Below are 72089 nucleotides of genomic sequence, written 5' to 3' on the forward strand. Positions count from 1 at the left end.
CAAGGCTGAAGACTGCGATGATATTACCACCTACACTGAACGTCATTCAATTAAACAGCATGATTCGTGACCTGGCAGGTATCAGCGCTACTTCTTCACTCACGGCCGACTATGACACTATTGCGCAACACCACTGCCCCGACACACACCGTAACACTCTACCGGGGACAAACACACCCGAGGCGCTTCCTTCCGCTTGCCTGGCGGCTCCGCCTCCCGTAGCCGCAGCGCCGGTATCAGCTCCGCCCGCTGCCGCCCGGAGCTGGGCAGGACGTCAAGGCTCCGCGCCGGCCCGGCGCCTCTGCTGCGTCGGCGGCGCTGCTGCCCCGGGGGCCGCTGCTGCTGTCCCCCGCCTGTCGCGGAGCCCCCGGTGTGCCGCGGAGCCATGTCGCGGCCCAGGAACGTCCCGCCGCGGCAGTCCGGCGGGGGCACGGCGGGCTCGGGCGCCCCGCCCGCGCCGGGCCGCGGCCGAGGCGGCAGAGGTCTGAGGGATATCCGCGTGGACGAGGAGGTGGAGATCGCGGTGAACCTCGCTCTGGAGCGGTTCCGCTATGGCGAAGACAGGGGTGCGTGGGGCAGCCCGCGCGGAGAGGGCCGGGCAGCGGGGCCCGCGGGCTCTTCGGGCAGGAGCATCTCGCCTCTGGGGGGCCGTGTCTCGTACGGGTGCGAGGGAACCGCGCTGCCGCCAGTCCCGGTGTGCACGGGAAGCGGGGTGGGTCTGGGGACTGATAAACTCGCAGCATCGAGGTCATACGTCAGGGGTACTGCCTGTTGAGTTTTTATGCTGGGGTTTTTATTTTTTAAATTATCTTTCCAGAAATGGAATTTCCATCTTCTTTCACTAGAACGGAAAGAGCGTTTGTTCACCGGCTCTGTCATTCACTTGGACTTATATCTAAAAGTAAAGGGTAAGTTTGACTCTCATTTTTGTGTATTATTTTCTCTTTTTGGTGCAAATTTGTAGGATTTCATTATCAGTGTTAAAACGACCTGTATTTTTTGTTTTAGCTTATCCTGCACTGTTGCAGGGAATGGTACTAGAGAAGAAACTTTAAAAAGTAGATACGAGAATAAGCATCTCTGTGCTTTGCTTGATGTCTGAGTAAAAAAACTTGCGACGTGCTAGTTTGCGATGCAGTTTTGTGAATTTCATGTGCATAGAAAAGACTCCTCATGAAGATCTGTCCTTTTTTCTTTTTTCATTGCACTAATGTGTGTTCAGAGGTTTTGCATAGAATCTCCTACATTGACAGCTAAAGTGTAACTTAGATTAGCACGTTCAAAAGAATGCTTCTGTTGGGAAGCATAGGAGAGGGTTCGAGTGTTGCCAGCAGGCAGAGGTAGATCATCCTTCGCCTCTACTCAGCACTGATTAGGCTGCACTGAGAGTGTTGTGTCTGTCCAGTGCTGGGCACATACAACACCCGGAGTTGTACGCAACACCTCCTGGAGTCCTCACCAGGAGGACAGAGACCTAGACTGGAGAGAGTTCAGTGGAGGACCAGCAAACCGATGAAGGGGATGGAGCATCTCCTCTGTGCAGAAAGGGCCAGAGTGCTAGGACTGTTCAGCCTGGAGAAGACAAGGTTCAAGGGGGTCTCAACAGTGTATATAAATACTTGGAATGAGGATGTAAAGAGGACAGAGCCTGGGGCTACTGGAGGTGGCTGTGACTCTCCCCACAGAGGCTGCCCCTGCCAGCACCTGCGCTCCTGCACCAGTCTTCCATCCCTGCCAGGGACAGGCCACTGGCTCTTAGTGTGACCTTTTGTTCTTACCCTGAGAAGTAATTTTGAAAGGGTTGATATGTCGGTTGTAGCCCAGGCACAAGTTCGTTCCATTTCAAATATATTTACAACAATTCTTCGTCACTTTCGTGTCAGAGTTCAGTCTTGAGAAGTAGTGCAGTGTTATGGTTAAGCGTTTTGGCTCAATTTCTACATAATAAATCTTTGATAATGAACATCCTGAGATCTGATACATTTTACTGGGTTTTGTTAAGGCTTGGAGTGTTACTAGCAGGGAGCTTTTTTGTCTATTCTGCCGATTTGTTGATTTTTAACTTCTAAAAGTTTCAAGTTAGTCTAGAAGTCAGTTTGGTGTCATAACTCAGTATTGATTGGTAAGATGATTGGTAGAGCTGGCTGTATTTTGGGAGATGAATGCAGTGATAACCTGGGCACAGTCATCCAATGTCTTCAGTGACATGTTCTGCACTACCCCCTATGAAAAGTGGGTGCTTTTGATGATGACTGTTGTGAATGTTGCATTATGCTACTTAGGACATTATTTGGAAGATTCCAGTTATGACATTTTATTTGAAAATAAGCTGAATTGAAAGAATTATTGTCAAAGACCATTACACAGAGGCAACTAGTTTGCTTATTCCTAACATGCCTTTTTTTTTTCTTTCTCCCAGAAAAGGAACAAATCGATACCTAACTGTAAGAAAAAAGGATGGATCAGAACTAAAACGTGCAGTAATGACTTGTGCCTTAACTCCTGGTACAAAACACGCTGTTCATACTTTAATTCGGAATTTTCCTGTCACAAATAAAGAACGAACAGAACTTCTGCCCAAGACAGAACGAGGAAATGCCTATGCTGTTGAATCTGGTATGTTCAGTGTGTCTTGTGATATGGACTTGAAAAGTCAACAGGACTTGAAAAAACAACCCACAACCCAGCTACAAAACAAACCCCGCTATGTTCTGTCTCCTCTTCTGTCCTGACACCCTTCTTTTCAATCAAACCTATTAATTTTCTTGACTCTTGATTGTTAATATAGGGTCTTTTAAAATTGGTGTCATGAGGTGCTCAGGCAGTCATGTCACCCACATTGCAATGTCTCCCTTGTACCAAGTTAATTTTGATTCTTTGAGCCAATTTCAGCCAGATTTTTTTTTTAATACAATTGTGAAATGTGGATTCCTGCAAGTTCCGGGGCGTAAGATTGAAGAGACAAGTGTTACCATCGCTCTGTGTAAGAACACCCTTAAGAGAAAATGAGAGTGGCTGTTGTGCCTTTAGAAATCCATGTTCTTGATAAAATAAGGAATTCATGTTTTGTTTTGTCATCTTCTAAAATAGATTCAGTCTCTAAGAGCTATTAAGTAAACTAAGGATATTACGTAAAAGTCTCGATTTCTAGAGTATGTAAAGTTCTCTGGAAGACAAACCGATATAAGATGGGTTTTTAAAACAATGCTTTTAACGTGGGTGTTGCTTTAACAGTTATGGCTGTGAAAGTTCTCTTGTGTTTCTGTGTACAAAGCTGGCTGTAGTGAACAGAAAACATAGCAGGATGCCTTGTTTTGATGGATATTTCTGATCATTATGTTTGTGCTTTAAGTGCATCCTTTGCTAGTTTTCTTTTTCCGTTGTTTCATTTGTTTAATAGGATTGTTTAGTGAACAGAGGGAAACTGTAATAGAAGTACCAAAAAAGCAATTTCTTAGGGATGTAGGGTATAAATTAATGAATAGTGTAAAATTTATCTTTCTTGACTTCTCCACAATGGGCTTTAGCTCCTTTTGTCTTTTAGTCTGTGTTTGTCTTGGTAAAACAGTGTTTGTAGTTTAATATGTGAATCTGTTAATTGCATTAAATAATTGCATTATGCCTATATAATTGCATTAAAATTGAGTTTACAGTGAGCTTCTCATTCTTCTGGAAAATAATTATTGAGGAATTATAGAGTAGCATTTACAATACTGATGTTGAAGTAGCCTCCACAGAAGACTTCAGGTTTTTTAGCTACCTATGCATTGCTTTCTGGTACACCACTCTGCTGTGTGGCTCCAGGACTCTCGATACATTGTGTTTCAGTTAGTACACCTTAAGACAAGTTTTAGGGACAAGACTATTAGGTTTTGTCTGACTGACTGAAATGAGGTCTTAAAAGACTAATGAGGATGTGAAAGAAGGCATATGAATCACAGTAAAGCTGACTTTTTGTTGGAAAACATGCTTGTGAATTTGGAAATGCTTATGGTGGATTTTTGTAGGCAGACTCTTGAGATGGCAATGTGGAAGCAGATACAAAGGCCAAGAAAATGTGCCCGGGCTTTTTTTTCTTGGGTTTAGTTTCTATTTCTCTTTAAGCTCTTCATGCCTTTTTTTAGACTCGAGCAATACGCTGGAATAGTTCAGTTGTGTTCAAAATTTCTATGAAAGTAAAAAATCCTTTGAACTATATTTATTTCAAGCACCATAACAGGATCAGTTACCATGAAAATGACTTTTAAGTATGTCATAGGTTCTCGCTCCATCAACAGGGACGCTAATAAAATCAGGAGTGTTCATTTCTAAGTACAGTTTTAAGCAGTGCTTTAATGACCTTCCTTTGTAATTTATTGACTTCTCTTCACAGAAAACAAAGAAGTGAACAAGACAAGCGGACGACTTAGCGATGGTATCCCCCAGGTTCCTGTGAAAAGAGGGGAATCAGAGTTTGATTCCTTCAGGCAATCACTACCAGTTTTTGAAAAACAGGAAGAAATTGTCAAAATAATAAAGGGCCATAAAGTTGTTTTGATTGTAGGAGAGACTGGATCAGGAAAAACTACTCAAGTATGTTTCTTTAATGAAATAAAAAACATAACAGTATTTATACCAAACTGATGCCAAATCTGTAATATTTCTGTAATAAGGAATTTTTTTATTCTAGTTTTAAGGCTTTTGTTTTCCTATGTGGTTCAAAGTCTTGTGTTCCAGTTAACTTTTTTGCTTTTGCAATGCTAAGTTAGCAGATACATATTAAAAGCATAAATGGTTCTGCACAATTTTCTGATGGATATCAGTTTTTCACTAAAATAATCATAGAATATTGAAGGGAAAGTAGCTATAGTTTTGTATACCCTTTTTCCTTCTAAAGCTAGTTCTGCTCATAATATCTAGAGTATTATTGTGTTAAAATCAAAGATTAGCTAAAGGGTTTTTTTAATAGATTTCCTTGAAGCAGGAGAGAGAAGCTTCAACTTTTTTTGGTTAGTTGGTTAGTCGGGACTTTTTAGTTTTGTTTTTGTTGTTGTGTTTTGTTTGAAACAGATCAAACTTTATAGCAGAAATTGATTTTTGTGGCCTTTTTGCCACTTCAGGTACATTTGCAATGATAATCCTATTGTGAGTCATTTTGCAACCGGTGTGATAGTGAGGTGCAGTTAAATTGTTTCACTGTGATAAAAATTACGAGTTTATCAAATGAAAAAGTAAATTTAAACCACTTCTTTACAGATCCCCCAGTTCATTCTTGATGACTGTCACAGAAATGGAACTCCCTGCCGTATATTTTGCACTCAGCCGAGACGTTTGGCAGCACTTGCTGTGGCTGAAAGAGTGGCAGCAGAAAGAAGAGAAAAGATTGGCCAGACGGTTGGTTATCAGATCCGTTTAGAAAGCAGGTACTGATGACATTTCTTCTAAAGTCAGTTGATCTGGTGTCAGTGTCTTTAGTCATGCGAAAATTTAAACTACAGTGTATTTGGGATGCAGCCCAGTAAAATACCAGTGCATATAGGTAGGATGTGTTATTTTTGATAATGAATGTTTAAGAGTTGAAAAGGACGTTTTTTCTCCTGTATTTTGCAGTTTCATACAGTGAGTTGTTCTGTAGAACTGAACTGCAAGTGCTTTCTCCTGATTTCTTCTAGGGAGTATGTCTGTGGATATCCTTGTCCTCTCTACTTTTAACACATGTAAATCCAAAATTTCTGCAAGCTTTGAAAATAGGTAGGAAGGCTAGCATGCTGTAACAAAATCTGTATAGTGAGAGTTGATAGGGCATTAAAGGGAAAACAACAAAATTGGAAAGTGAATGATGATGTTGAGCATTAACAATCTACTTTGGGTTAAATTTACTCTGTTTCAGCTTTTATGTTTAAAGCAGAAGCAGGAATTCTAGATGACCTGAGGAATTTGTTCCTAAAGCAGAGCAGGGATGGATGAAAGTGTGAAGATTGTGTGTGGTTTCTAAACTCCTTGAATTGTGTAAAGAGTGAGATTTTCAGGAACGGGTGGCAGTTGGGATACACTTGAGAAGATGGCAAAAGATATGGCTGGTTATGTTGCTTATATGGGTGAAGATAATATATTTCTAATGAAAATGAATTCACTTGAATATCAAAGCCAAGTTAAAGAATTTTAATATGCATACCAAAGGTTACAAGGTTATTAATGGATTAAAAGAGCAAGTAAAGATGAATTGCTGATAAGGTGGATGATTCGTGTGTGGAAGGATTATGCTGAATGAAGGAAAAATATAGGTTAGATGGAAGAATTACTGGAAGCAGTGCAGAAGAATCAAAAAGTTCGCTTGAGAAAGTGTGAAACGGAGAGATGGCAATGTTTCTGTTTTTGGCAAAAGTGTTAAATGGAAGTGTTTGTAGTAACACAGAAACCGATCTTTTAGTGTTCATTAGACAGTAGTGGTGATTTCTAGAAGGCTGCTGAAAAAGAGAGGGGAGTAGAGATTAAAAAAGTAAAGCACTTCCATCTGGTATGCATTCCTTGAATTCAATGTGTAAGAGTATTTTTGAAATGCAGAAAAAATTCCAAACTTGAAAAGAAATGCACACACGTGTGTGTGTTCCTTTGTATAGTACTCTACATTTTTTCTAGACGTTTTTAGTACTTAAAGTGGCAATGTTGGAGGAAGTAGAGGCAGTTCCTGTTTTTGCTTGCACAGCTAGCACTGCCACAGGTCGTAGATACTTTTAAAAAATTTTAGATTATTGAAAAGTCAAAGCATTTGAAAAGGTTCAGCTGATTTCTTTGTGATTCAGTCAAGTATAGTGTATTGGGTTTGTGTGGCAAGGTTTTGGTAGTGAGAGGGGTGTTTTTTGTGAGAAGAAGCTTCCCACATATCTGATAAAGCCTCTGCCAGCTGGCTGTAAGAGAGAACTGCCTCTACCCGAGGCTGAGCCCATTGGCAGCGGTGGGCATGACTCTGGAATAACATTTGAGAAGAACAAAAATTCTGCGCAGCAGTACAAGGAGAGGAGTGAGAATATGTGAGCGGGACAGTTCTGCAAACACCAATGTCAGTGTAGAGGAGGAAGAAGGAGATGCTCCAGAAGCCAGAGCAGAGATTCCCCTGCAGCCTGTGGTGCAGATTGTGGTGAGGCAGGATGTGCCCCTGCAGCCCATGGACATCCACAGTGGAGCACATATCCACCTGCAGCCTGTGGAGGACCCCAGTACCGGAGCAGGTGGTTGCCCAAAGGAGGCTGTGACCCTGTGGGAAGCCTGTGCTGGAACAGGCTCTTGACAGGACCTGTCGCCCCACGCAGAGTGGAGTTTTCACTGGAGCATTTTTGCTGGTGGGACTTGTGGACCCGTGGGGGGTCCCGTGCTGGAGCAGTCTGTTCCTGCAGGACTGCACCACATGCGAGGGACCTACACTGAAGCCATTTGTGAAGAGTGTGAGAAATCCACCACCTGAGGAGGAAGGAGCAGCAGAGACGGGATGTGGTGAAGTGACCACAGCCCCCATTCCCTGTCCCCCTGTGCACTGAGGGGTAGGAATTAGAGAAAATTGGAAGTTAAGCCAATTAAGAAGGGCGGGGTGGGGGAAGGCGTTGTAACATTTGATTCTGTCTCTCATCATCCTGCTTGGATTTAATTTGTAGTACACTAAACTAAATTGCACGAGTCAAGTCGGTTTTGCCCGTGGTGATGGTAACTGATAAGTGATACGTCGGGACATACCCGACCGTACCTTGACCCATGAGCCTTTTGTTGTGTTACTTCTCCCCTGTCCAGCTGAGGGGGAGAGGGATAGAGCAGCCTGGGTGGGTGCCTGGCATTCAGCCAAGGTCAGCCTTCCACATGTAGACAAATACAAAGACTATATCTGAGGATGTTCTGAAGAATTGAAACCTGTTTTTTCGAGGCAGTCCGCACTGAATTTTCCAGTAAATTAATACAACACGGTGAGGTTCTCAAAATTCTGTTTCACTTCCTTATTAATTTAGAAAAAAATGAATCTCACCTTATTAATTAATCCCTTGTCAGAAGTTTTGGAGCATTAGCACTAAGAATCCTTAGGAACTCTTAGGAAACAGGCATAGTTTATAAACAAATAGTATGCATGAGCTCTTTGGTGACAGAACTGTGATTCCACTTCTGGTGAGGAGCTGTTCAATCTTTAATTTTCAGTAAATAGTGGAGAGCTGGCAGCATTTAAATGGTGAAAAAAGCTGAAGCATCTTTGTGAACTGTTCACTAGGGTTTCTCCAAAGACACTGGTAACCTTTTGCACTAATGGCATACTGCTTCGCACGCTGATGGCAGGAGACAGCACCCTATCTACTGTGACACATGTTATTGTGGTAAGGATCTTGTATTTTGTGTGAGGGAGCAGTGTGTATTGTTTCTAAATTGGAAGATAAGATCCTAGTTTTCTGTATTAATTTGATGAACATTTAAGGTGTTTTTGTTAAGTTAGAATCTGAATTAACTCTAAAGAGTTTACTCTTTTTTTTTATTGTAGTTTGCATATTTTTCTGGGGTTTCTTGGTTTTTTTTTCTTGTAAAAGCATCTTATTTTAGGTTCATGCCAATAATTAATTTTGGAATTGTGATGTGATTGTGGAGGGCAGAGGTCTGAATTTTTCTGAATTTCCTCAACAGAAAAGCCTTAGGAAGGCTTACATAGATATGGTTCAATGTGAGTGTGTCAGAATTGCTTGTTTTCATGTACTTGATTTTGCAGTACCAAGTTTGTAGTCCCTTTTGTTTTCACAATGTGTTCAAGACAAAATGCAGTCTAATTTCTAACAAATTATTTGTTTTCATGTATGATTATGTGAATTTCCTGTTGTGGAGTTTGATAAGTCAGTGGAACCAGAATGTTTACTGCAAGCTCTTCACTGCTGAAAACAGAAAAAACGTGGTCATTTTAGGTGCCTGTCTGTTTACCAAGGAGGAAAAAAGCGCAAGAACAGTTTGTGCATTCTTGACTTCAGCCTGCAAATCTCGTGTTTCAGTTCTTGATTCATACATTCAGAATATAAAACTAAACAGAAGATAGATAAAGATGTTTAATCATTCATGTCTTAATGATAAGCTTTGTGCATGATTTAATGGATTTAAGAAATCTTTTTCTCTCATTATGTGGTTATTTTAATGCTCATCAGTTGTAAAAGGAGATTTTATTGAAATAAGATCTGTAGGATTTGCAGTTTGCGGCATTGTCTTGAAAATGAGATTCAAGTGCAAGAATTAGAGAAGTTACAGATACTCATTTTGATCTCTGAAATTAAGGTCTGTGTGGGTTGTGCATTACAGTGTCTTTATGACACTTTATGTCTCTGATGTCTTTATAAAACTTTTTGAAGTATTTTTTTTTACTTTTGGATAGTTTTTTAAAAAATCCTTCTTAAGCTAAACTTAAACATTTTAATACCTCTATAATGTACCACCAAATTACATATTTTAGTTTTTAGAAAATTCATATTTGTGAAAAGTTACAATCTTGAATCTGTGGTGTTTATCTGTTCTTTTTCTTTTTGGTTTTCTTTCCTTTCTTACAGGATGAAGTACATGAGAGGGATAGGTTCAGTGACTTCTTGCTAATAAAACTGAGAGATGTACTGCAAAGCCACGCTAATTTAAAACTAATTATTTCTAGTGCTGCTCTAGATGCAGATCTCTTTATTAGGTATTTTGGATGTTGCCCAGTAATACATAGTAAGTAAACTCTTGACTAGATTTAAGTGAACTCTTAAATCTCAGTATACCTGCCCGGATCTTAACTATACCAAACCATTCTGAATAAAGGCACATGATAAATACACTGACAGTTACAGCACTGGTTGTTCTTTGTTTACTTATGTTTGTTGTTTCTTAACTGTTTGCATCTGCCTCAGAGAGAGGTGTTTTTATCAGTGGATGTTCTGTAAGTGCAGGGATGTTCAATCCAAGAAGGAGGAAAAGGTTCTTAAAGTGCTGGTCTGCATAGTGCCACAGACCCTGGGATTTACAAGAATGTGATACCTATTAGTATATTCCAGTAGATTCTAATTCTGGCTTCAGAGATTGCTATTAGTTGCTGGATAAAACTCAGATAACTCTATCTGTTAATTTCAGAAATACAGTCCTAGGCAAATTGGGATTTATGTTTCAATCATATGATTTTTTTGCTTCATGTAGAATTTTCTCTATGAATCATGGGTTAATTTTAGGGGATGTTCGCAAGAAAGTTATTTTTTCTTATTCACACATAAAAGTGTTCATTTCTGGTTTTCAGTTTTGAATTGTTGCCTAGGAAAATAAGGCTTGCAGCTTGTTGGGGGCAGGAATCTGAAAGCTACACATGATTTTAATATTGGGCAATTTTTTTTGGAGAAGAAAAACCTCTTTGTAATTTTTGTCTGGCTTTGCAGTTTACTTTTTTTTGCAGCATCTCATCCTTTTAGATCAATAGATTTATTTTGGAAATTCTGACTACTGTCTCCTCAGTTTACTACAGTGGTTATACTGTTATCACATACTGGACTTCACAGGATAATCACAGTTGAAAAGATGCTTTTTCCAATTTTGTTAATTTAAGAATTAAAAAAAAGATAGTTTGTCTATTAATGTCATGAAAAAGGTTGATTCTTCAGCAGTATAGCTGACACAATCCTGACCACAGAAACCAACATTTTTTAGTTGTGGGTTTCTGTAGTACACCGGGTTTGTGATCAGTGTTAGAAGACTTCCTTCATGACGGCTTCTAAAAATACATGCATTGTAGCTTGTCCTTTCTGAAGGAGAGGAAGTCCTAGGTGATGTGAACTTAGTTGTGGTAAGTGTCTGCTAAGGAACCAAAAACAGGTATTTAGTTCTTCCTGTGTAAAAAAATAATTTGATGTCCATAAATAAGGTCTAGAAAACCGTGATGTTAAAAGAGAAATCAGGGTAAGCTCTTAAGAGAGAAAGAAAATGAGAAGTAGTTGGTAAAGAAAGCCAAAACTGGCTGTGCTAATTGAGGACTTTGAGAGAAGTCCATCTCCTCATGTACTTCTCATGAAAGAAGTTGAATACAAACATGGCAGCCTACTTGTGGGATCTTACACTAAAATTGTTTTAATTGCTCTTATATTATGTAATTCAGATGGCTGACACAGTGAATTCTTCTTTGTACACCTAAACAAAAGTGGCTATTTTCTTCTTCTAATTTGATAAAATTGCGGTAAATAACTGTCAATCTTACATCTCTTGCTATTAACACTTAATAGAATTGAAGAGGTTAATAAGAAGCAAGGTATGCAGCTGACATTTCCTTAATTTTTTTTTTTTTGTGGCCCAATCACTTAAAGAAAATAAACTCAAGTGAAGATACTCTTACAAGACTTCCCAAGGCATATAAGAATTCATTAAATCAGGGCCTAATCATGTTTAATTCACTTTCCTGTCTATAAAAACTGTTTTTAAGAGCTAATATTCTTAAAGTGAATCTAGGGAGTATTTAATCCTTCATGAATTGTTTCTACTTTTAGTCCAAGGAAGACCTTTTGAAGTTAAGGAGATGTTTTTGGAGGACATTTTACGAAGTACTGGGTATACAAACAAAGAGATGGTAAAGTACAAAAAAGAGAAGCAGCAAGGTTGGTGAACTTGTTAATTGTAATGTCTTGGTAATGAGTCTCATTGATTGATTGAACAACAAATAAGATGATTCTCTTTAAAATTCTGAAGTCAGATTGTTAAATGAGACATGATTAGATGACAGCAAGTATCTTTAAAACTCTGTGCTTAACATTGTTGACATAAATTGTGATTTAAAAAAATATTTTTACTTTCAGTGGTTATACTCTTCTTTCAGTTGATAAATGTTGTATTTTCCCTAATTATTATGAAGCGGAATTACGTACAGCTGGGGGCTTTGCCCACATGAAAACGATACAAACATAAGATACAATATGCTGACATTTTAGGTGCAAATTAAAATGCAGCCATTTGAGAAGGCAGGATTTTGTACATCTTGTACAGAAGTGGTTTCTGTTATTAACATTTTTCAGTGCATTCTTTAGACATGGATGCATTTAACATTTAGCTCAGGAGCATTAACACACTTGAACCAGATATAGGGGGTGCTTTTCGATTGATTATGTATTTTAGTATATTGATTGCAGTATTTGTGAAGTTTTCCTGGCAGCTGAAAGTAATGATCCCAATGAGTATTAAAAAAAAATAAAAAAGGCCAACCTCAAAGCTGTAACATGCAGTCCTAACTGCACGTTTATCATGGTGCTCAGCTCTGATCGCTGTGGGTAGAAAAGCTCAGTTCAGGCCCTGATGGCTTCTACTGTTTCTTTTGCTTGTACACAGAAATTAGTTGCTACATGCAAGAGTTATATCACTCCTCTTTGGTATTTCACTTCTGGAGGAAGGTCTGGACTGAGAATTGTGTAGAAGTTAGGAAACTCATTTGAATGCAGCAAGTTGGAGGCTTAATGGGTTAAGCGACCAAGTGATATTTCTTACCTTGTTCTTATAGCAGATGTTTTCGGTGGTATGCTTTGGGTGCCCTTAATCATGGAATTTATATTGGACTGGTAACAATGTTCTAGATTAAATAAGAGATCTAATAGTTTTAACTTTGTTAAAGACTTGATATAGCTTTTTTTTAAATACTTAAAATAATGGATAATTAGGATGACTGTAAAACTTTTCATGGAAATCCTGTATGCATTCTAGAAGAAAAACAGCAAAGCACTCTTACTGAGTGGTGTTCTACTCAAGAGAGCAGTAGTAAGCTGGAACCTGAGAGACCAAGATCTGTCCCAAGGGCAACTGAAGAGTGTTATCTGGTGGGTGATGGTGGTGACACAGTATTTAATCAACTGGTAAGTTTTTCCTTTTGTTGGGAGATATGCTTAAATCTGCTTTAAAAACTATTTTGTAAAGGTACTACTCCTGTAGAATTTCTTGAAGGATATTAACATACTTTATAGATGATTTTTTCCTAATTATCAAGAACTACTCTAGCTGAAGTGTGCTTGTCAGTTACAATGGTTTGTACATAACATTTTTTCAGATTAAATGGCTGAACTGCCATTTCTTAAAGTATTTGCATATGATACAATAAATGCTTTAGCTGCAATATATGCTGTGATGCTGGATTTCTGATTGTTACTTGGAAAAGCAACTGTTCAGTTTCTTCATGTGTAATATATGAAAATAAAGATAAGTCTTGGAAGACATCTGTCTTTCAATACTTGTTTTCTCTTCAGACTGAAAAAGATGTGAACTGCCTTGAACCATGGTTAATAAAAGAGATGGATTCTTGTCTTTCTAACATCTGGTTGCATAAAGATATTGATGCCTTTGCTCAGGTGTTCCATCTCATTTTAACTGAAAATGTCAGTGGTAAGTTTATCATCTCATTATATAAGAAAAAAGCAGTAACAAAATTACTTGAATTTCCATGCCTACTTTATTTCCAGTTTCAGACGTTGTTACGTTTGAATTCTGATGCCTTTTGAAAAAGTGGATGGAAATAGCAGAGTTAATGAATTGTTTAGTTATTGTTCATTTGTACTTGTTTTGAAGTATTAACAGATGTTATGGCGTGTCTAAAGTAGTGTTAAATTCACATGAACTGAGTGGTGGGATGAAGTCAGAAAACAAATTCTCTCTGGCCTGGATTTTAAATGTCACATAAGTCACATTCGTACCATATTTAGATGAAAAAGTAAGAATGTTTTTGTTTGGTTTGCTGGTTTATTTGTTTATTAATTTATTTTTACTTCTCAGTTGATTATAGGCACAGTGAAACCAGTGCAACTGCACTAATGATTGCTTCAGGGAGAGGCTTTTTGAGTCAAGTAGAGCAGCTGATCAGTATGGGAGCAAGTATCCACTGCAGATCATCTAATGGCTGGTAAAAACAAACAGACAAACCGAAACAGATTTATTTGTCAATATACAAATGAGAGAGAAATTTCTATAGCATTTAAACTAATTGCTAACTTAGCAGACTACTGTAAGCAATAGTAAGTTTTGACAGTTGAAACATTTTAATTTGTGTTCATCACATTGTATTCTGGAAATTAAAAGTTGAATTCTTAATTCGGAGTCTGGGGCTGTGTGTCTTTTGAAGTGAGAAATTTAAAAAAAGATTGCTGTGTAACTCTTTCAGGATGGCTGTGGACTGGGCTAAGCGCTTTGGACAGACAGAGGTTGTTGACCTGTTAGAATCCTACAGGTAAGCTATAGCTACTTTGCAGAAACAGTTGAAGGGAAATGTTGAAGGGAAATTTGCGTTTTGTCTTCTAATCAGAATAGTTTTTTGCTTTTTATGCCTTTAAATATGACCTAAATAGCAGGATTTATTTGAGACTAGGTATATTACAAAACAACACTTTTTTTAAAAAATAGTGTGTTTGTATTCAGTGTCATAGTGATTATGTTGGTGTATCTGGATCCTAAGATAAATATAGATAGAGTGGTGTAGACTTCTTTCATGTCATTATCTTTTATTATTTTGATGTTGGCATTGCTGTCATGATTACGTGTCTAGGCAGGATGTGAGTATAGTAACTTACATAAATCGACAGAGATGCTGATTCTGCCATGTACCATTTTAATTTCAGATGCTTATTTTAGAAACAAATCAGTTGTGTTTTTATCTATACCTTATTTGCCATATTAAAGAAACCTTACAGAAGTAACATTGACATTGGGGTCATTCAAGAATTGTTTTTTGATTAATTTACAGTTACAGTTTTGTTACCATTTTGTAGAGAGCAATATTTTTATAGCACTTCTTAATGCAGTTTCTGTTTGTATAGTACCTGCTTATGGGAGGAAGATGTTTGGGAAATACATTTCTTTTAACAGGTAAACAAGTAGTGTCTATACTTTGAGTTCTGACACTTTGCTTCTGGTTGTGTTTCAGTGAAGAGTAAGAAAGTGAAAGTTAATGCTAAAAATTGAAGTTTCATGCTTTCTTGGATTGCACTTAAAACAGTGAACAGTAATAGTATTTTGGAGGTGCCGTTCTGCTACTCTTTAAAATTTGAAAGGAGTAGTCTTGTTGGTGTTGATCTAAGTTTAGTTGGTGGGTGAATGCAAACCTGAAATGAACGGCCTTGATGCTGGTCTGTGCATTTGTCTGTTATAGTGCTTCAGCAGGATTTGGAAATCTGGATGAAAGTTCGCTAGTCCGAACAAGTGGTGGTGACCTTAGTGCAGAGGACAGAGAACTGTTGACAGCTTATCATCACAGCTTTGATGATGAAAAAGTGGATCTGGACCTCATTATGCACTTGCTTTATAACATCTGTCATAGTTGTGAAACTGGTAAGTATCAACACACACTCCCAGTAAATTACTGTACATTCAGCCTTTGATGAATCCTGCCCTTCTTTGGGAAATACGAAATGAGTAAAACCTTCCAAGTGCTAGTCTACACAGTACTGATGTATATTTTAAGTGAATTTGCTGCTTAACTCTGCAAGCCTGCTTCTTTTTCAGGAGCAATTTTAATATTTCTTCCTGGATATGATGAGATAGTTAGCCTGAGGGACCGTATTCTTTTTGATGACAGGAGATTTGCTGACAATGCTCACAGGTAAAGCTTCTAGTTCCTATGGTTGAGGTTTTCATTGCTTCTTCTAATGTGCACTTACATGTGCTCTTTGTCTTGCGTTAGATATCAGGTTTTCATGCTTCATTCAAATATGCAGACTTTGGATCAGAAGAAAGTGCTTAAAAGTCCACCTCCTGGAGTGCGCAAAATAGTAAGTTTTAGAGGACTTCGTCAGATATTGTATTAATCTATTTTGTCTTTGCTTTTAACTACAGTTTGGTTGTTTCTTATTTTATTTGCAGATTCTTTCTACAAATATTGCAGAAACCAGCATTACAGTCAATGATGTTGTATTTGTTATTGACTCAGGCAAGGTGAAAGAGGTATGATTGGTTAAAACTCCTGTGGCAAGTAAACTTCCTAGTGTTTTTCTGTAATACACAATAAGTAAATTTTAGAGTAATATTTTTTTATAGTAGGCTGAGAGTTAGTGCATGTCAAATAACAAAGATCACTGAGAAGTTTTGACATTCATTTGTTGTATGACAAATACTGTAAATAATTAGCTGTTAGTAAACCTAAAAACTGTTGTAGATTGAAATGTTGATCTTTCTTTTTTAAATTTAGAGTTTCTGTTAGTTTTTTTAAAACAAGTGCATCTGTTTAGACCGCTGTCTTCCTGAGACTTAAGAGAGCATTGGGAGTTCCCTTTGTCCTACTATTGTGTCAAGTCCAAATCTAATCCATTAAGTTTTTAAGTATTGTTTCTGATGTGTTGAATATCTATTCCCAAATACTTTTTAAGGAAAAGTGAGATAATATAATGATGTAGTTTAAGACCTATTATATGTCTTTGAAAATGAAGTTGGATTTCATAGGGGAGATCCGTACCAAATTTGTAAAGTTCTCATGGTAATACATTTTTTCTGTAACTTTGCATCAAATGCAGGAAAATAAGGATGTATTTTCCAGGTGAGACAAAGAAGAAAACTTTAATCAATATAATAACATTTTTTCTCTTGATTTGTGATAATTCAAAACACAGTCCATATCTTTTATTTACTCAATTACCTACAGACTAGAAAACTTCCACTTAGGAAACTAGCACAAAGATAATGCAAAACAGGTATGGTAAATTCAATTGCAAGCAAGTACTTCAGAGCATACGTTTGAGCCAAAAGCTGCTAGTGTTTGTTCAAATTATTTTTTCTATTTTTTAGAGAACTTCTGTTAATAGTTCATTAATAACTTTTATTTCATGTATCATGTTTAATTGTGGTTTTATGTTCCTTGCTCTGCTTTTACAGAAGTCTTTTGATGCACTGAGTTGTGTTACAATGCTAAAAATGGTGTGGATTTCAAAAGCCAGTGCTATCCAGAGAAAAGGCAGGTAATAAATGCTTCACACTGATTTTTATTTTGCAAATGTCCACATCCCATATGTTAAGAGTGAAGTACAGATCTACAGCAGCCACACAGCGTAATGTTTCTAGCCTAGGCCAGTATCATGTTGAACAATGGCTAATACTTCTTCTCTGCAGTAAATTAAGAGTCAGCATGTATTTCCTTGCAGTAATTTCCCAAGATATAGAAAAGTGACACTCAGGAATATCCCAGAACTTGAATTACATCTAGGTTGCTGCGCCCCCATGAACTTTTCCTCTTTCTACCATGTAGCACAAACAGCCACAGTAACTTGTCTGTGGGCAAAGGATTGCCTTGTGCTAGTTTTTGATTGATACCATGGCATCCCTTCTTTAGAAGTGACACTGAGCAGTGATTCCTTATTGACCATCTCCAAAGTCTTCATGACTTAACAGGCCGTGATCAGGCACAGTGAGTGAGGGCTGAGAAGTTACTTATGTAAATAGCAATAAATGCCTGTTTGGAGACATGATATTGTCATTATCCTCCAGGTTTTTGAGCCTGAATTGTGAGCATTTGCTGTCTCTGTTCCTTCATTCACACGTTGTATGGTCTTCATTCTACCATTTACATCTAGGGAACGTGAAGAGGAAGAAACAAAGTTTGCAACTTAGATTCCTAAAGGCACAAGATGGCTGAGATTTGGATTGATCTCAAGTTAGCAAAAAAATGATATCACTTTATTTAGATAGGCCTTATTTTTTTCCTCCAGTTTCTTTAGTGTAGGGTTAAAATTATAATTATTTAAAATATTTTTTAATAATAAAATTATATAAATTTGCATACTGTCAAATTCATCTGTGGGACTTCCTCTTAACAACAAAGTTACCATTCTCTTAGGCTGTCTTCTGTATTTGCCTTCTAAGTTTGGGTGGGTTGTTTCTTTGGTTGGGTTTTTTGAAAAAAAAAAATTCTGATTTTCACAGCTTCCAATATTTTATTTTCCAGGGCTGGGCGCTGTCAGCCTGGAGTCTGTTTTCGTCTCTTCAGTAAGCTCCGATTTGAGAATATGTTGGAATTTCAGACTCCAGAACTTCTAAGAATGCCACTTCAGGTGGGTATTCACTTAGAAGTTGCAACTTTTAAGAAATGTGTTATCATCAGACTATACTAGTAACTCCAAAAAAGTGTGTATCTATTTTCTTTTTCCCAAACCTTAATGGTATTTTTTTTTCTTTTTAACTTGTAGGAGCTTTGTTTACACACAAAACTTCTGGCTCCAAGTAGTTGTTCAGTTGTTGACTTTCTTATGAAAGCTCCTGATCCTCCACCAGCTTTAATTGTGAAAAATGCTCTGCAAATGCTCAAGGTCAGCAGAGGAATTGGTTTAGATGGGAACTGTGTTTAATCAGTATTTGTGGTGTGGTAACATATCTTACTGACTTTTAATTATACTGAAAGTCTTGTTCAATTACTTAAGGATGCTTTGAATTTTTGTTTGTTTTCATTTTGCATGTGTGTGTGTATATATTTTCCCATGTTAAGGGAAAGGACTACTGTAAAATCTTGTCTTGAACTGAAACTAATTTGACTTGCTTCTTTAGTGTTTGGGAGCAAGCCTAGGTAATGTCCAATATGCGTATCCTTTCTGCTTTCATTGTAAATTAATTTTGTCCCCTTTCCCCTTCTGCCCCTTGTCCCTACATCTCCCCCTTTTCTCTTTCTTCAAACAGGCTATAGATGCCATGGACCCTTGGGAAGATCTCACTGAACTTGGTTATCATCTCACTGAATTGCCAGTGGAGCCACACCTGGGTAAAATGGTGTTGTGCGCTGTTGTTTTGAAGTGCCTGGATCCTGTTCTTACCATCGCTTGTGCTCTTGCCTACCGAGACCCTTTTGTGCTCCCCACGCTGGCCTCTCAGAAGCGTGCAGCCATGCTGTGCAGGAAACGTTTCACTGCGGGAACGTTCAGCGACCACATGGTGCTTCTCAGGGCTTTTCAGGTATCCTTTCAGAACAAGGACTGTTCACAAGAAATCACACATCAGAGTAAATGATGTACCAACCAAACTGGATGTAGAGTGGTAGACTATGGCTTTCCTGTATACTGGACTCACAAGATTTCTGAGGGAGCACATTTTCTCTGATCTTTTCAAAGCTGGTTAAATTTTGAAAGTTCTAGCAAGATGCTGCTTTACATCCTGCTACATGGGTAACTTAAAAAAGCGATCTTGACGTAACGATCTCTTTAATAACATCATAAGCTTAAAATAACATAATTATCATTATGTTTAGGTTAGGGAATGAGGAAAAAATCTAGTAGTTAAAAAAATCAAGTTTGATACTCAGGTTAATGTTATTGATCTAAATGTAATTTTTAAACCTATGCATTTTTTAGTTTTAGATGCTTCAATTAATAGGCAACTGTTAAAAAATTATGCTTTACAGGCATGGCAAAAGGCACGCAGTGATGGCTGGGAGAGAGCCTTCTGTGAAAAGAACTTCTTGTCTCAAGCCACAATGCAAATCATCGCAGGAATGAGAACACAATTGCTTGGCCAGCTTAGAGCCTCAGGTAAACATATTGGAAAAAGTTCTGGCATAATTTTAGAGTTAAGTGTATACAAATTGTAACAAGAATAGTGTTCACGTGTCATTTTCCTTCCTTAAGTTGGAAAAGCACAATACATACTCATGTTGGGCATGGTGGAGATGCTAAGATGAAGAAACATGGCTGGGGAACAGCTGGCATAACTAAAAGCACTGTGATTGTTCACCATCCTGCTGTGTTGCAGTGTGAGGCATGTTTCCTTCAGTTTTTATGTTCTAGTAAATTTTTTCTTCAGGCAGTTGTTGAAACTTTCAGACCCTAGGTTCTGAGGCAGAGTCAGTTAATTTCAGCTCAGGCTGGATGTTCCTGGAGAGTGTCCTGAATAAAGAAATCCGTGGGCCTTTATAGCCTTACTGTCAGTGCGCCCAGTCTTCACGTGCCCTGCTTGTGCCTCGCACGTTCCTCTTGATCCAGTGGCAGTTTATGGTCTGGGGTCTTCTGCTGCCTCATTGGATTCGTTCTCCATGTCCAATGTGGGCAGCTCCTTAGCTGCTCTTATATTCCAGCTTGAGCCAGCCTTGGGACCCTCCAAGGTCTCATCCTTTATCCAAAGGTATCCTGTCTTTCTCTGTTTCTTTCCTTGCTTAGCCATTCATGCTAAGAAACAGTTCATTTAAAATTCACCTACACTAGGTTTTGAGCAGGGCTCACTCATTGTAATTGTAATTGTAAGCAATTGTAATTGTAAGCAAGTTACAATTACACTTAAACTACACTATGTCTAATATTCTGTTAAGTAAAGAAGTATGGTAAAAAGGAATTCTGTTCTACATTGGTATGAAACCCCTTACCAGGTAGGATTTCAGTGTAACGGTTTCTTCTTGGTGCTCTTAGTGTTGGCAGTTGTGAAAAATGCAACAAATTTGTAGTTTATTTCACTTCTTTTTTTTTCAAATTCCTTCTGAGAAGCAAAAAAATAGATCTTAAATACAAACAAGTATAACATAGTTTTGACCTCTTTCTTTTTTCAGGTTTTGTTAGAGCCAGAGGAGGAGCTGATATTAGAGATGTTAATGCTAATTCTGAAAACTGGGCTGTAGTTAAAGCTGCCTTAGTGGCTGGGATGTATCCCAATCTTGTGCATGTAGACAGAGGGAGCCTGGTTTTAACTGCACCAAAGGAGAAGAAAGTGCGATTTCATCCTACCTCTGTTCTCAGTCAACCTCAGTATAAAAAGGTAAAGCCACTTTGAACTTTGTAGAAAATATTTTTTCTGGCAGGTGATAGAATGAAAAATTGGAGTTGGTTTATTTTTCCAATATTTCAGTTAGTCGTGCTAAGTGGAGCAAGACAAAATGGTAAAAAGAAAAAGCTAGTTTTAAAAGTATTTTGAAGATGTAACAATCTCTACTTATTGCTATGAGGAAAAAGTTCTGCTCTGAAGCTGGTATTTCTTTAGATCCTCTTTTAAAGCAAAATACTTTGTTTCAAGGTGATAGAGTAAGTTGTGAGGTTGAATTTTCTTGTGCTTTTTTTATTCATATATATGTAAATATTTATGTATTTATTTCTACATACATAAAATAAGACTTAAGTTTAAGTTCATTTTAAGTACACATAGAGGATAAAATAGCCTAGTCTTATTTGCTCCTGCACAGATTCCCCCAGTGAATGGCCAAAGTGCAGCTGTTCAGGCACTCCCTACAGACTGGCTTATATACGACGAAATGACGAGAGCTCACAGGATAGCAAACATCAGGTGCTGTTCTGCTGTAACGCCCATCACTGTGGCACTCTTCTGCGGGCCAGCTAGGTTACCAAGTAATGCTTTACAGGCATCTTCATCCTGTCAAGGTATATTGAAGTCTGGATTTGGAACGTTTACATTGGTGTTATACTAGTATGTGATTTGGCAAACTTCTTTTTTAAGTATATTTTCTGCATATTTTGGCTAATTCTTAAAACGGCAGATCTATATGTAGTTCCTGTAGCTGTTCAGGGGTAATTTGTAGGCTCTGTAACAAATATCTTGAGTTTTGTGAATCCTTGTATGTTTATAAGTTCAACTTCTACAGTTCTGGAGTCTCAGAAATTACACTATAGTTTTTAAAGAAAAACTGCAACCAAAATATTTGAAGACAGTACTAATGCTGAGAAGTGTACTATGTATGTTTTTTCTACAGCCTAGTTTAATTGATACTTTGAACCAGATGATTCAAACTGAGTAATGTAGTTACAATTAATATGGCAAATAATCATGTTACTTCCAGCTGACACATGCATTTTAAAGATTATTTTCTAGTGATAACTTTTAATGTCAATTAGCCATATGATTATCTAGAAGTAGTAGAGAATTTATTGAAATTACATTTTTTTCGTATTTAAATGGAGTGCTGTAAGAGTAGATGCAAAAATAATCTATCTATTGTCAGTTCTGTAGAAATATTAGTTTGAATTGAAGTAAGAGTCCAAGCTGTTTTGAAGCTTTCCTGTCTTGCTCCTAAACTGTTGCCTTTAAAATGGTGTTAATGCTGATGGAATTGCACTTTGAAAAAGGAATCCTAGATAGCCATGTGTATATATAATTTTTTTTTTTCTTTATGGGGCTTTAAATATACTGTTATGCTAGGATATAAAGCATAGAGCAATGTGTGGTTTTATAAATAACTTCAGGCAAAAAATTGATAGTGGCTTATTATTGATGAAGGTACATGAAAGAATCAGATTACATCAGTACAAGTGTTTACATAGTAGGGCCCTTAAGAGGTCTGGGAACTTGTTCTCCTAACTGAAGCAAAGACTTTCGCTGGGGTGTATATGCAGAAATGGAAAAGTGTGTTTACAAATGTTTACTTTTTAAATGAAAATTTAGAAGGAAGATTAGTTTATTGCTGGTAATACAGTAATGTTCAAGTTTTCGTATGTAAGTGTAAATAATACAGAAATGTTAATGCACTTTTTGTACTTAATTCAGGAGATGGGGTATCCAGTGATAGCAGTGACAGTGAGATGGAGGACAGAAAGACTTCTAATGTATCACTACTGAAGCTAGATGAATGGCTCAACCTCAAACTGGACTCTGAAGTAAGTAATCTATCACTGTCATGCTTGTTTCGTGTAGAAGAATATTTATGCCATATCATCCTAAAATGATTTTTAAAACAGTTGGATAACCAAAATTTTACTGTAAGAATGGCTGTCATGGTCCCTTCAGGTCTCTCAAATTTACAGGAGAATGTACTATGTGAGTTAACCTTTATTTCATGAGTTCAGTAAGAAATATGAAAAACATACAGGCTCAATCTCCTTTTGCCCAGGCTAGTCAGTTGTGTGAATTCACATATTCAGCATCCAAGTTGTAGGGCTTCCTATGGGTTGTAACAACCCATAATTCTTAAATCTTGCACCTGCGAGCAAAAAGGAACAAAGAATTAGTTACCTAGCCAACTGTGAGAGTGCTCATCCCTCTTCCTCTGTCATGGTGCGGTTGTCCCACATATCACACTGGGAAGCAGGAAAGCCTCAGCAGTCAGCTGCTGTTTGGATCTACTCCAGAAGCACTTTGAGTAAGCTGATGTTTTATAATTTCCATCTTGGCAGTTTGATCCATTTCCATAGGTTAGCAGATTATAAAGAAACTGCCAGACAAAAGGAAACGGCTGCAGGGAACAGCAAGCTGCAGGTGGTAGTGGCTGCATAATGGCCCTTCGGTTCTTTGTGGACCCCTGTATTGCCTGTGTGGTGCTCCCAGCACACTAGGCCTTAGCTTGAACTGGATTAACCAAAATTTGAGGAGGAGTTGAGAGAACAGTCAAAATGGCATATTGTGTATTTCCTTTTCTGAGAGGGTGACTAAAGTTGCTTGACTTAAATGGAGCACCTGAAACTGCAACTGCTGAAATTGCTGTCACATTTTATAAAAAGAAGAAAAAAGCCCCAACCTTTGAAGACACAAGTTTTCCAGTTGTTGAGAAGCTCTGACTGTGTTAGAAGGTAGAGTAACCAGAGATCTTTTCCATCAAGTATGACTAAAGAGCCCATGACACTGAACCATGCCGTAAATCAAGTCCCTCCAGATGGGAGAGAATTTGCTGAAAGTCCTTGCAAGGAGTTTCAAAGATAAACTGAGACTTTTCCTTGAGTTTCAGTGCTTCCAGATAGTTGTTTATTAAGTCTTATCAGAGGAACAGAGCCACTTGCGTGACCCAGGTACAGCATAGAGCACAGAAAAGCAGGAGTGAGGCCTCTCTATCAAGATTTACACAGCCTTTTAAAGAGATTTTAACCAATAGTTACTAAAAACGTACATTATTTTCACTATGCTACCAATTATTCAGTAACACGGGCAGGAACTGCGGAATTCTCTATCCAGTCATTCCAAACTACTTCTACTGCAGAACATGGAGTAGTAGAAGAAGGAGAAGAAGGTTTAGAGAGCAACAACAATCCTCCATTTTGATATTTCTTACTCTTATCTAATTACTACAAAGTGAAGCCCAAAACCTCTAAATTTTTCACCCTGTGACAATCTTACATAGTAGTCTATCACCTAATTCACGCCACTGTATTTTCTAGTTCTTGTCTTGACTGTTGGTAATTTTTTCCAAGGTTGGAGGCTAAAACAGTGTTGTTCAGGGGGATAAGAACCCTTAAAAACAGGCAGAGAAATATTCTCGGCACTCTGGGTTCCTACAAGCCCATAAATACAGACTGAATTGGCAGGAAGGGCATTAGACATGAAGAAACTGCTTTTAAAGAAAACATAAATTTCTAAAGTGAAAAGTGAAAAATCCTGTGTATTTACAACACAGTTTTAAGTTTTGTGCAGAGCTGCAGGAAATGTTTTAGGAATTACCTTGCACCTGCAGAAAGAAAAGATAACAGCTTAATTTAAACATGAGGTTTTCTTCCCTTTCCTGAGACTTTAGTCTTGCCTTTCAGTTTGCCAGAATGCCAGCTGCTGCCTGATAGGAAAGACATAGCATACCCTTTGCCTAACTAATAACTTTTATTAGACTTTAACAGAACTGAAATTTATTGCAGGCTGCTGGTTTGCTGTTGCAACTCAGACAAAAGTGGCATAGCTTATTTCTGCGTCGTATGCGAGCTCCGTCTAAATCGTGGTCTCAAGTTGATGAAGCAACTGTAAGAGCAGTTGTAGCTGTTTTAACTGCTGAAGAACAGTCTGCAGGTTTGCAGCAGCCTTCAGGAATTGGTCAGAGACCAAGACCTATGGCTTCTGAAGATCATCTTTTAGCATCTGCATGGAGGTCAACTAACAGCAGAAAAAGTACAGCAGAAACTGAATTCTCTGACTCCTCTAATGCTGAAAAGTAAGCTGTTGAGATCTTCCGGAGACTGTAGCTTGTAATTTATTTACCCATAAAAGCATCACTTGAATTTCTGCTAGTATTAAGAAGAAAGAAGATATATAAATACAGCTGAAAGCTTTGATACCGTCCCTGTGCTGCGATTTCACTGAGAAGTATTTTGTATATACGCTGGCTGTTTGGGAGAGCAATCAGAAATAGTGTCCATGACATGCTGCTTGGGAAGTAGTAGAAGAGGTGTAACCATAACACTCAGAATAAATGCATGCTTTTTTAATTTAGTGTTTAATATGTTTTGGAATTACTGTAATATATGTGGTCATCCAGTAGGCTGATAAGTAGATACAGATTTTTGTGTGACCTCTTGCAAAACTCACAGTCTGTCGTGTATCTACGTTTACTTTTTAGAGTTCTAATGAAGTCTCCACGTCCCATGCTTCATCAGCCAAAGCAGTACAAACGAAGAAACATTTTGCACTCCAAACAAACTTCAGATGACAGATCAGATCAGTCATCAATGAAGTCTGCAGACAGCAGTAGCTTCCCTAGCCCCTGTGCTAGCCCATCGTCTCCAATATCTGGAAAGGTAGAGTTCTCATAAATATATTACCCTGTTCTTCAAAATTAATGGAATCTCTTGCTGGCATCTTTCAGCAGCTATCAGGTATTGTAGTGATAAATTAAGAACATAACTTAGATTTTCATTGTTAACAACTGCATAATGTTTCTTTCGGAACTGAAAACCAAGAATAGATATCCTTGTTATACTAGTTTAATAGAGTAAAAATATTATTCTTTTCAGACTTCTGAAGTAAGGCTATTCAAAGTAGAAAAAATATCCAATTTTTGGGGAGTTTTTGTTTTGTTTTTCTTTTTGAAACTTGGTATAAATAGTGACAGTGTATACAGTACCATGAACTCTGTGGATTCTATCTTCTGTTTCTGTTATAGCATACATTGGTATTGATTCTCTTAATTTTTGTGTTATCTGCCTCATTATGACTGCTTGGCAGTTTTTTTGATGATTATTTTAATAAAGCATACATTTTTAGTGAGGTTATTTTCATAAATCTCATTAATATTTTTTTAATTCAGCCAGTGTTACAGGGAGAAAATTTGTTTTTCTGAAAATGGAAATGCAACTAGTGTGCTGCAGGCTGTAGTCTAGGGTGATTAATTTTGTGTCATCTGAAGGTGTCTCAGACTTCAAAGAATTGTAATTAATCACTAGACTATTAGGCCTGTTCTGCTGTAATTGTATGCTGCCCCTCAGGAATGAATTATAATTTTGAAAAGTGTGTAAAAATGTAAAATAGATGGAAAATACACTTTTAGGTCAATTCTGACAGGAAAGGCTGATAGATAGCATGTTTCTTGTACAATCTTGGAGAAGAGAGGAAGAGCTCAGTGAAGGGTCTGTCTGCATGTGTGTAAAACTTCAGAACTAAAGCCCAGTTTATTTTATTGTATTAATTAATTTAATTTAATTTAATTCTTTCAGGGGTCTAAATCACCTTCACCAAGACAATATATGCCAGTTCGGTACTTTATAATGAAAAGTAGCAACTTCCAGAACATTGATATTTCTCAGCAGAAGGGTATATGGTCCACTACGCCAAGTAACGAACGAAAACTGAATGGAGCCTTTTGGGAGAGCGTAGTTTACTTAATATTTTCTGTTCAAGGGTCTGGACACTTCCAGGTGAGTCCTTAGCTGATACCAACTGTTGGTGCTGGTTGATGGTTTAGGAGAGTGCAGCAAATGGCTGTGTATAGTACGGAGGGCTTTGCTGATGGCTTCTGACTTTCTGATAGGTAGAGTATTGGCCAGTGTCTCTGGTTGCTGAAGAAAGAGTACTTTTCTCTTCTCCAAAATAGTCCCTCTTAAAGAACTCAGTTTGTCCCTCAAAGGGTAAAGCTAAATTGCCTCCAAACATAATGAGTCAGAATAATGCTTCTACCCTACATAAATGCTTTAAAACAGCAACAATGGAGCAAACAAAAAAATCCATACAGATCAGGGGATTGCTGCCTTTTTTTTTGCATGCCAAAATAAATATTGTAAGTGAACAAGAAGATACAATCAAGTCACAGCTTTCTAAGGCCAGGGAACTCATATGTCTTTAAAACAAATTTTAATAAAAACTGTTTTGCTGGAACTACAGTTTCTCAAAGTTATGAAACTGGAAAGTCACGGCCATGATTCTTCCAAAACTGTCTTGAGTTCACATTTAGTGAGGTATTTATCAAGAATTTGCTGACAAATTTGTGGCCAGTTTAAAGACTTGACCTGCTAGTGCAAAATTGCAGATTAGCTGTGTTGTAGAGACTGCTAAACTCAATTATTCCAAGTAAAGAAAGTTCAATTTACCTCTTCGTATGTTATAAACTATTCGTAGAAGTCAGCTGAACTTAAAATTTAATGAACCAGTTGAAATGCAGAAATCTTGGTGATACCACTGAAGGACTGTGGTGAAATGTACATATATGTACAATGATTTGGCAAATGCAGATGCCATACTGGAAACTAATTTTCAGCATGCCAGTTGAATCTGAAAACGGGCTGTTGTATTGGAGCTCTTAGACAAGAAAGCTGGAAGGGGAAGACACACTGAAGTCAGGATGTAGGTGGATTATGTTGCCTTGCCTTTCCAGTTTTGACGATGCACTGGACCTTCATTGAAATGTGAGATTAACATTCCTAAGAATATTCCTTGTCTCAGGCGTCTCTTTACTTTCCACCTTTATTTTTCCTCTGTTCCTTTTATTAATTTGCATTGATTTTCATTTAAGGCTTGAGCTGTCGAAGACTTCATGACTACCAGCAGTGTGTGCTGGTAACTTCAGGCAGTGCACTGCATCTCTTGGACTCCTAAGTCATAACTCGAGTAAATTTGCCTGAACAGTTGATAAATTGTGCGTGTCCTGGGTTTAGTTTTGGTTTCTTTGCGGGGTGTGTGTGTGTATATTTAAGGGGCATCCTTAGATAAGTTAGATGCAGTCTTGGATTTGTGTTTTCTTTCATTTTCTTCCTGAATACTTTTGTTGGAATTTCTTTCAGCTTCATTGAAGAAGGAATTTTAGGCAGCTTTGACTTCTTTCTTTGAAGAGCAGCTACATACTTCTAATTGTGTATGAAAGTTTGTTAACAAAGAGGGAACAAGGGAAGGAAGGAATGGATTTTTGAAAGAATTTTGTACAGGTAGCAAGGAATAGCTGATGGACATAGAACATTCATCTTTGATACCTTGCACTTTAAATGTTTTTACAATAACTTTTCAACCTCTGGTACAGAGCTTAAAAAAACCCTTGAGTGGGAAGTGTGAGAGATGAATTGAAAGACATCCTTTGCAGTCAAATTCTAGAAGGTATATTTGAAGTGGAGAAAACAAATCATACTTCTAACTTTCTAGGTGTAAGTATTTTGGAAGATCCAGCTTTGTGTGGGTGAGTGTTTGAATCGCTTTGAAACTAATTTGAAAGTTTCATATGAAGTCCACTCATTTATTAATTCTGGGATAAATAGATACGCTCTCATTATGTCTGTTCTTTCATATTTCGATTTTTCTTCCAGGGTTTTGCTAGAATGGGTTCATCAATAGGATGTGAGAAAAGTCAGGACTGGGGATCTGCTGGATTTGGAGGTGTATTTAAGGTGGAGTGGATACGCAAAGAAAGCATTCCTTTTCCGTTTGCACACCATTTGCTCAACCCTTGGAATGGCAATAAGAAAGTACAAATAAGCAGAGATGGCCAGGTAGTTTTTCTCTTCCAAAGTCTTCTTTACTTGGTAGAACTGTGTTTTGTTTGTTAGCTTGTTCAGCCGTGAACTCAGCTGTGCTCATGTATCTGTTAATCTGAATCACAGTTCCTTGGTACTCATTGTACCTTCTGCTAATGCAGAATTACTGTTGAAGTAGTGGATTTGTTAAACGAGTTTCTTGTGTAATGTTGTTTAAAAAAAATATTTAAAGCTGGATTTTTCCAAAATAAATGTGGTTTTGTTGGGTTTTTTTTAAATTTGTGGAGGTTTGTTTCCTGTTTGATTCAGATGTGTTCTTCGAGATGAGATAGTCTGTCATACCCAAATAACTGTTCATAATTAGAGGTTTGTGTTTTCCATAAAGCCTGAAGAGAATCTTGATATTTGAGGCAGAATAAAGCTTAATACTGTTCTCCAATTTGTTAAAGCTAAATTCAACTACAAAAAGCCAGAGAAGAATTGGCCAAGAATTCTCTGTGGCAGTTTCTGCATTCTCCTCACTCTCCTCCCAAAACATCTCCTTGGTACAAGATTCTAGAGCTAAATTTTTTGTATTGTCTTCTCACTGCTTCCCCAAAACCTCTCCAGTTGTAAAAATGAGGAAAGTATCATACTGTAAGAACAAGGAAAGGAACATAGCACATATTGAAGTTGACAGTGCTTCTATTCTAAGTGGCTTTTAAGACCTAAAGAATGTCAACAATATCGAAAATAAGTTATTTATATTAATATCTGTGATTCCACCAAGAGCCACTGCTTTATCTGTGACCTGCCTTATCACATTCTCCACTGCACTTAATGGAATTAAACTTAAAAGATGTGGAGAATAATGATCTTTAGTTAATAAGGAAGTGACCTGTGGAAGGCATGAATTATATGGTGCATCTGTTCTTGTGGTGTGTTAATTGGGAATTCTTTTGTGGTAACTGACATCTTGCCTGAACCAAAAAACCCCAAACAACCTGTAAGCCAGGGTTGCTTATGAAAGTTTTTAATCTGCTGTTGAGTACTTGTTGTAGGGATACTCCTAATATGTGTTACAATAGCAAAAGTAACAACTCTTTCAGAAAGACTGGAAGTGTTCACCAGCAACCTCTTGTAAGTATTTTGTAATAAATAGTTTTTATATGCACAGGGGCAGCAGTGCTAATAACTTTTCTAATTTCCTGATCATTTCTAGGAGCTGGAACCACAAGTTGGAGAGCAGTTGCTGCAGCTTTGGGACCATATTCCTTTGGAAGGAAAAAGCTCAACTGATTAAGCGTGTCAGATAATGTGATAGAGGTAGTTACTGTTTCATGTATTGCTTTCTGGTTTTATAGTATCAACATGCGCTGTATCATTACAGTACTATCATTTGTAGCTTGTGGAAGAGCAGGTACATGAAAGACTAAGTATTTTCTTCCTTTTGATTTTTTCTAGCTGACATTATTGAAACATCAGCTCTAACCACTAGAACCAGCAGCATGCCTACAATACCAAGACAAGGAAGATGGCGCAACAAACTAACTCCTGAAGCTGTTGATCATAATGTGCAGATAGCAGTGGAAAAAAAAGAGGGAATTATGTTTGTTTCAGTGTTTCCTTGTTGTAAAAAATGTCAATAAGGTTATCCGCCAATCTTTTTTTGACTGAATTATTTTTTCTACAGTAGTGTGCAGATATTTAAAAGTGTGGTAAAGTTCAAAACTAAGTTTAAATCGGTGCACTACATGTAAGTTGTTTGTGGGTTTAAAATAGCACAGCAGACAGATTACATTTAAAGTGTTCTAAATCCAGTAAATGTATGAAAAAAACAGTTTAATGTTAATTAATCATTCTTGCAGTTTGAATAAAATAAATAAATAGAGAATAGGTATCTCCAGATATGTTGGGAGATTCCCTAACTGTTTGGTGAACTTCTGTATGCACAGTACAAGAAAGAAGGATATATTCATGCAGACAATTAGACAGCTGGAGAATGCTAATTTTTGAATTTTAATTTAAATACAGAAGGGAAAGGAGTGTGAAACTTTAGAGTGTGGGTTGGTCCAGTGGTGTTTCCAGTTTCAATCTTTTTTTTTGCCCTTAAAAATACTCACACTTTGACAAGGTGAAACAGTCTTTGAGAGGCCTGTGGCCAAATGCTATCATTAACTTGACCATTGTTAAAAGATTTCTACTTCTTTTATAAAAAATAAAAAATAATTACCAGTACAACTTCCTTTATCTTTCAATGTAGTCTTCAATTTTTCTTTCTATACCTCGTCTTTCAAGCTCTTTTCTTTCTTCTGTACTACTGTTGTTTTGGTTTATTGGGCTTTTCCTTAGTCATTAATTTACTGTAATGTAAGGCTGTTACCAATTCAATCTGCTCACTGTCAGCAAAAATGTGCTCATTCTTAGGTTAAACCAAGAGCTTTTTCTGTGTCTGAGCTTCTACTTAATTTCTCATGTCTTCTCAGGATGTTCTCACAGTTCAGACTATCCCAGGTATTCAATAACTCTGGCATAGCATCATTAGAAACTTAAGTTAGACCTAAAACAGGCTACTGCAGGACCTGGTGCAGTCAGTAAAAAGGCTGCCAAGGATATAAATGGCTGTGAAAGAGAAGGAGATGAAAAAGGTATCCAAAGATTTTTAAAAAAAGGAATCTTTAGGCATGGGAAAAAAAAAAAAATTAAAAATGTATGCGTTTTCATCTTGAATCCAAAACTGAAGGCTCCTTTGAACTAAGTACTGTTCTTCAAAATCCATCTCTGTCTCTTTTTTTTTTTCATGGGAGACATTACTAGTTTAGCACTCAATTTATATAAAAATAGTCAAGATAACCTACAAGAACCCTGCATTTTGTAAACAGGCCTCCCCAGGAAAAGCTGTGCACGGCAGATTCTGCTCAAATCCATGTTCTGGCTGAGACAGCAGATGGATTTGTTTTTAGCTGCACTGCAACCATTGTCTCTCAAATCAGTTGTAGGAAAACTGTCTCTCTCAGTGGGAATGCGTTCTGTCAGTTTTTTATAGAATCATGGATGGAGTTGTTTAGGTTGGAAAAGATTTTTAAGTTCATTGATTCCAGCTCTTAGGATAACACCGTCAAGTGTGACAAAATAGCCACTTAATCATTAAATGAGAGTTGGTTGTTGAGGATGCTGAAAGTGAAAAATGGGGACTATCTAATGAGAATGAAAAAGGAACAAAAGACCCACCAGATCAAGAAAAGAAAAATAACACATTTACTTAGTAGAAGATGCCAACATAGCAGGCTGAAAAACAAGAAAATAATTGGTTGGGTGTGTACTAAATGTCTGTAGGAAAATAAAAAATCAGCCAACGTAGGTACCTGACCTGCTAGTCTGCTCTCAAATTTTCAGTAAGTACTAAATATATAAACTTTTAATTAGTTTTTAGCATGAGTAAGATTGGGGAAGATATTTGTGATTAATTTATTGAAAAAAATAAACAGGAAATCACACCCATTTTCTGATACTTATTGTAAGAAATATTTCTGAGGTTTCTGTACAAATGAAGATAGATTGGTTCTCTACTGCTTTAGTTTTTCCAGGACCACTCATAACTTCTTCATTGTTTTGTTTCATTTCACACTTGAACTATGTTTAATGTGAGCCATAGAGAGGACATGATGGTTGTATATTCTGTGGAATTACTGGAAGTTTTGTTTTTCACTTGTAGAATGTTCCCACCAATGTTGAAAGCTCAGAAAGGGTCAGCCTTTCTCTGTTGCCAGACTTTTGGCATGGATGTGTTCACAAAACAGTTTCTAGTATTCAAGCCTTTCTTTGCAGGTGAAGAAAATGGCTGGTACATGATGAAGGGAAATGACAACTGAACATCTGCTTTGAAGACTTTTGATTTGCCCTCTTACCACATTGTTTCTGAAGACTCAAAATCCTTGACCTCCATCACTTGTTTTGCCACTTCCCTGGTAACACAATCACTTTGGGCCTTTGATGAGTATTCAATGTGACACCAACTCTCCCTTTATCATCTCTTGAGGGCAGAAGCAGTTTGGCTATCCGAAGATTTCCTCTTCTTAAAAGGGAAGTTGAATGATGATCCATATCACTAGGGAAAACAGCAAAGTGACATCTGCAGAACAGAAATTAAGAAAAGCCATGCCAGATACTGGGATAAAGGGAAGCGTTTCTGACTAGCATGTCAGAAGCCTTCTCATTCCCTGGATTGGAATGGGAGAGAAACAGCAGCTTATTATATGGAGAAAGTTTTTTGCATTTATTTTGAAAATGGCTGTACTGTTACTATCCTTGTATGAAGGTTACTATGATTTGTCTCTATGTCTTCCTTTTCTTGGGTAACTTGTGTTTTTTATCTGGATCTGACAGCAGGAATATGGTGAGGAGGATCTTCCTTGCCGCTGAAACAGTGATCATGTGTGGTAACTCTTTTCTCTATGATTTCGCTGCATCAGCTGTCTACTGAAGTTGGAAGAAGAAATTGGTAAACTTTTTACAAACATTGCTTTGTACACTTTAAACCAAGATACTGAGCATATGTTGAACATATAGTTTGGTCGTGAAAACTAAGGTGCTAGTCATGTCCACTCTGACTGCAACCCTTTCTCTCTACATGACCAAAGTGGTCGTTGCTGTTCATTAACATGGCATTTGGAAGAATCCTGATTACAAGGACCCTAAGAGGTAAACTTACTTCTTTGTAAGAGTAGAAGCTGGCATGCGTCTTTTTCTCCCTAGATTGAAACTGAATGAAAGGAGGGAGAAAATCTGTACTAAAGTGTTCAGCTTCTGAGTGTTCCCATTGCACAAGGTACTTTTATTTGGCAGAAACTGGATTTTGTGGACTTGGTGCCTTTCTCTATCTTTCAGCTTTTTTTTTTCTTTTTTGTCTTCATGCTGTCCAATAAGATGTATGAAGCATTATGCAATGAAACAATAGATAAAAGCATTTGTATTGATGTTGCCTGAAGTGGCTCTGCAGTTGTTCTGCAGTCTCCTGGAGCATTCTTGGCCCCACAGGCCACTGGGATGTATCTGTTTACTGTTTAATGGAACCATAAAAGTTTGGGTTTGGTTCACGTCTACTGGTGGAGAGAAGTGCTGAGTAATTGAGGTAGAACAAAATAGTATCTCTGAATATGGATGATCTAAGGACCTCCTTGCTTAATTTCAGGTGAGGATAAATACAGCATGGAGCTAAGATCCAGATCCAAGCTGGAGAGATGCTGAGTTCCACAGTGGTTCCTGCTTGGTGTGTTTGTTAAAGTAGATGTCTCTGTCTTTCCTTTACTTACTTGTAGTCTGTGAATCCTGCTGCAGCTGGGCTTTTGTACTCTGGCTGGATTGCAGGTGATTAGTACCAAATACAGAGGGGTGAATCTGGCTGATGCACTGTTTCTGGAAATGCTAAAATTAGAGGAAAAAATCAGCTGCCTAACCTTTGGTGATGATCCAAGGCCTAAATGAAGTATAATGTGTGAATTGGCCTATTGTGGCAGGCAAAACAAATAGACCTTCCTAGAGAAGTATGGTGAAAGCTTAGAGAATATCTGCTAAAAACTACTCAGGATTGTATCAGGTGTGGAAAAGGGTGCATGTGCCAGATTCAACTGGGGAGGAATGTCAGGGAGCTAGTCCAAATAATTAGGTCCTGGTTGTTGCTTTTGAGGGTTATTTTGTGTGATGTAGCTCCTGTAGTTGATGTAGGTCTCCTGGGATGCACAGTAGCCTACCAGGCTGCGGTTCTTCAGTATGTGAGAAGGCTCTGTTTGGGAGACGACACTCAGATCCTTCTCATTCTTCTCAGGGCCTGGTAGAGGCATGCTGTTGATGTTCTCTTCCATGTGGGGCAATGACAGTGCTGGTTCCTGGTTGCCCAGGGAAGCTGCCACAGGCAGGCTGTGTGCCTGGTCCTGCGTGACTACTGACTGCTGGCTGGGCCTCTGGATCCCAGCAGAGACCACACGGGAAACTCGTACAGGAATACGGCTCTGGTACACCGTGTATGTGTCACGGCATGAGGTGCAGTGCAGCGTGGCCCCCAAGCTCTGAGAGCTTGTGGCTGTGCCTTGCTCACTGCAGTTTCCTCAACAGTTGGAGTTCTCCTTCTCCTCCATTGGCATCTCTGTGGTCCTCTCCTGCAGGACCAGTCCAGGAGATTCCCAAAAATGACTGGAGGAAAACTTCTTGAGACAGAACTTCCATTAGTGTATCCATGGTGAAACCACCCCTTGTGAATCCCCCCTTAAGGGGAAGGAAGCATCCAAGACTCGTAATGCTCATGATCAAAAGGAACAACAGAAGTCACAGGGTCTGCAAAAACTCACCGAGTTTTATTAGTAACTTACACACTTGGCATGGAAATTGCTATGTTAGACCCTAGCCTACCCTATATACACATGGCAGAGGGTTTGGGAGAAAAGGGTAGGGTGAAAGGGAGAGAAAAAAAGACTAGCAGTCCTGGTTCCAGCATCAACCCAGATGATGGGATATCATTCCTGATACCAGACTTGATCCAGCTGATGCAATGTCAGTCCTGGTTTCAGCATCCATCCCACTGATGGGATATCGGTCCTGGTCCAGTATGGATCCAGATGATGGGATTGCACTCCTACTTCCAGTGTCCATCCAGCTGAGGGGATGTCAGTCCTGGTTCCATCATTGATGCAGATGATGGGATGTCCATGTCCTGGGAGCACTGCCCAGGCTTGAGTGGGGTCCTGAAGACAGGTTTCTTGCTTCCTATGCCAATTAGCTGTTACACACACTCCTTTCTTTGAGACGTTTCTGGAAATGGGTCAGAGGCTTTGTGACTCTTGCGTGGTCTTGACTCTGCCCTACAGTCCACGTTCACTTCTTGGCTTCATTCCTGCTCTTTTGCTGTACTGCATTGTTTACTTCCAGGAACTAGAACAAGGATGTCTGTCCCAGAGAAGTGGTATCCTACCTCCACACGGCCCCCTTCTCCAGTCACAACTTGTTCTTTCTCATGTCCGGTTATTACCAACAGTGCTGGGTTCCTCCCAGCACAGCTCTCGCATGTTTTTACCAAGAGTCCTTGGCTGACTCCACAGCCATCTGGCTATCGGTGTTGTAGACACATACACTGGCCTCTTATCTTCTGGGATTCTCCACCTGCTCAGGGCCAGCCAGCATCGCTGGGGCCCGGCCTGGTGCTGGCAGTGGGGCACTAATCCTCAGGCCGTCCCCTCATGCAGGCACACCGGCACAGCCTGCTCAGAGCTTGGAGTGCCCGTCTGAAGCGGGAACGACGTTGGCTGCGGACAGCCTGAGGCCCGCTCAGGCCATGGGCTTCTGGCCACCTGGGCAAAGGGCTGAATGAGACAGCTGCCTGGCTCTCTGCCCCTGTGACTGTCACCTGTTCAACAAAGGCCGGAGAAGCTGCCATTGCCACCTCTTGTGCTTCGGGGGCGAGAAGTACACAGTGCTCCTCTTCCTCAGGAGCTCTGGCCATGGCAGCACCTGCTGGCTCTGAGCCTGTGGGACCGGCTGTGGCAGGAGTCATGCTGTGCAGGTCAGGGACTGCCTCTACTGCTGTCTCTGGGCCGAAACTGGTGAGAGAGCTGGGCACCTCCTGGGGAGCAGTGTGAGGATCCCACTCGTTCGTTGGGCCCAAGGAGTTGTCCCAGATTTTGTCCCTGATGGCATAATTTTCCCCTTGGGACAGCTGTTTGTCGTTGCTGCCTTCCCCTTGCAAAAGCCTTTTCTCATCATCCTTTTCTGCTTGGGACAGCTCTTCATGTGAGTAATATTCCGTTTGAGACAGGTCTTGGGGTCTCTTGTCTTCTGCTTGGGACATCTCGTTGTCACTGATTTTGTTCCCTTGGCACAGCTCTTGGGGTCTGTTATCTTCCGCCTCTTTCTCCTCCTTGGCCAAGGCCCCACACTGGTTTGGGAAATTTGCTTCCAGACAGTCCTTCACCCTCTGATGACTGGGGATTTTCTCCAACTTCTGGAGAACTGGGCTGGCTTCCCTAAGCAGGGGCAGGCTGTGCTCTGCACTGGCTGGGTGCTTTGTGTTAAGCTCCTGCACAGGCTGCTTCTTGGAGACAGTGATCAGATACTCACCAGGCTTTCCAGACACTGGCAGAGATGTGCTGGTGAGGTTCTTGTTCATTTGCATACAGGGTACTTCTGTGTCTTGCTCTGACACTTGCCTCTGGCACCAAGTCCCTGGAAGCCTGCCTAGGGGAGCTGACAGAGGCAGGCTGTGTTCCTGGTCCTGCTGAGTTCTTGGCTTCTGGCTGGACCTCTGGATCCCAAGGGAGACCACACAGGAGACTCGTACAGGAATATGGCTCCTGTACTTGATGTAGGTCTCCTGGGATATGCCGCGGCCTACCAGGCTGCGGGTCTTCAGCACGTGAGAAGGCTCCATCTGGGAGATGACACTCAGATCCTTCTCATTCTTCTCAGGGCCTGGTAGAGACGTTCTGCTGATGTTCTCCTCGATGTGGGGCAATGGCAGTTCTGGTTCCTGCTTGTCCATGGGAGCTTCCACAGGCAGGCTGTGTGCCTGGTCCTGCGTGACTACTGACTGCTGGCTGGGCCTCTGGATCCCAGCAGAGACCACACGGGAGACTCGTACAAGTATACGGCTCCTGTACTTGACATAGATCTCCTGCAATGCTTGGCAGCCTACCAGGCTGCTGGTCTTCAGCACCTGAGAAGGCCCTGTTTTGTCAAGCAATGGCAGTGCTGCCACCGGCAGCCATGGCAGTGCTGCTGCCCTGAAGACAGGTTTCTTGCTTCCTATGCCAATTAGCTGTTACGCACACTCCTTTCTTTGAGACGTTTCTGGAAATGGGTCAGAGGCTTTGTGACTCTTGCGTGGTCTTGACTCTGCCCTACAGTCCACATTCACTTCTTGGCTTCATTCCTGCTCTTTTGCTGTACTGCATTGTTTACTTCCAGGAACTAGAACAAGGATGTCTGTCCCAGAGAAGTGGTATCCTACCTCCACACGGCCCCCTTCTCCAGTCACAACTTGTTCTTTCTCATGTCCGGTTATTACCAACAGTGCTGGGTTCCTCCCAGCACAGCTCTCGCATGTTTTTACCAAGAGTCCTTGGCTGACTCCACAGCCATCTGGCTATCGGTGTTGTAGACACATACACTGGCCTCTTATCTTCTGGGGTTCTCCACCTGCTCAGGGCCAGCCAGCATCGCTGGGGCGCGGCCTGGTGCTGGCAGTGGGGCACTAATCCTCAGGCCGTCCCCTCATGGGGGCAGGAACTGAACTTTACTGGCAGGAAAGGCAAAAATATAATCCTTCCAATGTAATTCTAAGCAGAAGAATTTGGGAGAATAAGTTTTGGCAAGCCTTTTAAGAGGCAAAGCAGTTATGAATATGCTGAAGGCAACTTCCTGAAAAGAGACCATTTTGTCAAGGTGATTCTTCTCTGCTTAAACTGACTGCAAGGTAGTTTCGTTGTCTGAATACTTTTCTTGCTTGTGGTACAAATTTGTGAGGCTCCTCAGCCTAAGTTGTAGCTATATTCAGTGTTTGAGCAAGCTGAAAACTCCAAGTATGTCCTCCTTTGAGAAACATTTTTGGGAGCAGCTCAATATGTCTGGCTTTTAAATGTGTGTTGCCTTTTACTTACATTCAGCTCAACATAGCAATGGCATTTAATTTTACAAGTCTCTGAACACATCTTCAAAAAGTTAGTATATTTCCTTTTTTAAAAAATATTTAGAAAATATATACTGAGTTAGTCTCTATTTTGTATTTCTGCCTTATAAAGATTATTGCAAAGGTGAACAGAGTGTAACTGGAGTGGTGGTATGGTCTCACAGATATAAACACTTTAATAATGATTGCAATAATAAGTGATTTATTTGGGATAAGCATATCTACAAAGGAGACCTCTATCTTTATTCTTAGGTATCTCAGAGTAAAAAAAAAGTTCTGAAGGAACGTATCCATTGGACTATATGAGATGCTGGTAAATATGAGGTTTAATTCTATGATATGTACCAGCCTAGTTTCAGAATATAAATTGTAATCAAGATGCTGTTTCCACTTAATAGGTCTGGAAACCCAGGCCTATTCCAGATTCTGGCTGGGAGGCTTTTCCTGAAAATGTCTGAATTTCCTCTTTCTTAGTATTTTATATGTAAATTTAATTCTAATTATATCTGATATTACTGAAATAAATTGATCTGAGATAATGTGGGCTAAAAGGCTAAATTTTCCTATATCGTTACTTAATTCTTAAACAATTAATCAGTCTCTAAAAATCTTCTTACATTTCTTTAGAAGGTCCTATTTCATCTTAGGAACTGTTTCCAATGTAAATAACAAAAAGGACAGTTCCCCACTTAAATTTTCTTTTTTCTCCCCATCAGCCTTCTGTTTTCAGGTTCTAATCAGCTTTCTGGAAGCTCCTGTAAGCACACATGATCACTAGGTGGTGATGTTCTGCTGAAGAAAAGCTTAGAATGTGAGAACATGTATAAAAGATGAAAAAGGCAGAGAATGTAGAGATTGCAATTATTTAGTAATTGTAGTTTTTTCTTTACAGTTTTGCAAAATTTGTAAGTTCAGAGGGGAAAAAAGCCTCGTTCTGGTTCATTTATTTCAATTTGACAAATTATTTGTTATGGACCTTAACTTGAGTAATGGCCTTGTACATGAATAATTGCATCTTCCATCACCAGGCAGTTAACGCTAGTGCTGTAAAGATCTTGGGAAGGTTGGTGGCACCTGATACTGCATTTTCAAAGCTCGAGTTTAAAAATATGCCTGGAGTCGGTGTATGGAAGGGAGTAAATAAAGTGCTGAGGTTGACATGTAGTTATGAGACATTTCTGTTTTCATAAATGTATTTGCTTTGTTTTATGTTTTTCTGATCTATAAGGAGGTACAAAAGTGTTCCTTAAAACCAGGATGGTCCTCCCTTGAATAACAGGATAATTGTTGTGTATGTCACAGGCAATATTGTACAGGGTACTTGAACTTTCAGAAGAATCATCTTTTCATAATTTTGAAACAGATATTAAAACCTCTTCAATTTTTGTCCAAATATCCCATTTCTTTTTATCTCCCAAAATTTTGATCAGATGGGTAGAATATGCATTTCCAAAGTATAACAGAATTCTTGGTCTTTACCACTGTATTAAAAAGAAGCTGAAAACACACATTTAGTTATTTTCTGTCTGGCAGTGGTTGCTTGCAACTTCCGTTACGAAACTTGCGAGAATACGGAGCACCTGTATGCTAAAATAAGTGAATTCAGTCCTATCTGCCTTTTGATATATGGTTTTCTGTAGCATGGCTCTCATTTTCCAACAAATGCAAATACTTTCTTTAGAGTGACTACCATTCCTACTTCTGCAAAGTTATTTGTCTTTGCAATCTGCTTAATGTAGACTAAGAAGGAGCAGAAGCACACTGGAAGCTATGAAATAATATAAGAATCTTCTGGATAGTCGTCCTTGCTCTTGTGAATTATCAAGAATTTTAATCTGTGAGCACAATATTTTGGGCTGGCACAAGGGGAAGGAAATAGTCTCCTGAGTCCGCAGCAAACTGTCTGGGAGTTCCTACATGTCTTTTGAGAATTGTGCATGTGTGAAATGGTAAACCAAAATTTTCCACCCAGATCCCATTCCCGCCAATTGCATTCCAAAACTATTCTCTGAGGTCTCATTAAATTAAAAAAAAATAATAATTTTTTCCTCCCTTGGCTCTGCCCCTAAAAAATGCTTTCTAAGAAAGCATTTTTAAGGACAGTGAACAACAAATGCCCAAAGACTTATGGCTACCCACCAACCTCACAAACAACACAGTCAGTTTTGAAACGCAGACGATAGAGGAGGGAGAGGGAAAAGCATTGGGTAGGTACGTGCAAAAAGCTTTTCCAACTCTAGTGATGTCTGTGAGGCTTGTGGGGTAAAAAATAAAATAATCAGCATTTTTATACCAGCAGAGTAAATGTCTGGGTGCAAATGCAACTCATTCTGACAAACAAGTCAATACAGTTTATTTCATTTGTGGCAGTAGTAACAAGCTGGGTCAGCATAGGCAGTCTTGCTGTGTAAGCTGTATCTGTCCAGTGGGGGTTCATTAACTTTATCTGCTATAGACTAGGCCTTTTAGAGGAGCTTCTTTCTTACTTACTGGCAACACACAAAAAATGAGATAGACATTAGTGACTTCAAATTTTCATGTGATTAATAAGTTCTGCATTCATCCCTTTTAAATGTCGTAACTATTTCAGCATTGCTGTGGATACTGATGGCACCCCCTGATATGGAGGTGGCTTTTAGGCAAAAAATCAAATCACAATATGCTGGCTTGCTTTTTTCCTAGCAGAAAACACACACCCTGTGAGCAGTTCCACAGCTCTTACTGCCCCATCTGAAGGCTTTTGTCTGTTTTATGCCGTGTCTAATCATGCTGCAAATGGAAGATTTTTCCGGAGTGGAAAATACCAAGATCCTATTACTGATCATATCTTGAAGACAAGAGTGCTGTAAGAGAAGCATCCCAACTCTATAATGCTGAAATCTTAAGAAACTGCTGGACATCCAGCAGGATGCTGTGGAATTAAATTAGGAGACTACTACAAAGATGCCTGTGTTTATTATACGCATTTTTAATTTCATGGTTTCATTTTAGAGCCAAGTACAAAGTTGTATCCAACAGGAGAGGAGGAAGCTTGTCCCTCAGCTTACCTGGGTTTATCAGGTCCAGAGGATGAGTCCTTAGCATTTCAGGTGAGAGGAGCATTTAGTGGGAGTCTGTGGTTATCCAGCACATTTTTTCATTTCACCACAAATATTTAATAAGAAAGTGAAGCAGCACTTTCTAGTACATTCCCCTTGCAAGGAAACATTTTTAAATCCACAGGCTGCTGGCATTTAGTGCTTTGAACAGCTAATAACCTTTGAAATGTCCTCACTCATAAGGAAAATCTGTTACATTTTCTGAAAAAAATAGGTGTTCAGCTATGCTTTCCATATTAAATATTAGGATTTGGTTGAAAAACCAAATTCAGGATTCATATTTATATTTGAAAATTGTGTTTCCACTGTAAGTGTCCGAATTCTGTAATAACATTTGAATTGTACAGATTTTTAATGCTTCTACTTAGGAACTCTGCAGACTTCACATCTGGAATAAATGCACATCATCTGAAATCATGGTAATCTTTTAGGTTCATTTTTTTTTTACCTTGACAGAAAGCCAATTTTTAATATATTTAGTTATGCCACACTTTTTCCTTTATTGTGAAATATTAGGAAAAAAGCCACAATTTAAGCTTTGAGGCTCCTGCCTGTACCCTCAGTAAAATAGTTCTGCTTCTCTTGTAAGCAATCATGGTAGATCTTGTAATAGCAATATTCTTTGGGTTTTATTGCAAAGTAATAAAATGCTGAAGCCTGTTAACTCTGATTGTGATGCATTCAGAATGGCATCCATTCTTCCAACATTTAACTGATCCTACTTTTGAGTGAAGGGAGATTGTGGGCATTCGGTTAACTTCTGGAACTGGAAACAGCCATCAACAGCATTCTAATGCCAGGGTGCATAGGTAACTGCTTTTGCTTCAGTCCTTTCAGGCAATACTGGGTAAAATTACTGCCAAAAATCAGTCATAAAGTGCTTTTTCTCCTGGTGTGGGAATAGTGGGATTAGCATAAGAGTTCTTTTACTTAGTTTTTCTAGTTTGGAAGTTTTTCATTCATGAAAGCCCCTAGAGATGTCTGTGCAGTTAAGCCATTCTGGTAATGCCAATCCCAGCCCCAACGAAGCTATTGTGGGAACCCTGTGTCTGAAGGCTGTTTCTGGAATGCCTGGTTGCGTAAGGCAGACCTATGCCTACAGCAGAGCTCTCTGCCTGCAGCAGGATAGTGAAATCAGCATCACGTCCTTTAACTTGTCAAAACCCACAAATACAATAAGGGCATAGCATAGGCTCTTTGCTCACTGGGAACAGAAACCTTGTGCTACAGTTTACAGTGGCCAGATTTTGCATTTGGGAGGGGTACTCTCTTTGGGTCTAGGATGGATACAGCTGTTAATTTCATGCCTTTTTGTGTAATTGCAATCAGATGGCGGTCTGTCCTTTGATACTTCAGAATTCTGAACTGGTGATAGAAAGGTAAAGAGTTCTGCACATCAAAAACTGTTTTCTACCATGTTTTGCACAGCTAATCAAGGTAATAGAGGAGTTTTAAGGATTATGGCAATCTGGATATATACCAAAAATAAATGGAGAAGAGTTAAGGTCACTCAGCTGTAATGAGATAGTGTTTTGTAAGTCTTTTTTTTTAATAAGCTGTGCTGGTTTGAAGGTAAGCCAGCAGGAGAAATTACCCCACACAAACACCTTGCAAGAGATTTTAAGTTGGAGTTACAATTTAATAGAAAGATTACATTAAATACAATGAATACAGAAAACTGGCTTAAAACCACAGAGTACAACCTGGCCCCTATTGGTCAGGGTGGTGGTCTCAGTCCAATTAAGCAGTGGTTTCAGTGCTGTTGAGAGATGATTGCAGTCTTGTCAAAAGTGGTGGTCCTGTGGAAAGTCTGGTCCCCCTCCAGATGTCCAATGGTGGTGGTGTCCCAAGCCCCAGATTACATATAGGCAGGAATGTTCAATTCCTCCCGCAGGGTGGGCAATTTCATGATGGAATGGTGTAATCCTATGAGTCATAGGATATTTTGGGGTGTCCTTGATGGCCCATTGGCAGAGATAACCCCCCTTAGGCTGGCTGTAGTTATCACATGAAGACAAAACACTATACCCAGCTCATATGTGGGATGTGCAAGGGACAGCTGCTGCAAACGACCCACTATTAACAGTTCATCAGGAATAATGTGTGTGGAATACATACTTTGGCTACACCCATATTGGTACTGTTTCTCCTGTAACCACGACATAAGCTAATAAAATATTTTACAAGGGAAAAGTGATATTGCTTAGATCGTGGAGTGCATCTCACATTTTCCCCCTCATTTCATTGAGGAAAAAGACTTCTAATTTTGATTTCTTTAGCTGTGAGTGTAAGCTCTGTATTACCCACTGGCCAGTAGGTAACAGTTAAGGCAGGTGACAGTGAAGGGTTTTTTGTCAGGAGCACTATGTCCTGTCTGCATGGAAACAAGTATTGTGGAGTAAAATGGGAATAAAACTGGAGCAGTGAGGGTTTTTTAATTAAAATGTCCAAAATCTCTACTTACTATAGAATAAGTTTTGTTGGAGGTCTGGAATGGAGAGAAGCACTCAAGTATTTTGTCTATTTTACTATCAAATTGAAAAATTGCTGTTGCCTTGCCTTCCATAGCTGTGCCACGTAAGAGAGTAGAGCTTTTGCTTTCTGACACTGGCAGGGCATTGATGTTGCCGAGGCTTCTTTCCACACTGAATTGCTTCTCTGGAGGTGATGTTTTGCAATTAGAGGTTTTGCCTGTGATATTCTAGTGAATAAACCCATATTGACCATACAGGCTATCTCTTCCATCTAGCACTTTACCTCCATGAGGCTGGCCAATCTGTTCCAGACTAAGCCACAGAGAAGCAATTCTTGCAGGATGCTCTCCTGTATAGAGGTGCTGCTGGCAAAAAAGTTGATCGGAGTATGGATTACTTTACTGTCTTGCAAAGTGGGTTAAATATTCCAGAACAACTTTTAATGGATTAGCAATGTTCAAGTAATAGTGTTGCTTAATCTCTCCCTCTTGGCTTTTGTAGATGAGACTAGCAGATTTTGTCTTCTGTTTCAATTTATTTTCAAAACATTCATTATTTCTGTGTTCTGCTATTTACATATAGCCAACAAATAAACAGTTAGAGTAAATTGTGTCATAGTGTTTGGTATTGGTACCAAATAAAACCAATCTCCTTTTGTAATATTTAGTAACTGTTACTGGGTTTTACTTTGGGAGTCTCAAAATCTCCATCTCAATGAGCTGTAAGCTATCAGTGGTGTGTGTCCTGCTTCACTTGCTGTTTATCGATTATTGCAGTTACCAAATGTGGGCCACATTTCCTTTGAGGCCCACATTCCAATGCTTTGACCTTGTGACTTAAAAGTAAAATTTGGAAATAAGCTGCGGTAAAAATATGGAAGTGTAATTGAACATATCCAGGCAGTGCTAATCTATTTAGTATTCAAAGTACTGTGTCAGCTTTTGACTTTCTTATTTTATCAGCATACATTTCTTTCCTTACTTCCCTGCTAATTATTAGTGATCTGAAGGTTCCCAGCTGAATCATATGTCCAATCTAAATCACATTAGGGAGGAATCCGCAAAGCTGTATGCCCACAACAGACTTTAGTGTTTTTGCCATATGAGGAGACAATAAGAGAAAACCAAGAATTTCTTTCCTTCTGTGTGTATGTGCCAAGATTTGGGACACATTTTCACCATCTTCTTGAAGGAACATGAAGGGACAAAAAGACAACAGGGTTTGCCTTGTTTTAGTTGTGGAACTACAAGGCCTAACGCAACAGGATGGGAGTTGAAAGGTGTCTCCTGAAATATGCTTGTGATTTCTTAGGGACTCTGTAGATATTAGGTTAATGGCACATGCTCTTTCCCCACCTTGGCAGGATTGACCCAAGTGTCAGTTTTTCATGCAGGCAAATAGACAGAAAAGGGCGGGAAAAGGCAAAGGCTGGGACAGGGAAGTGTGCAGGAGAGAAAGAGAAGGTGAAGGTCTGGCTACTGCAGGAATTCACAAGAGAATTTTTATGCAAGTTGTTTGACAGTGAGGATGGTAGGCTTATGGCTAGCAGCATTATTGTAACCTGAAAAGCTTTCGTGTTTAGTAATTGGAGACTTTTAAATTGTTTTCTCAATGCAGGTGGGTACCTTTGTGACAATTAAATACCTACCCAAAACATAAGCTTTCATAAGCTTTCAGCTTCACTGGGACTTCCAGCCTTTTGTGATATCACCAGGCAAAGTTGCAAGGTGAGAGCACAGCCCCCAGCAACTCCCTGTTCCCCTTCTCTAGGAGAATTTATAAACAAAGCAGCTGACATGGCAAGAAGAGAATGTCAGGACATCAGATGGATTTTCCTGATGCTTGTCTCTTTGAGGCTGATTCCAACAAAGTGATTATTTATGTCTATCTGCAAGTGTGAAACCTCAGGAGGTGCAAGTCATAATAAATGTGAGTGATGGAACTGAATTATGAAAGAAGCCAGAAATATTTCACAGGGGTGCCAGGAAATATTATTTTAAATATAAGATACTTTTTGTGTAGGAGACCAAAAATACTTTAGTATTTAGGAAAATAAATTCTCTTCATACTTTCATGCATTGCTTGACAACCAGTCTTTGCATGCAGATAGCTTGGAAATTATTCAGAGAAAACAAAATAATCTTATAAGTATTCATTTATTCATGAGCCTCTCGTTTGGGTGATTCCCTCTGCCACCCCCCTTCTTTCAGTCTGCGGCAGGTGAAGCTGTTCAAGGTTTTATATTGCAGTGAACAGTATCACAAAGAAACAGACAATTGATAAGAGGTTGCCTGGGAAACCCTGTGCCCATTGATTTTCATTTTGCTGCATTATGTACTTGTAGGTGCAACTATTTTCAACCAAAAAATTCCCCCCAAATTCTTCCCGTGGAATCAGTGCAGTGATGGAGAAATTACCTTTTGTTTTCTAGAGACTCTAATATTAGTTTCTTATTTGAGTTTTGATCATCTCTAACAACGGGGGTGTTGCATATGTGTGTATGTGTGTGGGTGGTGAAGTGGTGGAGGTTTTTTTGGAAACTACTTGCAGCAATAGAAATTCTGGTTGAGAAAGCAATATGGAAATAAACTGCTTTAAATGCAGTTCACGTACAAAACATAGTCTGCCTGCCAATGGAAAAACCCCACCAGCTCTCAAGAGAGCCCTGCTCTGATCAGTCTGAGTAGATTATTCCTTCAGCTTTAATAATTCAAACTCCCTGTCTGCCTTACAGGGAGTTTTCCTCTCGCCTGGAAGACGCATGATGCTGACTTGGGAGATCCCCAGTCTGCTGCACATATTTTTAATGATAGGTTTGTTCTTGACACTATCTTCTTAAGAAAAAAAAAAAAAAAAATCATCCTTTTCTTTTTAGTAGGAAAATCTGTATGGAATCTAAAAGATTTACATGGACTTTCACTCTCCAGTTACTTGGGATTTTTTTCCACAAGTACGAGGAAAAATTCAAGTTTAAGTATGTAACTTATGCTAACAGTAGAAGGCTAATCTAAATCATGATTAGCGTGTTTCACCTGACTTGGTACTCTGAGCATCCTAATACCCATTGTGTGCCCCAAGTATTTTCTTGATACAAGATTTGATGTTGGGTACTAATAAAGAAATAAATGAAAACCTGATTCTGTGTTCTGCATGCCCTCTATGCAATTTGCTGAGTTTTGTGTGTGTGTTCCTCTGGTGGTATTGGCAATATTTTGCTGAGTTTTTTGCTGCAAGGTTTTAGCTCTGAAAACCACAGTACTAATGGTGAAATCCCAGGAAACTCTGCAATCCATCTGTAGCCTCTGCCCTTCTGTCGGGATGGGGGTCCCCAGCCTGACTGAGATGAGTAAGGCCAGTCAATGTGTCTGTGAGAAGTGGCCATTAGTCATGGACACAGCATCCTTCCCTCTAGAAGGGAGTTAAGTCTGACAGACAAATATGATCAAAGCAGGAATAAAGGTGGTGGTAAGTGGTGGCGGAGGAGCTCTTCATCCATCAAACTGATTTTGGTAGGTCAGTGCCCTGCTGGAACTGCCACAGAGGGAGAGTTTCCCAGGGCTTGAGCACGGCATTGGTGCACTGCCTCCTGCTGCAGTCCATACATGCTTTGTGAGGGCTGTTTCCACCTGGCCACAGGAGAGGTGGCTGAATCTGCACAACACCTGTATGGTAACAGCAGGGCTTGAATATGTGGGACAGGAGGGAACAACCACACTCTGTATCACACGGATTTTCTTCACCTGCCTCGCTCATGGAGCAGCAGCAGAGCAGCTCAGCTTGAAAAGCAGCCTCTGATGATGGGGCAGGGAAATCGGGTCAGCCGAGGTCTGACCAGGGACTTGTTTCTGCAGATTCTCACGCTTCTATGTGCTGTCCTGCAAGTGCAATGCTCTCTCGTGCCAGTTGGTGCTCTGATAGAGCATCCTCCTAACTGCACACCCTTGAAAATTTTCCACCTGGAATGAGGACAGCAGTCAAGTGAATTCAGAGCAATGAATTGCTTTTCTTAGTTGCTTTTCACGTACACAATGGGAGTGATACTCAGACCTCCAGGTGACCACGGACCAGTGCGGTGGCTGAAAGCTGCTGCAACACAGTGTGAAGGAGGGCCATTCCAGAAATGAGGACATCTATCTTTGTCCTCTTTGCCGAGCCAACTTGCCAATGGGGTCAAACAGTGTACCAGTAAGTGCAGTACATCAAAACGAGAACTGGGTCCTTTCTCCTTTTTTTCCTCTCTCTTTTCTTTCTCCTCCACCTTTTTTTCCTTCCTGTAAAACCTTATTTCTGCTCCTAAGACTGCATTTGTGCTCAAGCACTCCCTTTCCTTTCTGTCAAAGGGTGAAGAGGATCAAACCCCAACTTTTATACCTATTAGTTTTATACCAGATGAGTGGTAAAAGCAAGATACCTATGTTTCGAAAAGCTAATAGCACAGAATGTAAATACAGCTGACTGTTAAAATCACTTCTGTTGCTATGCACAGGTTTTGATTCAAGGTTATGTAGCTTCAAATACTTCACTGAAAGAAGTGATATTTTTAGTTGTTTCAAGTCCTTGTTTGCACACAGCTATTACTTTCATTTATCCAATTTTTAACACACATTTTCTGCAATAGATGCATATTTGATTTCTTCTTGGCAATGATGCAGTGCAAAGATTTGGTTTCCATATAAATATATTACATCTTCCAGGAGAATTTCAAATTGCTAGCAACATGGCTTAAGCACAGAAATTCATTTAGTAAGACAGATTTATTGGAGCAGTACTGAATTAGTTGACATAATGTATAACCCACAGTTTGATATTGCCTTCTGCCTGCTCAGCTTTACAAATATTAAGTAGATTAGCTTGACCATGCAATAAGCTGTGCCTGCAATTTCCTCTTTTATGGAGAGGTTAAATGAAACACAACAGAACAGTTGTGCTGACTGTGCTCATAGAGCATATTTGTCTGGACAGAAGAGAAGTCTTTTATTTTCCATGCCCATACCCTACTCCAATATTGACACTCTTTTTTTGACACCTGTCATTTCACATGCTGTAAGTTTTCAATTTACATTTCCAGTTAAGTATATTACTGCCTAGTATAGTACTAGTTAAAAAGTAACTGCTTTATGGCAAACTGTTTTTATTTGAAGTGTTCTGCTTTCGCTTAATAAAATATATGTGGCTAGGTTTTGATTTATTTAGTACTCTTTTGGTCTTATTCCTCCAAAGCAGAATGTCACCTTAATTTTCATATCTCCTATGTTTCACTTCTCCTAGAACTGAGATATGCACTGCTATGGGTAAATAAGATTAGCTAAAAATCCAAATAGTAGCGAAAAGTAGAAGACTTTAAAATACTGAGTGTTGAAAAACGCACAAAAGACAGTAGGAGATGAGATATAAGGGGATACAAATATTCAAGGTAAGAGCATAAGAGCAGCTATTTTTTCAGTGCTCAGTAGTTCTTCTGTGCTGTAATAAGAGCTGAACCACTTTTGCTGCTCCTGAGATAGCGGCTTAGACATTTCAGGTCTTGCTATTTTATCCTACACTGGTAATCTGTGTTGGGTTTGGGACCCAGCAAGCCTAAATTTTTCTTGAATCTGGAAGAATACATTGCCAATATATACATAACCTGAAACTGGCCATCATAGTGTAACTTGGATAAACTTTTGTGCATCTGAAATGGAGATGAGGGTCTTTGCTGCTACTGCTGAAGTTGGACCAGAAATTCAAGGGAAGTCTTTCACACCCTAAGATACCAGGAAATGAGGCCCACCTAAAAAGAATCTCTATCCAGTAAGACTCTCTAACCGCAAACTGCCTACAAATGTATTTTGTGCTAAGATCTGGGGCTTGTACACTGATGGAAGTACTGCACATCTAATAAGAACAGATGGCAAACATTCGTACAAATTGACTACTGCTGTTTTCTACCCCTTATGTTCCTCAACCACACCCCCTAATCTTGTCTCCACCCCATCACTCTGAAGCACAGTTAAACCATAGAAAAGTGGTCAAAAAGACATCCAAAGTCAATTAAAGGTGTCTTTCTCTTAGAGTGGGTCCCATTGTCCTGGGCAACCTCCCACTCTGAGCAGCCAGTGTCAGAACTTCCTCAAGGTGCAAATTTGTCAAAGGTTAGTCCTGCCAGTGCATCTCACTTAAGTTTCTGCTTTTGCATGACTCTACTGTAGATCTTCCCACCAGGGTTTTTACACTGCTGCTGAGAATAATTCCATTCATCTTCAGTCCAGTTTCACCCAGCTGAGGCTAGCTTCCAGTTGTTTCCTTGGCCTCCATCATTACCTCTTAATCGTCTTCATGTTCTTGTAGTCCTCTCTGTCAACCCTTAGTGATGGGACCTGAGATTCATCCTTTCTCCCAAGAATTTAAGTGAATTTTTTCCATTTCCAGTAGCTCCTGGAGGGTTATTGGGCCTTAGGCCCTTAGGCGGCAAGTCAGACTGCAGCAACAGAAATTGTGAAACCCAAAGGACTAACGACAAATGAGCCTTTACTCTTAGCTGATTGTCAAGCTGCTCAAGCCTCTCAGTACTCCCTAACTGCTCTTTATTGTTAAAAGAATTACAGTAGAGTGCTCTCTCAGTTCCAGCTAAGATGATGTTGGTTTAAAAGTCAAAAAACTAAGACCTTGAAAATCCATATGGTGGTTCAGATTGTCTCAAAATTTGCTTTTTCTCTGGGGAAAAGGCAATTGTCAAATTTGGATATGCTGAAACTTTCAGCCTGCCCAGAACATGGTCTGCAGCCCTCCAGCACCTCTTGCTTTGTGTGCACAGTGGAGGCTAAAACTGCTGTTTCACTTCTCTTCGAGGGAATCTTTGTTACTGGGGTTTTACCTAGTGTCTCATAAAGCAGCAGAAACTTCTGCTTTTGCAATGTTAAATCTAATGAAGGATGAAATTTGTAACACCAAATGAGGATGAGAAAAACAGTGGGCTGGGAGACTGGAATTGATGTGTGCAGCAAAATTATATCAGCATAAGATTTTGTTGACAGCATCTTGCTGCAGACCTGAGCATCTCTAGGCATCTTGTCTGTAATTTCAAAGTCTCAGCTGCATTTGTGCTTCATGAATTTAAAACTTACATCAAAAACTTTCTATATGTGTGTGTAGTGAACTGCCCCAAATGAGACCAATGCTTCTGTGTTGAAAACTCCAGCATTCTCTACAAACCACAGGCTCACCCTGATTACATTAGGAGGAAATGGGCACTGTCAGTAACTCCACACCAGAACGGTGAGGGTATTTGTTGTGGCTCATGCTTTTGTATTCCATGTGATACAAACATCCCAGGAGCAGTAGTTCAGTATACCCAGTTCCTTCTGACTCATCAAAGAAAGAAATCACTCCAAGCATGATCATTTGCAACTAGTTCCAAGCTATTTTCCTATCCTGCTCCAAGGAGTTTTTCTTTTAATGTGACAAATGAGTAGAAGGCAAAAGGTTAAGCTGGTTTAAATTCTGTTTTATATCTTTTTTCTAAGTAGGCCAGCTGACATCACAATTATTTCTTTCATCAGATGAGGAACTTCCCATCCTATAGTAGAGATAAATAAAAAGAAGACATCTTTTCTCCACCACTATCTTTCTTATAAGAGTAGATGAAATAAACAGTACTCGTTTAAATGCATTCCTTAATCTTAGCAGAGACTTCAAAGAGACTGCATCTATTATTGATACAAAATTCAGAAAGAGTACAAATCAGATGCATCTCACTTGGCAACTGCTGCATCACCACACTAATGTTGGGGGAGCATTGTAAAATAGTAAATGTTTTCCCCAAGCACAAAGCACCAGTCAGTCTGGTTGCCACAGCTCTTTCTCACTTGATTATGATCATAGTTCTGTTTCTTTTTCCTCTCATGTCAACTGCAATACTAACAAAAATTAAAGGACAGCTAAATGGAAGAAAGAAAACCACCTATTCCAGATACTCAGAGCAAAAATCAACTTGATTGATGATGTCCTTGTTCTGGAGGCAATGCAAATCCATTTGCAATGGGGAACAGAAGCCTGAATGAGTGTGGTGCATCCCCTGTGTTGTCTGAACAGCTTGTTGCAAGACAAATTACAGAAGAACAACTGACTAGGTGAAGGGAAAACAATTTGGGGCCTGGGGACAGGCATTATTGTGAATTTAGCTGGTAAGAGAAGTCTTGTCTTGTTAAAAGAACCTTTTCCCAGAGTCCTGCACAAACAAGTGTTGCTCTTTGGAACCTAAACTAAGTTATGAGATGGATACCAAAAGTACAAATATTTTTCTTTACTTTCAAGCAGTGCTGTACTTCAGGGTTTGAGTTAACATTGATCTTTGGGCAATGATCAGCTTTCATATAAATAGTTCATATTGGCACATGATCAGATTTCAATGTGTGGAAAAAACATTGTGCTTTTTTCTTTTTTTTTGCTTTGGTATTTCCCTGCTTTTACAGTCATGACAGTCAATGGCCTTAGTAGCCTACACTTTGTGTTCTGGGGAACAAGGGCTTGGTTTTCTATTACTTTTAAATTTCAAAAGGTGTCTTCCCAAACTGTATCCTCATCAAATCAGCTAATTACCTGTTAATCTTTTTTGTTGACATTCATGTACAATTTTTTCCCAGCAGCTGTTTGTTTTCAAGGCTCAAGGAATCCTCATCTATTTACCTTTTCTTCCTCCAGGAGCCTTTCTGCAACACTGATCAGCTACACCACCATTTGCTTTATCTCTTCAAGTTCTGCAATATCTCTCTGAAAAGAAGATACATTTTTCTGATATTTTTTTAGATTATATTGTATTATTGTATTACAATATTGATTATATTATATTATATTATATTCTTTAATTAGATGAAGCTGCACAAAATATTTATACAGTAGCAGCGTGGTATTTCCTGCTCTGTACTTGATTTCTCCCCTAACACTTCTTAATGTTCTATTTGCCTTTTTGACTGCTGTTAAATATTGATGTTATGTTTACATAGAACTGCCCCAAATGCTCTAAGCTTCTTCCTGGCAGATAATGGCTAAATTAAAGCCTGTAATAGCATATGTATATCATTAAGAGCTTCCTCTTTTCCCATACATGGTACTTGGCATTAATTGATGCAGAATTTCACCCATCGTTTTATTGCTAGTAAATGCACTGGAGATAGTGAAAGCCACCTTTAACTCATCTCAGTTACTTTCTGTTCTGATTCGTGTAAAAAAATTCTGTTATCAGTAGACCATAGCATACAGCCTTGCTTTTTTTCCTAGTAGTTGGTACAGTGCTGTGGTTTGGATTCAGTGTGAGAATAATGTTGGTAAGATGCTGATTTGGCTGTTGCTAAGTAGTACTTACCCTAAATCAAGGACTGCTCAGTTTGTCCATGCTCTGCCAGTGAGCAGGTGCATGAGAAACTGGGAGGGAGAACAGCAAGGACAGCTGACCTGAATTGCCCAAACACAGAATGCCATGTTCAGTATTATAAACCAGAGGAAGTTGGCTGTAAGGAAGAGATTGCTGCTTTAGGGAGAGGCTGGGCATCAGTCAGTGAGTGGTGAAGATTTGTATTGTGCATTGCTTTTTTCTCTAGGATTTTATTCCTCTCTCCCTTTTTCCTTTTCATTGCTATTAGTATTAGTATTAGTAGCAGTATTAGTAGCAGTATTAACTGTATTTTACATTTTTTCAATTATTGAACTGTTCTTATTTCAACCCACAGATTCTACCTTTTACCAATTCTCCCTAACCCACCAGAGGGGAGGCACAGGGAGTGAGTGAGTGAGTGGCAGCATGGCACTTAGTTGCTGGGTGGGGTTAAACCAACACAGTCCTTTTTTGTGCCCAGTGTGGCGCACAAAGGGTTGAGATAATGGCAGATCTGACCAGAGCACATTAGAAAAAAATTATTATAAGCAGTCATTGTATTAGTTTAATAGCTGGTCACAATAGTGACCTTTTTTCCTCTCAGAGTTGTTGCATTCGTTCCCAGGGTTGTTTTATGTAACAGCTTACTTGCAGTACATGTTCCCTGTCATGCTGTTTATAACCTCCGAGGGCTGGGCTGAAGTTAGCATGTTGTTGTACTCTGTAATACTGGCTTATGATATTACAGAATCAGTGGTCTTGAAATTAACCTGGAATGGTACTCAGTGTTGCTGTCATGTCTGTACTGCAGGAGCCATCTTTTGGAAACTGTTAATAATTGCACATTTTCTCCAAGAACGAGCCTATGGAGAAGGCATCTTCACACATTTTCTCCTTCTTCTCCAAGTCAAATGCTATAGCATTTGAGAATTTAAAAAATTTTGGATAGCCTTGGAGTGTTCAAACCAGCATGGCACTATTGCTGGGAACCATAAATATGCCTCAGATCTTGTGTAGGGTAAGCAACATTTTGTGTCTACTCCAAACCCTGGGACAAGCATTGCTGCTACTCAAATTCCAGCAACAGGCACCACTTCTACTCAAACCCTCGTGACAAGCACTGTCTACTCAAACCCAGCAACAGGTACTGCAGCTACTCATACCCCAGTGATGGGTGATGCAGCTGAACCGGAGAATCAACCCGTGCCTTTATCCTTTGCCCCTATATGTATGAAGAAATGGATACAAAAGGCAGGATGCTTAGTACAGGAGGACAAAGCAGGGGCATCATGAGGGTAGAAGGAAGAGGCAGAACAAGAAGTGACCACTTGATCCCTGTCCCCAAGTGAGCTGTGTAATGCCTAAAAAGGTTTCAGCTACTGTCCAGTATGAGCACATTGTTACCTAGCTGCTCAGATGCTGGCACTGTGGGGCCAGTAGCCTGGAATAAAAGGCTGGGGAAGTCAAGCAGCTGGATTACCTTCTAGGGAAAGGGGCATCAACAAAGTAATTGGAAAAGGGACACAAGTCCCCAGACTCTCTGAAGGTGACTCCGGTCAAACGTGAAGTAAAGGTATCTCCACACGGAAGATGCCCTGGCAAGAGAATCACAAGGGAAAGAGGTATCCCATACCTCAGGGAATTAGTCATGCTAGAGATTACCCGTTTGCACACAAAAAACCTGAAATTACCCACAGATCCAGACCAAGTCCAGTGCACATGAGCCATGTGTGGACCAGTATCTCAGCTATCAACAGGAAGCCTTCTTTTGATCAAGAGAGAGGTTATAGAAAATACACACCATGGGGTACTCTGTGTATTTGGAGAGGACATGAGTAAGTGGGATGGAAAATCTACCACAACCCTAGAGGCATGTGTACCTGAACTTCAGGGGAAAACAATCACAAATGAGGGTTCTTCCAGAAAACTTGCGGTCCAGGCTCCAGTTAATAGTTCCCCAGGCAGAGTGGAAGGATTCGACTTCCTCCAGATCATAATGAAAGGAATTATAATCTGTTTTTAAAAGAAGTAAGTGAGAAATCCCATGACCAGGACTAGAGGGGCCTGAGCCCCACTAGGTGGAGGAGAAAGACACTGGGTTTACTGGACTGCGTGGATCTGATGGCCTGACCCATCAGCCCCACAGGAGTCTAGTAGACACCAGTGCACAATGTACCCTAATGCCATTAAGCTATGCAGGGGCAGAATCCATTTGTATTTCTGGAATGACAGGGGAATTCTAACAGCTACTTTATTGGAGGCTGAAGTCAGCCTGACTGGGACTGAGTGGAACAAGCGCCTTATTTTGATTGGCTGAGAGGCATCTTTGGTTTAAACTACCTCAGGAGAGGGTATTTCAAGGACACAAAAGGATAAGAGTTGGCCTTTGGTATAGCTGCCTTGAAGATGAAGGAAGTTAGGGAGCTGTGTACCTTGCCTAGTCTCTTGGAGGACTCTTCTGTTGTGGGATTGCTGAAGGCTGAAAAACAGCTGGTGCCAATTGCTACCACAAAGGTGCACAAGTTAGAGGATCGCTCCAACTGAGACTCTGTAATTCCTGCCCATAAGGTGGTTTGCTGACTGGAGAGCCAAGGAGTGATCAGCAGGACATGTTTACCCCTTAGCAGTCCCACAGGGCAAGTGTGAAAGTTTAACAGAGAATGGAGACTAAAAGAAGATTATTGCGGCTTTGGAGGGAAGGAAGGTCCAAGACAGTTGGTTATTCAAGGATGGCTTCCTCAGGCTCAAGAATGATACATCATGATGAGCAAGAAATTGGGCAAAGGGGTGAGACAGCTGCATGGATGAATAAAGAACTCCTGCCATTACTCAAGTATAAGCACAAAACACACAGGAGATGGAAGCAGGGTCAAGCCACTTAGAATTAATGTTGAGAGGTTTTAAGACTAAGTAGAAATGAGACAAGGAAGTTCAAGGCCCTTATAGAATTAAATCTGACCAAGGATGTCAAGAACAATAAGAAAGGCTTTTTCAAATATATCAATAACAAAAGGAAAACTAATGATAATGTGTACCCAGGGGACCATGGTAACAGGATGCAGAGAAGGAAGAGCTGATGAATGACACCTTTGTTTTGGTCTTTACTGGCAAGACCAGCCTGTAGGGATCTCTGAGCTGGGAGACCAGGGTAAAGGAATGCTGAAAGAGTATTCCTTGATCAAGAAGGGTTGGGTTGGAGAACACCTGAGCAAACTTGACATGTGAAAGTCCATGGGCCCTGACAGGATGGACATAGGAGTGCTGGGACAGCTGATGGACATCATAAGTATGCTCCTTATGATCATCTTCAAAAGGTCATGGAGATAAGGATTGGTGCCTGAGGACTGAAGAAAACAAATGTCACCCCAGTCTTCAAACATGGCAAGGAGGATTCAGGGAGCTACCAGCCAGTCAGCCTCACCTCAGTTCCTGGAGAGGTGATGGAGAACCTCATTCTGGAGGCCACCTCTATCCACAGGGAGGACAAGAAGGTGATCAGGAGTAGTCGGTATGGATTCACAAAAGGCAGATCATGCTTGACCAACCTGATTGCCTTCCACAATAAAATAACTACCTGGATGGATGAGGGGAGAGCAGTGTCTACCTCGACTTCAAGGCTTTCACACTGTCTCTAACAATGTCCTCACAGGCAAACTCAGGAAGAGTGGACTGGATGGATGGATTGAGAACTGGCTGAACATGAGACCTCAGAGGTCATAATCAGTGGCACAGGCTCTAGCTGGAGGCCTGTCCACGGTGGTGTCTCCCAAGGTTCAATAGTGGGCTCAGTCTTGTTCAACTTACCCATCAATGACTTGGATGAAGGCAAGAGGAGGCCTCCTCTGCAGAAGGCACTGCAGAGGCCTCCTCAGCAGTGTCACTGACACTGTAAAGCTGGGATGACTGGCCAATACCCCAGGGTACTGTGCAGCCCTTCAGAAGGACCTTGACAGGCTGGAGAGACGGGCAGAGAGGAACCTTCTGAAATTCAGCAAAGGCAAATGCAGGATCCTACACCTGGGGAGGAGCAAGCCCAGGCACCAGCACAGGCTGGGAATGACCTGCTGGAAAGCAGCTCTGTGGAGGAGCTGCGGGTGCTGGTGGACAACAAACTCTCCATGAGCCAGCAGTGTGCCCTGGTGGCCAAGGCCGGTAATAGCCTGGGGTGCATTAGGAAAGAGCATCACCAGCAGGTCAAGGGAAGTGATCTTGCCCCTCATCTTGGCCTTAGTAAGGCCACATCTGGAGTGCTGTGTCCAGTTCTGAGCTCCTCAGTAAAAGAGAGACATGGAGCTCCCGGAGCATGTCCAGCAGAGAACTATGAAGGTGATTAAGGGACTGGAGCATTTTTCTTATGAGGAAAGACTCAGAGAGCTGGGTCTGTTCAATATTGAGAGGAGATGACTGAGAGGGGACCCCATCAATGTCTATGAGTATCTGAAGGAAGGGTGTCAAGAGGATGGAGCTAGCCTCTTCTTCGTGGTACCAAGCAAAAGGACAAGAGAAAACAGGCAGAAACTGATATACAGGAAATTCCACCTGAATATGGGGAAGAACTTTATAGTGTGGGTGACCCACACTGGAACAGGTTGCCCAAAGAGGTTGTGGAATCTCCCTCACTGGAGATATTCAAGAACCATCTGGATGCAATCCTGTGCCACATGCTCTAGGGCAGGGCATTGGGACCAGATGACCTACTGTGGTGTCTTCCATCACTACCCATTCCGTGATTCTGTGAATCTGTGATTCCATGATTCCGCGATTCATGCCATCACTGACTACTGCCATACCGGACATGCTGGAACTTCTATATGAACTGGAGTTAAAGGTAGCCCAATGGTGCTACAATTGATATTGATGATGCATCTCTCTCAATCCCTTTTGCAGCACAGTGAAGACCACAGTTTGGCTTCACTTAGAGGGGTGTGTAGTACAGTTGAAATCACCTGCCCCAGGGTGGAAATACAGCCCTACCGTCTTCTATATACTGATACAGACAGCTCTGGACAGACTGAGCCCAAGGTCATGGTCTAAATTAACTAACTGGATTTTTACAGGGATGGTCCATAGACTAAGCATATTATATATCTATGTTTATAATTACCAAGAGACAGGAAAGGTAATGTGTTATCAGGAAGTGTGAGACCTAGTGTGAAATAAATTGTATGGAATCAGGGGTGGATGCTATCCTGGTTTTGGCTGTGATGGACTTCATTTTCATCTTAGTAACTGGTACAGTGCTGTGTTTTGGATTCAGTATGAGAGTAATGTTGATAACACAATGATGCTTTTGGCTGTTACTGAGCAGCATTTACTCTGAGTCAAGGACTTTCCAGTGTCCCATGCTCTGCCAGTGAGTAGGTGCCCAAGAAGCTGGAAGAGACCATGGCCAGGACAGCTAACCTGAACTGGCTAGAAGGATATTCCATACCATAGAACATCATGTCCAGTATTAAATGGGGGAGAGTTATGTGGAAGGGTGCCAGTTGCTGTCTGGACTGGGCATCAGTCTGAGGGTGGTGAATAATTGCATTGTGCATCACTTGTTTCTCTTGAGTTTTACTCTCTTGTTTTCATTAAATTTATTATTGTTTTTATTATTATCATTAATATTATTATAATTATTGCTATTTTAGTCATTAATATTGTTAGGACTATTATTAAATTTTATTTTGCTTCAATAATTAAATGGTTCTTATATCATCCCATGAGGTTTACTTTTTTTCCTTTGGTTCTCCTTCCCCCTGGGGCAGAGGGGAGAGATCAAATGGCTGTGTGATTCTTAGTTGCTGGCTGGGGTTAAACTATGGTACCTGGCTAAACAGTTTTCTACCACTAATACAGCAGTTTCTCTGCTCACTGCATAAGAATAATAGACTGGAAGCTACTTTACAGCTATGTCTTATCCAGATGCTCCTCACTTCCCTGTTGCTGTTGTGTGCTGCTCTTTGTACAACTGCTGCTTTTGGAACCCTAGCCGCCTGCAGCTTGGAAGGAAAGGATGCACGTTTTGAGAATGAGCAATGCGTTTTGCTAGTTTTAAATACACCTGGCAAGCTGAAGCACATTTGTCCTACTAACATAATTGAAATGAGGAACTGCCACATTTGATGAGTGCATCCTAAATCAAATCCTTCCCTCGCTCCTCTCTTCTTCTGTTTGAGTTCACTTGTCTCCAGAAATCACTGAGTCCCTTGGCACTTCTTTTCAAATTATGCCATCTTTCTGTAGGCACTTGTTCTTCAAAGTAGTAGCACTACCAACATAAAAGGATTGCTAAGTAATAAGCAGACATATGTAGTTGAAAGGGAATTCCTTTCTTTTGAGTGTTCACACACATCAATGCATTCTCCTATGGAAATTATTAAATTGTTTTTCTTCAAGGCAAATAAATTAATCATCACTGTAATGTTATAAAGTGAAGTAAAACTTTTATCCAGAGGACTTCCCTCCTCTATGTCACACTTCCATTGCATCTTATATTCAAGAATATCAGAGAAGTTTGCAGGTAGCAATAATCTCCCAGCACAGCTGAGATCTGTAGGACATGGAGCCTTACACTACAGGTGATGAATGTAAGGTACAGAAGAAATTATTTACTAGGTATTTATCAACAAACAGCCATTATATGGCAGAACTTATTACATACTAGGAAGGTCAAGAACCTCTCACTGGCTTCCATCCATCCAAATGCCCAGGACACGCTTTCTATATCTACACAATCAATATGAAGACATAAGGAAAAAATTAAAACCCCTTGACTGTGCTGTGTCCTTTTCAGATTCTCCAGGACGGAGAACCTTCACAGATGCATTATAACTTGGAGACTTGAAACATGTAGTGTTGTTAAGCTTCAGATGAAGTATAGGGCTGGACTCTACAGCAGAAGAAATGTTTAGGTGTGAAAGGACATCAGAAATACACACTGTCCAAATAAAATGATTGGCTACTGTTGAGCGGCGACATAAAAAATCCTGTGGTCACCTTCTCTGGACAGATCACAGGCGTGTATATAAGAGTGATGTCTGACCAGTTCATGAACACCAAGAAGCTTGGAGCCTTGACAATTTCTAGTGCTTGCCACCTTCTTAGTAAAGACGATATTCCTAATATCCAATCTGAACTTTCCCTGATGCTTAAAGCCATTCCCTCAAGTCTTTTTACCACACACAAGGCAGAAGAATTCAGCATCTCACTCTCTGCTTTCCTTCATGACAAAGATGCGGACAATGAGGTAATTCCTCAGTCTACTTTTCACTTAGCTGAACAAACCTGACATCCTCAGGTGTTCTCTAGTCCTTTCGCTGTATTTGTTGCCCTGCTTAGGACACATTCTAATATTTTTTTATTTTGGGGAGCCCAAAACTGCACACAGTACTCAAGGTGAGGCTGCAACAGTGGTGAGTATATTGGGACAATCCCTTCTTTTGGCCAGTTAACTGTACTGCACTTGATGTACGCCAGGATATTGTTGGCCCTTTTGGCTGCTAGAGCATATTGTTGACTCTCATTGGAATAACCATCGCCCAAAACTCCCACATCCCTTCCTACAGGACTGCACTTCAGAATCTGGTTCCCCAGTCTATACAGGCATTTTGAATTACACTTTCCCAGGTACAAAGTGTGACATTTTCTTGTAAATTTTATGTGGCTGGTGATCCTACAGCACTCTAACCTTTTAATATCTCTCTTTGTAACGTGTCTCAACCCTCAAGGCAACCAATTTCTCCTCCTAGTTTAGTACTGCCTGCAAACTTAGTGTGCACTTAGAGTGCATTCCACTTCTGTGTCCAGGTATCTGACATAAAAAAAAATAAAAGTGCTACTCTGAGCCCTGAAAACACCACCAGTGACTGGCCACAGGCAAATGTTACCCCCTTTACTCCAACCCTTTGAGCACAATCCTTCATCCCATTTTTCACCCATCATATTATATATGTGTCCACCTGTATGCTGGACATTTTGTCCAGATGGATAATGTCAGAGACTGTATAAAAAGCTCTGCTAAACATAAAAGATCCCCACATCCACTGCCTTCCCTTAGTCCACTAGACAGTAACCTTAGGAAGGCATGACTATCCCTTCAGGAACTCATTTTGGCTTTGACTGATGCTGCATTGTCTTTCAAGTGTTTTACGATAGCTCTCAGATAACCTTCTACATAATATTACCACAAACTAAAACGAGAATGACTGTAATTAAGTTTTGGCGATATGAATTTTCTCCCTACAGTGTCAAACAGCACTTCCGTAATCATCCTTTGTAGCCTGACCTTGCTCCCAAAGTCCATACACTTTCCTTTTCTACCTGAAAGCCATAGGCGTTCCTGACCCATGGTAAATACCAGTTTGGATTATGTGATCTGCTTCATTCAGTTCCTATTCAAGACTGATAGTTTGACTCGAAACTGCACTTTTAATCTGATAACATAGTTTCTAGTCTTGTCAAAGGCTGGGAATTTGCTAAAGGTTGTCTAAGCCTCAGGTGCAGAAAAACATTATCGTTCTGGTAGTGTAGTACAGCATAAATTTCTTTATTGCTTGCATTATTTGGGCCTTTAAATAAAAAACTCCTATTACTAACCTCCCACCAACCTCTTATAAGTAGGTTGTTGACTTTTGAGACCAAAAATGGCTTTTTTTTTAATTTGCAGAAGAATAATGATTTCAATTCTGTATGAAATTACCACCATACAATTTAAGTCTAATTCTGTAAAAATGATGCTTTCATGTATGAGTCTAGTTCAGAATCATTAATGATTTAAAAGTATTTGTTATTGGTCATTTTAAAAGCTCTGAAGCCATTTGAGAATTCAAGAGTTCTAATAAAGCCACAAAATGGAAACCTGGCAAATATTGGAATCCTGTCAAAATAAAAATACTTCATGAAAATATTTCTTGCTTCTTTCCAGCTTGGCAGACTTTATAAAAATAGGCTAATGAGCTATTTCTTCAAATGTCTCTCCATACCTGGGGAGAAAGGTGTAAAATTAGTTCATTTGGTATAAAATTGTGCAATTGAAAATGCTGATAAAAGGAGACTGTGTTTTCTGCATTAATGAGTACTTGAAACTTCAGTGTGTTTTTATGTTTAAAAGGTGTGAAGACACTCCAGATTCTCTTCCCTGACACAGAAAATGCCTGTCTAAAACATGTTTTTGAAGTGAAAACCTGTCTGTCTAGCCTGAATACACTTCTCTTGCTGAAGGGAACTAAAGATATCAAAGCAGTCAAGAGTCTTAATAAGAGCGGAAAGATTCATTAGCAAAGCAGGAGATACAGAATAGATGATAATGTCCTGGTAGAAATGTTCAGGCTGGGTCTGCCAACCTGACAGCTGGATACCTTGGCACAACTGATCTGGAGAACCCAATTTTCACCTGTCAGAGGACAAGAAGGAATTACATTTCATATGACTGAGAAATAACATCCAGAAGGAATGGTTCATATTTACATCTATTTACAAAGTGGTGAACTCTGTAGGCAGTGTCCTATTCCAGAAACTTGGTTTGATAATCATGAAATCCAGCTGGACCTGAGGAAGGAATTTTGTTTCCCTTTCAGAATGGCAGCAAAGCCTATACGTGTCCTTCTGTTGCTTCAGGAGGACTCAGTTCTACTAGGGAATAAGACCTGGTGCTATATTGTTATTTGTAATTAGGATATTAAATGCTCTATAATAATTCATTTATTTTTATATTTGTACCCCCTTAATTCCTCTGCAAAAATATTGGCTTGCATTATTCCTGGGTGCCGAGCCTAGCCTGTTTAAAAACAAGGTCAAAGCCAGAGCACCTGCTTTTTGTCAAGGGAAGACAGTAAAGGCATCAGTCCAAAGTCTTTGCTCATTGTCAAGTCAATTATAATGCTCTTCCCCTTGCCACAGCAGTCACAAGAAGCAGCTTTCCTTTGTTATTCAAAGTAATTATTGTGCCAGCAATAATATGCCCCATTTTTCCTTTTTCTGGGTGTTATTTTCAGCAATGTTAGTCCTTCCTCAGACATCTATTTGTGAAGACTTGCTAATTGCAACAAGAAATGTCCTCGCTGGTAACACTATTTTCTCTATCAGGCATTGGCTGAGTATAGATGAGCAGTCTGAGGTCTGCACCACGAGTGATTAACCTGCATTGCAACTGAGGCAGAGTAGCATCTTAGCCTTCAACACAACGTTCCTCAAGAAATAATAAAGACGGTAAAGCTTCATTTCTGAAAGAAACACTGATGTGTTACCTGTTTCTTACCTTTTGCAAGGGTGCATCACAAAAACCTTACATATTTCTGTTCATCTGTAGCGTGAGTACATTTTTTGTCATAAGTAAATAAGTAAAAGGTGTTCAGCATAAAATAATTTTCCTTTAATTCAGCTGTGTGTGAAACAGATTATGTGATTCAATATTAGTAATATTTGTATAGAACAGATTATATCCAACTACTCATCCATACTATACTACTCCACTTTTCTCAAAAGCCCAAAGGTTATAGATTTCTTTGCACTTCTTGCTTACAGGAATAACAAATTATGCTTCTGTAAAGTTCTTTGGGACACTATGAATGATGCTTTTATCTCTGCACACAGTAGACCTATAGAACACACGTATTAAAGATTAGAATGTTATGTGGTGTGCATCTGAAGCCTGACTTTTGCAGATGAGCGATACAGCATAAGAATGCAAGTTGTCTCCAATTCTAGAGATGGAAGAACATAGACTTAAAAATGAGAACACTGCCTGCATAATTTTAGCTTAAAATGCATCTTTTGGAAGCTATTTTTGGAATGTCTTTTTCATTAATATTTGGTAAAATTCCAGTAATTACAGTACAGAAGTTCTGCTCTTCTTTTTGTTTAACTACATGACCATAATGATGAAAATGGATTGCTTCCTGCAAATGAACTTCTTACTTCACCCAGACTGTATTTTGCCTAGATTTTCAGTCATTCTGAGATTTCCCAACTCACTCTGTACGTAGGTGATTTTCCTTAAAAGCAAACAGAACATTCTAATTGTTAACAAAAAAACAAGCAAAAAATTGTTACCGAGCCTTCTAATTGTTACCAAAATACCAACCAAACTCTCTTGAACCTGTTAAAGAACCAGCATAAATGTTTAGAATGGTTATTATGTCCACAGATTTCTCTCTGCTAAACAATGAGTTCCACAGAATTTAATAAAATTTTATTACAGACTTACCTACCAAAAAGCAGGACTTAATTTAGTAAGTCTGTGGATTTTCTAAAATACGTTTTCACGGAATCCTTTTGTTTTCATTTTGGTAATGGTTTCATAAGGACAAACGGGAAAGTTTTGGAAGTGCCCACATTAACCTGTCTTTGGGATAGGATGTGCTGTGCAGTGATGTCCTGGAAGTGCTTGGTCTTTATGTAAATTACATAATTTACATAATTATGGCCAAAAAATTTCAGCAACCTGTGCTCTCATGCTGCTGTAGGAAACAAATGCTGATCAACTGCATTATTGGATCAGGTATAAGTCATCTATGTCACCTACCTGAATTTTTGTAAGGCCTTGGATATGCTCCCCCACAACAGTGTTACCTCTAAATTGCAGAATAAGGAATTGGTGGAGAAGGAATTGACTGGCGGCTGCACCTGAACAGTTGCAGTGTGGGTGGTGAGGCACTGAAACAGGTTGTCCAGAGGAGCTGTGGATATCCCACCCGTGGAAGTGTTCAAAGTCAGGTTGGACTGGGTGTTTGAACAATCAAGTCTAGTGAAAACTGACTCTGTTAATTGCAGGGAAGTGGGACTGTATAAGCTTTGAAAGTCCTTTCCAGCCTAAAAAATTCTGTGAATGCATGATTCGATATTTAACATATCTGCCATTTGGAGAGAAGAAGGACCTATGGTAAGGGTGTCTGTAAATCATTAGGTTACAGGCATATGCAACATTCTTTATCTCTGTTACTAGCATGTCTATAACTGAAAATATGATGATGCCTTCCCATTAAATTGTAGGGCAATGACATATGAGCTAATGGTGTTGCTCTGCATTTATACCCCTGCACAGAGATCAGGATTCAACTCCTTGTACTTAATCATCCCAATAATAATGGTATATATTATAAATTCTATCACAGTTTGTACAGAGACAGATGAGCAGCAATGGATGCCTTTGCATATTAGACAATGAATGGGTATTTATCATACAAAAATCTGGACATTTTTATATTAAATAGATGGCAGTAAAGCATTGCACGGTTTATAATCCTAATTAAATTGTTGTATTTTTAGTGTGAAAACCTTGAAAACTACAAGCCTTGATCTATGATGAATGATGCAGTCATTTTTGTACTGTAGGGTTAACGGCTTTTCTTGCCATGCAGGGCTAATTTAAGGAAAGTTTGTCCCAGAGAGTTTAGGACTCTACTTCCTTTCCTTTCTAGTGGAGAAATATAATACCAATAAGACAGTTTTCCTCAGTACTTTAACCTTTTTTTTTAAGAAATACAATGACAGTCATTATTGTGTATGATGTGGGTCAAATTTTTCTGTCTTTCATGTGGAAAGAAAAAAACTTTTCCAAATAAAGAATAGTTATGAAGTATTGAATTCTTTCAACTCTTTGACCCTCTCTGTCTAAAAGCTTTGCACTTCAAAACAGGAAAAGGTAGTGAGCATTTGTGGTTACCTGAGACCATGTGTCAGATGGAAAGGAAGTCTTGAGTCCCCTATAGAGGACAAAACAATGCACAAGACTTCTGATTGGTACCCATCCACTACTGGACTGGACCAAGCATAATACTGCATCTTCTGTGGTACAGACCTCCCTAAGCATCTGTTACTCTGTGATGCACTTTTTCCAGCACATCTGCCCAAGCACATTGGTGCCTTGCTCCAACATGAACCATACAGAGGTCCAGTTGAAGGATGGAGGGTTCTTAGATTTTCTGAGCATTACTGTCTGGTGGCTACACTTTGAGTACGACTCACACACAGACACAATGTTGAATCATAGTGGTCATAGCTACTTTCATTCAAAAATGAACAAGTGAGAAGCACCCCATTGCAGAAGAAAGATAAAGGATGTTTTAAAGATAAAATTTCTTTGACTTCAGGACCAGAAGGAAAATGTATGGGAAGTGAAAAGTGGGTCAGATAAGTAAGTGTGAGGGTAGAAGTACAGTGTAAACTTAAGAAAAAACAAAATACAAAACAATAATGCAAATTACCTAGGTACCATGGATAAGTGTATCAGCAATAAAGAGAAGGAAAAGTTAATTGGTTTGCTGTGCTGTGTTTGATACACCTCTGGATGGGGTTTGCCCTGGCACGCGGGGACTCACACTGAGCCTGCTGCCAACCAGCACCCCCAGGTCCTTTTCTGCAGGGCTGCTCTCCAGCCACTCCTCTCCCAGTTTGTATTTGTGCCAGGTGCTGATCAATGCCAGGGACAAGGTCCAGTGTTTGTTGCTAGATTTCATGCCCTTTTGGAAGGCCTCTTGCCCCATGAGACAGTCAAGGCACCTCCCAGTTTGGAATGATCAGCAAGCTCTCTAACGATGCAGTCAACTCCTGCACCCAGGTCATTGATAAATACATTGAACAGCATTGGCCCTAGACTTGAGCCCTGAGGAACAGCTCTGGTGACCAGTCTCCAGCCACCTGTAGCCCCATTCACTGCAATCCTTTGAGCTCTGTCCTTCAGACACTTCTACACCCAGTGCACCATGACCCTTCTCATCCCACAGCTGGACAGCTTGTCCAGAAGGATGTTGTGAGGGACAACATAAGCAGTCTTATTAAGACCAGAAAAAACGCCTCTATCAACTTCCTTTCATGCATTAAGTGATGAAGGTTCCCATATCTGTCTTTTGAGGATGTTTCTGAGCGCAAAACAAGATATCAGATTGCCTCCCTATTGGCCTCTGTGTGTGTCCTTTTTTAATTTTTGTAATTTTATGGCTTATTATCTGCTCAGATTCACCCACCTTATTTCTGAAAGAGGGCAGTGAGGGCCCATTGCTCCATACAGGAAGATGAGCAGGAAGTCAAGCATAGTAACAGGGCAGACAGAGGAGGGATCTCACTGAAAAGGAGGTGGGATGGGGATGGGTAAGTCCAGGTCAGGATCAGTGTCAGAGGCAGATATAAGGGTCAGACAGCCCACTGTACATTATGTTCTGGGTGCGGACTTGTGGATTTGGATATTTCTGTTTTTTACAGGTATCTACTGCTGCTGAATGGATGCACTGGCAAACTTTGGTGCATGGCTTGTTCTTCCTCTTTGCTGCTTTTTCAGTGCCTGTTGATAAAGGCTATATTTGTCAATATGGGAACCTTTACTAAACAGTGGTATGACTCTTAAATGAAGGAAATCAGTAAGAACTTCCTGAAGATAACAGATATTCTGAGAGGTAATACCGTTTCAAACCGTATTCCCCATCAGACCAGAGTAGGTATCAGTTACCCAAGAAATAATAACAGCTTAAACCACTCATTCTTACCTACCAGAAAGGCTGTCTTATATGAGGGTTTCTGATAGGTTTTGGAATAAACTTGTGTTCAGGCAGTTGCTTTTTCTGTTGGGGCTTCTCAACTTTCTTTCTCATTAAAGACAAGGCACACTGCCTCACAGCACTATCTACCCTACTCTGCCCAGTGTGGTAGACATGCCCATTATAGAGAGTTGTGAGCCATCCAACAACACAAAAAAAGGTTCTTTAGTACAAGTAATGTTTCTCTGTTCACTAGTCACAGATTTCATGGTCTGAACAGTCACTTTCTGGAAAAGAGGGGCAATTCCGTGCTTACTTCATGACAATGTTTTCCATCCAAGGCTGGAGGATACAAAAATTTAAAAATGTATTTCTTACTCTCTGTGTCTTCTGCGTAGTCATAAAGAAAAGTCCAATTACAAATGCTTCAGTAATCACACAGAGGATTCCATTTTATGGATGGTTGAACTGGAAAATAAAAAGTCATTACCTGTGAAATATCCTAATTAAATTCTTGATGGCAGGGTCAAATGTACTTTTAAAAGTAATGTTTAAAAGAGGTTATAGTTTCAAAGTATAGTTTCAAAGGTGATAATTTTTCTTTTCATAATTTCCAAATATACTCTTCATTGGAACTAGAATTTTATGAGGGCTAATATGCTCTTTTCAAGTTCAACAGGTGTTGGACTTATGTGTGGAGGATGTAGTTTCCAACATGCAGATTTTACCTCTTGCAGAAGAAGCACAGAAACCTTAATCTTGAGGAAAATCTGAAGATCACAATTCTGAAATGTTGTTTAAAAAGTAGACCTCTCCAACATTGGAAAGGATGGCTTGGTTTGCTTTGAAAAGTTCGTGTAAGTCTGGCATTTCTGCTCAAAAAATTGCTTTCCTGAAGCTATTCAATATTCTTTTTTCTTTTGTGATTTTAGAAAGTGGGTTTTGTTGCTACTTTATTCTTGTTAGCAATGGAAATACAGAGAGACGTAAGTGTAATATTTCTTCCCATGTATTACCAACAGAATTAATAGGAGAGTTGCATTCACTGAAAGCTCTACAAATAATTCCTGTAAAAAAAAGGAAAAAATTGTTTTCATGGATGTTACAATTACACTGGAAAGTATGTTTGCAGAGTTCTGAGAGTAAATATTATTCTGAAACATTCTTTATTACAACAAAAGAATTGTCCCTCCTTTATTCATTTTTGTGATAGAGGGCAATAGAAAATATGGGTTTAATTGAAAATGAAGCAGGACAGAAGAATATAATGTAGGGCGAAAGTAGCCATGGAACCACTGAATTTTTTGACTGCCATTTTCAGAGCAACATTATTTTATTAATAATTTTGAATATTTATTAATGAATTTTACAATCATTAATAGTGTCAGAAGAAGTAATCATCATCATCATCATCATCTTCATTACTTTCCTCTTGAAATTGAATCATAGAATAGTTTGGGTTAGAAGGGACCTTTGAAACTCATCTAGTCCAACCTTGGTGCAATGAGCAGAGACATCTTCAACTAGATCAGGTTGCTCAAAGGTGCATTCAACCTGACCTTGAGCATTTCCAGGGATGGGGCATCCACAGTGTCTCTGAGCAAACTGTTCCAGTGTTTCACCTATCTAGACTCAATCTATCTTGTCCTGTGTCATCAGGTCCCACTAAAAAGTCTGTTCCCACCTTTCTTAAAAGCCCCCTGTAAGTACTGAATTATGGCAATAAGGTCTTCCTGGAGTCTTGTCTTCTCCAGTCTTTCCTCATAGAAGATGTGCTCCAGCCCCCTGATCATCTTTCAGGCCCTCCTTTGGACTTGCTCCAACAGGTCCATGTCTTTCCTGTCCTGAGGGCCCCAGAGCTGAGTGTAACACTCTGGGGGGGTGTCTCACTGGAGCAGAGTAAAGAGCTAACATCATCTCCCTCTACCTGCTGCCCACAATGCTTTTGATGCAGCCTGGTTGACTTTCTGAGTTGTGAGTGTACGTTGCCACGACATATCCAGTTTTTCATCCACAAGGACCCCCAAGTCCTTCTTGTCTGGGCCGCTCTCAATCTACTCATCCCTCAGCCTTCGCTGATATTGGGGATTGCTCTAACCCTGGCGCCGCATCTTGCTTGTGGCCTTGTTGTACCTCAGGAAGATTTCATGGGCTCACTCTTGAAGCTTGTCCACATTCTTCTGGATGACATCCTGTCCCTCAGGAGTGTCAGCTGCACCACTCACCTTGGTGCAAACTTCCAGAGGTTCCACTTCACCTAGATGTCTGCATATCATTGATGAAGATGTGTAACCCTAAATATGCAAAAGGAAATCTGTTCTGGCCACCCCGGGTCACCTCAGACAACTAGACTGCTATTTCTATCCCCCCGATTTTGACTTTTGATAGCAAATTGTTTAGTCACAGCAGCTAGTCCCTGCATATTGCTAAACTAACAATAATTTGGTGTCAGCTAGATCTCTTCAATTCTGCTCTGAGTATTTAGTATTCTTTAAATTTATGCCAGTAATTTTACATCAGTCTTTTCATAATTTATTACATCTCTTTGTCTTTTAGTTAGCGTTTTTATTCCTTCAATAGTTTGATATTTCAGCTTAAGAAAACCAGGTTTTTTTGCAGTTTCTCTCACTCACTCTTCAACAATTATTTGAAAAATGAGAATGACTTTGTGTGTGTGTGACCTGAAATACTTCTCCAATACTTGCTCAATTATACCTGTTCTGCTCCTATCCTTGTGAACAATTTGGTCATTTTTACATGCACAGAGGGTCTAATAAAGGCTATTGTAAGCAGACGCCAAGAAGGCAGCTCACCAGTCCTTCACTCTTGGAATTCCAATGAGGTCAGTGGAGATATTTCTGATTTATACTGTCATAAATGAGAATAAAGCCAGTTCATGCAATCCACCAGGTTGTCACCTCTGACACATTGTTTGAGGAAAATAGTGACTATGTTATGAATCCTACCTAAAAGTAGTGCCTTGTGGGAGACTTTTGCCTATTTTCTCTAAGTAGGTTTATTCAGATTTAAATGGAAAGTAGTATGTATTCTAGGGCCAGACTTTGTAAAAATTCTAGTGTTTAAAGTAGTAGACAGATGCTGAGTGGGCCTTTGAAAGCTGCTTTGGCATCTCTCTTTCAACAAAATCAGTATGCTGATATACAGCTTCGGTAGCTTTGGAACACTTACATGGGAATTTCCTTCATCTTTAAGAACCTCATCACTTTTGAAGTTGTCCATTATGATGCCTCTGTGATACTGTGATAATGTTGAATGTCGCACAATAAAATACACCACAATCTCAAATTTCATGCTCTGGGGAAGACACTTAAGAGTTCTTGTTTATGAATGTTCTGATATCCAGACAGGAAATTTTCCTGGAAGCTTAGGAATAGACTCTTGGCAAGTTTAGAATCCATTTGTAGTTCTTGACTGTCCATTGTCAGAGGGGTAAATAAGTAATTTTTGAACATGATGAAAGACGACACAGTATATGGGGTGTTTTTTTAGGGAGAACATGTTTAATGAGTTTATGGTAGGAATGTGGAAAGACTGTATTGGACTATCCTGACTGAAGTACTCAGTAGAACACTAATTTACACAAGAAACCCTCTCTTTACTGTGTTAGATCTTTAGTGCAGGGACAGTAATTTTCCTCTGCCTTTCCATGTTATAGGTTGTGTGACATTGCTTGCAGTAGTATAGGAAAAATAAATTGCAGTAATAATAGTCTGCAAAATTACTGACTGTGTAGTCTTCTCATGTACTTGGACTAGAAAAGATGCAATATACACATTGCCTGGAGCATGTACCTCTAACATACAGAGATATAGGGATCTTGCACAAAACTACTATAAATATAATTTTTAAAGGCTGATAAGTAAACAATGAAAATGCCACATTTTACTTTTTTCTGAAACATAGCAAGGTCAAAACATCACAAAAATCTAAACATTTTTGAATTATAATGCTTTCTTATTTAAAATTTACAAATATGCCCTTTGCTACTGTCATTTTCTTAATGCAATTTCTAGTTTTGCTACTACATAGAATTTCAGCCAGGGTCATAATGGTTTACACGAAGATTTCAGAAAACAATTTGGTACATTACAAACTTCCCATGAAATAGACAAGCTTCCCCTTCAGTGTCAAATATGTTGTGACCCACATGAGTACAAATGGAATGCAAAGTTGACTAAAATATTGCTGCTGGAGAGTTTTGTATTGGCTTGACAGTGAAGTAAATCACGCAAGGTGCCAGGCATCAGGAATCAGCATGAGGGCTGACGGTCCTCTAATGTTCACTTTCTGAACACAGATGTTAGCACAAGGATCTTTTCCTGGCAACAACATAATGACTCTTTACAGCTCTGCTAATTGTATCCTAAGCAAGAAAAGAAGGAAAAGAAAATTGGCAGAGAGGAAGAGAGAGACACAGAGAGAGGGAGAGATATTCTTTAAGCTTCAAAGGCAGTTTTGAGCTCTTTTTTTCACATCATCCTAATGAAGACTGAATAAGACTTGCCCAAATCAAGCACTGTATCTACAG

At 39.6% G+C, this 72089-nt stretch overlaps 1 protein-coding gene across 1 annotated transcript; it reads left to right on the forward strand.

The window, feature by feature from the left end:
• Positions 1 to 260: 260 nt before the first annotated feature.
• On the forward strand, positions 261 to 32920 carry YTHDC2 (YTH domain containing 2). Its single transcript, XM_032095652.1, has 30 exons — positions 261 to 566; positions 818 to 908; positions 2420 to 2616; positions 4373 to 4572; positions 5236 to 5402; positions 8228 to 8330; positions 9534 to 9690; positions 11484 to 11591; positions 12685 to 12833; positions 13221 to 13356; positions 13744 to 13870; positions 14129 to 14194; positions 15113 to 15291; positions 15466 to 15562; positions 15644 to 15731; positions 15823 to 15903; positions 16828 to 16910; positions 17894 to 17999; positions 18135 to 18254; positions 18619 to 18891; positions 19337 to 19463; positions 20471 to 20676; positions 21098 to 21293; positions 22414 to 22523; positions 24483 to 24772; positions 25178 to 25355; positions 26271 to 26471; positions 28344 to 28526; positions 29713 to 29816; positions 29955 to 32920. Exons 1-29 carry the CDS (start codon positions 386 to 388, stop codon positions 29791 to 29793), a joined length of 4281 nt encoding a protein of 1426 aa, XP_031951543.1. The 5' UTR covers positions 261 to 385; the 3' UTR covers positions 29794 to 29816; positions 29955 to 32920.
• Positions 32921 to 72089: the final 39169 nt, after the last annotated feature.

Source organism: Corvus moneduloides, chromosome Z (genome assembly GCF_009650955.1).
Source record: "Corvus moneduloides isolate bCorMon1 chromosome Z, bCorMon1.pri, whole genome shotgun sequence".
In the NCBI taxonomy this organism is placed as follows: domain Eukaryota; kingdom Metazoa; phylum Chordata; class Aves; order Passeriformes; family Corvidae; genus Corvus; species Corvus moneduloides.

Excerpts from the sequence above, each read along its gene's own strand:
- YTHDC2 (XM_032095652.1), top strand. The coding sequence starts at position 386 with ATGTCGCGGCCCAGGAACGTCCCGCCGCGGCAGTCCGGCGGGGGCACG. Across the intron at positions 567-817 it reads CCGCTATGGCGAAGACAGGG|AAATGGAATTTCCATCTTCT; the intron begins GTGCGTGGGGCA and ends TTATCTTTCCAG. Across the intron at positions 26,472-28,343 it reads AAGGGTCTGGACACTTCCAG|GGTTTTGCTAGAATGGGTTC; the intron begins GTGAGTCCTTAG and ends TTTTTCTTCCAG.